Source organism: Humulus lupulus, chromosome X, assembly GCF_963169125.1.
Source record: "Humulus lupulus chromosome X, drHumLupu1.1, whole genome shotgun sequence".
Lineage (NCBI taxonomy): Eukaryota > Viridiplantae > Streptophyta > Magnoliopsida > Rosales > Cannabaceae > Humulus > Humulus lupulus.
The window spans coordinates 201,875,905-201,947,993 of NC_084802.1; the positions used below are offsets into that span (position 1 = coordinate 201,875,905).

Below are 72,089 nucleotides of genomic sequence, written 5' to 3' on the forward strand. Positions count from 1 at the left end.
TGGCTAGGGAGTGGAATCCCATGGTTGTGACTCTATGGTCATGCGGTAGGTTATCTTGGTGACTAGTTCATCAAACACCTATCTTGTTTAAGCTAGTGAAGTGATCACTTATCTATAAAGCCCCGGTGACCCTATCGTCACATGGATAATGGGAACGGAACCCACCTTAGTGACCATTACAACTGTCACTCTTCTATTTGGGGCTAAAAGCCTGGGATGATTATTATGATCATTGGTTGATGTTGTATATTCATCATTACATGAACTTATTTGCCTGCTTGAATAGGGCTATATCTGCTAGGCATGCACCTTATGATTTGATGACATGTTATTACTGTTCATGAGCATATTAAGTTTTCTTGCTGGGCTACGGCTCACGGATGCTATGTGGTGTAGGTAAAGGCAAAAGAAAGCTGGACCATCCTTGAGTTGGAGAGCTTAGGTGGCGATGTGTACATATGCAGCTGCTCGACTACCACGGCCGAGGTTTGATGAGGAACTAGGGTTAAACCCTATTTTTCCGCTTAGATCGGCTGGTTGTAAATATTTTTTTGTAATAGACCTTTAAATTATTTTTTTAGGATCCCAATATATACAGTAAATGTTTTTATGAAACATTATATCTTAACCAAAATTTTTAATCCCTAAACTGCTAATCATACTTAGTTACACGATTTTGGCCAAATGACTCGACTAGCAAGTTTAGCACTGTTTACAAGGCACACCGTAACAGTCCTTGGAGTTTAGGGAGTTACACATATTGAATCTTTTCAAGATCCAATCAATGTAAGTCTTCTAAGACAAACAAAGAATACCATTAGCCCTATCCCAAAGAGTCTGAATCCCAAGCAAATAGGAAGCCTCACCAAGATCCTTCGTATCAAAATGGCTACAAAAAAGTTGTTTTGTCTCAAACAATAGGTCATAGTTATTAGATGCAAGCAGGATGTCGTCAACATACAATACTAGAAAAATAAAGCTGCTCCCACTGACCTTCATGTATATACATTGATCTACTACATTCTCCTTGAAGCCATTTGCTGTGACAATCATATCAAACTTGAGATACCACTGCCTTAATGCTTGTTTAAGCCCATAGATAGACTTTGTGAGCTTGCAAACCATGTGTTCTTTGCCAGACTTCTCAAAACCAACAGGTTGAGTCATGTAAACATCTTCAGATAAATCTCCATTCAAGAAGGCGGTCCTCACATCCATTTGATTGAGTTCTAGATCAAAATGAGCAACTATAATGATTTGCAACGAATCTTTGGTAGAAACAGGTGAAAAGGTTTTTTTGAAATCAATACCTTCTCTCTGGTTATAGCCTTTAGCCACAAGCCTAGCCTTATACCTTTCCACTTGCCCATTCGAGTCACGTTTGATCTTATACACCCATTTGCATCCAATGGGTCTGCAACCTTTGGGTAGTTCAACCAACTCCCAAACTTCATTTTGTGACATAGAACTCAATTCTTCTTTCATTGCATCCATCCACAACACAGATTTAGGACTACTCATGGCTTCTTGATAAGTGACTGGCTCAGAATTATCTCCCACATCAAACTCATGTTCCTGCAAATAGACAAGGTAGTCATTAGGAATAGCCGGCCTGCGGGTTCTCTGTGATCTTCTCACCATAACTTCATCATCCCCAACATCAAGATTTTCACCCTGTTCTTGATTTTGAGGTTCATCAAGAGTTTCTATTGGAATCTGTTCAATCATAGGGTCATCAATAGGAGCGGAAGAGACAGGTACAGGGATGAAAATATGACTACCTTAGAGCCGTTACTATGTGGGTTTAAAATGTGCAATCAACTCGCTAAACGAGGTTTTTGGAGCAAAAGTGTGATTAAATAGAAATCTAGGCTATAATCTTTAAAAAGTACTCTATTTCATTAAAAGTTCAAGAGTTTAACATTCGGGATCCCAGAACTCGGTTTATAAAATATTTAGAACTCAAAACAAGTTTATAAGTAATTAACCATCAAAACTAGGGTTTGTACAGCCATTTCTCAAAAAAATATCCCCAACCAAAGCAGTCGGGCAGGCCAAACATGTACGCGCCACCCCCACGCTCTCCGTACTCATGGCTGGTTGACTTTCTCTTTGCCCTTACCTGCAACACAGAGCACCCGTGAGCCGAAGCCCAGCAAGAAAACTCATACAGCACATAAAATATGCATATCATACAATCACTATAGCAGATAACTCATATTTAATCAGACAGTCCATAAGATTTAAACACATACATGGCCATGCCGTCCCAGACGCATTACCAAAGCCTGGGATCTCGGTCTACACCGTAAGGATATCCCATGTATCCATTGGGGTCTCACCCTAACCACAAGCACTCCATGTGCTAGGTGGTATTCCCGGCCCCACTGCCGTTCTCGGCCTTCGCCGTTCCCAGCCCCTCGTCGTTCTCGGCCCCTTTGTCGTTCACCCTGCTATTACCACGTTTAGCATTCTCAAATAACAATCAAATATATAATCATTTATTTAATGCTACATCCTAGCAATAATACAATCTAGGGTCGCGCCCTGCAACAGAACTATGGGCCCAAGCCCTGCTCTATGAGTGCTACAGTTTTCTTACCTGTATCCCGAGCTTTCCGATGCACCAAGGCCGTGAGCACGGTCCTCTAACCCGAGCCTCTCCAAAGACCTAGTCACAACACATATAGAACACCCTTTAATACTAACCAATCCAAACACTACTTCCCAGGGCCAATCCCACACTCTCGGAATCCCCAAATTCCTAAAACAATATATCGGAAACATCCCCCGAACCCCCGGACCAAAATCTCAAAATTGCAAAATTTTATGTTCTGAAAATGGTCTAGCGCCGCGGCGCTGCCCTAGAGGGCCGCGATGCCCAGTAAGTCAGAAAGCCTTCCCTTGTCCTGAAGCAGCCTCGCGCCGCGGCGCTCCTTCGCGAACCCAGAAATCTGGGTTTTCCTCTGCATTTTTCCCGAGCCAAAACACTCCCAATTTAACCCAATCACATACCTAAACCCCAAAATCAGTTTAAAACCCCAAATAAACCATTTAACAACCTACAAACATCATAAACCAGCTCAATCATAAGAATCACACCCAAAATCTACCCTTTGGTTTCAAATTTCAGAAACTCAAACCAAAACTTGAAAAAAACTTAACCCATGCATCAATATACTCAATCACACCAGAAATGAAAATTCAAAGGTGACAAAAACTCTTTCCTCAATTAATAACTCAACTTGAGCTTCTTCCAATCCCAGCTTTAAACCAACTCCTCTTGATTATCAAGCTGAATTCTCATAAAAACCAGCCATAACCATCCTTAAATTTCCATTCTTACTTTCTAAAATCAAGCTTAAAACTCAGTACAACAGAAGCAATTCTTACCTCAAAACAAATCTTGATTCTTGTTTGGCTTCAATTACTTCAACCCACCTTAATTCCTCTCCTAAATCTCATAATTCCCAACTCCCTTCCTTTCTTCCTTTTCTTCTCTTTTCCTCTAGGTTTCTCCCAATTCAGCATAAACAAAGCATATGACTAAGTGTAATACGTATCCCCTTTTTCCTTCAGCTAAAGTAATCTAAATCCCTGCCAAATTACTATCCTATCCTCCCATAGTTATCCTCTCCTAACTAAACCTCAAGGGCACTCTTGTCCTTTCACTTATATTACAATTCTACCATTTTTTCCATCTAAACTTGTTACTCTCAGCGGTTACTAATGGTTACTCAGGTTACCCAATCACCAATAACCATTAACCAAAAATCCTCAACTCAATTCATGAAATTTCCCCAAAGTGCCCCTAGGCTCCTCCCGAGCCGGGTATCAAATCCCGTTGTGACTTTTGAGTTATCTAGCTCTCTAGGACCGTCTCGGCACGTGCATCACTCTAATAACACCACACTCACGTGAGAAATCCTTGGCCATGGTGGTCAAGCGGACGCATATGTACACAGCACTACCTAAGCTCTCCACTCAAGGCTGGGTGAGCCTTTCTTTCCCTTTACCTACACCACATAGCACCCATGAGCCAAAGCCCAGCAAGAAAACTCAATACTACATGAATATAATATCAACAATGATGATAATAATCATTCAGGACTTTCAATCCAAAATAAAGGAGTGACAGTTGTAAAAGTCAATAAGGTGGGTTTCGTTCCCATTAGTCATGTGACGATAAGGTCACCTGTGCTTTACAAATAAGTGATCCTTTCACTAGCTTATCAAGATAGGTGTTCGATGAACTAGTCACAAATATAACTTACCGCATGACCATAGAGTCACAACCATGGGACTCCGCTCCCTAGCCATGTGATAAACAGTCACCTAGGCCTTTGGCCCTGGCTCTGAGTAACTACTCTTAGACTAGTCAAGAGCTTATAATTTTAATCGACCTTAGGGTTGGTCTAGCATTAATGCTCCTAGAGTCATTCAACGCTGATATCAATTAGATATAATCTTTTATTGGCTATGCATTCAGGACGCTTATGCCGTTCTTGACTCCCAGGTCAGTAATACGCGACCAGTGCCGATTCTGAATAGTCAGTGCCATACACAAGTAAGAAAGATTTGCTAAGCATTTAATATGCAATCAATGTCCACATTTAATAACCAACATGCCTCAACAACAACCACGCATGTCATATACACAGGGTGCAGTTTTCTTACCTCTGATTCGAGCGAGAATGAGTAAAAGAACGACCCTTGAGAACGATATGTCTTTTAGTTCCTTAGCGGTCACCTAGTCATAACCAAATATGGGATTCCATTAATAAAATGAATAACAAAGGGTTCCTGAACCAAGACCTAGCCTCCGGGACATCGAATCCCACTAAATCGGGTAGTAGGAACGATCCTGAGGCCTAAAATTGAGTCCCCATGATCAAAACCCCCATTTGTCCTCAAAAACCCTCAAGAGTCGCGACCCCAAAACCTTGAGTCGCGGCCCCCATCCAAGGCAGAAGCAAGCACCGCGGCGCCCCTTACCTAGTGTCGCGGCCCCCAGCACGCACAAACTTCACCTTCTTCAGCATCGAGCTTGGGCCGGGGCCCCCACCCAGGAACCAGCCATAACTCCATTTTCTCCCATTTTAATCCTTCCAAAAACATACCTAAACTTCTCCAAATCCAAAAATCAAAGTTCTGAAACTTCCCAATGATCCAAAATCATCAAATCCTGAGGCTCAAACGAATCAAAAACTCATCGATACACAAAATCCAAATCAAAGCGTAAAAACTCTAAAACTCAAAAACTTAAAGCTTGGATTACCTTTGATTGGGTTGTTTCTTGCCAAATCCTTCAATCAAGAAGCTTCTAATATTTCCTAGGATCACTATGCCTCGATCCTCGCTTGATTTCGACTCCTAGAACTCAAGATTTCTTCGAAATTGCCACGAATGGTCACAAAGGTTAATGGGAGAGAGAGAAAGTGTTTTTAACGTAAGGTTTCCTTCTGTCAGACTACTTCAGGCTTAAGTAACCTCAAATAAAACCTAATGCTCGGGGTCCCAAAAACATCCGTGGGAGCAAAATAGTCAAAACTACAAGAATTTCCTCATGATCTCAATAACTCCCAATATATCATCAAATAACCATTCTCATTATCCAATATCCCCATAATTGACCCCGTTATGACAAAACCGTTAATTTGCAACATAGGACCGTCTCATACCAAATAGCTCGAATATATCCCCATAATAATGGGATCTCATCCATAAATCACAATATGCACCAAAATACACAAATATGCCCTCAACAAGCCAAATTACCAAAATACCCAAATAATCAAATGTGCACCCACATGCATGCATTTAACATCATATTATAATATAATTCACATAAACATGTATATAATCATTTAATGGCATAATAAAACAATTATGGCCCTCCCGGCCTACTAATCCAGCCATTAAACCGCATTAGGGATTTTGGGGCATTACAATTATCCCCTCCTTACAGAAATTTCATCCTCGAAATTTACCTGAACAGCTCGGGATACTGACTCTGCATATCTGACTCCAGCTCCCAGGTCGCTTCCTCGACCTTGTTGTTCCTCCACAATACCTTAATCAAAGGTATCATCTTATTCTTGAGGACCTTGTCCTTCCTATCAAGTATCTAGACTGGCTGCTCTTCAAAGGAGAGATCTGCCTCAAGCTCCAGATCTTCATAGCTCAAAATATGATTCACATCAGATACATACCTTCGAAGAGCTGAAACATGAAACACGTTATGCACGGCTGACAACGCCGGTGGCAAGGCCAACCTGTAAGCCACTTGAACAATCATCTCCAGGATCTCAAATGGACCTTCGAATCTAGGGCTCAGCTTGCCCTTCTTCCCAAACCTTCTCACCCTTTTCCATGGCGAGACTCTAAGGAAGACATAGTCTCCCACTTGGAACTCCACGTTCATACGCTTGTGATCTGCATAACTCTTCTGTCTACTTTGAGAAGCGAGCATCCGAGCTCTAATCTTCTAAATGGTCTCACTGGTCCTCTGAACTAACTCAGGACCTAAGTATCTCCTTTCACCTGTCTCATCCCAATGAATGGGAGATCTGTACTTCCTACCATACATCATCTCATAAGATGCAATCCCAATGGTAGACTGATAACTATTGTTGTAGGAAAATTCTATCAAAGGTAGATACTTAGTCTAAGATCCACCAAAGTCCAGCATACATGCCCGCAACATGTCTTCCAATATCTGGATTGTCCTCTCAAATTGCCCATCTGTCTGAGGATGATAAGCAGTACTAAACTTCAACTGTGTTCCCATGGCCTTTTGTAAACTCCCCCAGAACTTGGAAGTAAAAGTAGGGTCTCGATCTAACACGATCGACCTCGGCGCTCCATGGAGACGCACGATCTCTCTCACATAGAGATCTACATATTGATCAACTGTATATGTAGTCCTCACTAGCAAGAAGTAAGCTGACTTGGTGTAGCGATCCACTATCACCCAAATAGAATCAAGCTGACCAACAGTCCTGGGTAACCCCACCACGAAATCCATCTTGATGTCCTCCCATTTCCACTCTGGGATATCCAGAGGCTGCAATAACCCTGTCGGCCTCTGATGCTCAGCCTTGACCTATTGACATGTCAAGCACTTAGCCACATACTCTACTACATCCCTCTTCATCCCTGGCCACCAATACAACGATCTTATATCCTGATACATCTTCGTGGTGCCTGGATGCAAAGAGTAAGGTGTAGTGTGAGATTCATCCAGAATCTCTCGCCTCAAAGCAGTGTCTAACGGAACACATATCCTCCCCTTGTATCTCAACAAGCCTAAATCAGACACAGAATAATCTCTGGATGCTCCAGCCAAAACATCCTCTCTGATCTTGATCAGCTGTGGATCACTCAACTGAACCTCCTTGATTCCCTCAAACAATGTAGACTGTAACGTAATATTGGCCAATTAGCCCACCAGCAACTCTATACCAGCTCTGGTCATGTCATCTGCTAACTCTCTGGCTATCAGCCTCGCACCATAAATCTGCCCCGGACCCTTCTGGCTTAAAGCATCAGCTACCACGTTGGCTTTTCCTGGATGATACAAAATCTCACAATCATAATCTTTTACTAACTCCAGCCAACACCTTTGTCTCATATTCATATTTTTTGCATGAAGAAGTATTTCATGCTCTTATGGTCTGTGTAGATCTCACACTTCTCCCCATAAAGATAATGCCTCCATATCTTTAAAGCAAAGACCATAGCCGCCAACTCTAAATCATGAGTGGGATATCTCTTTTCATACTCCTTCAACTAACGTGAGGCATAAGCAATTACCTTTTTTGATTGCATCAGAACACAGCCAAAACCTTGATGACAAGCATCGCAATAAATCACAAACTTCTCTTGGTCTGTTGGAAGACTCAGAACTGGAGCTGTAATCAATCTCTGCTTCAGTTCCTAGAAGTTGTTCTCACATTTATCTACTTCAGTCAGAGGTTTGTGTGGTCAGATAAGTGTGAGAACAACTTCCATGAATTGAAGCAGCGATTGATTACAACTCCAGTTCTAAGTCTTTCGACAGATCATGAGAAGTTCGTGATATACTGTGATGCCTCACATCAGGGTTTGAGTTGTGTTCTTATGCAGTCGAGGAAGGTGATTGCCTATGCATCACGTTAGTTGAAAGAGTATGAACATAGATACCCCACTCATGATCTAGAGTTGGCAGTAGTGGTCTTCGCATTAAACGTATGGAGGCATTATCTTTATGGGGAGAAGTGTGAGATTTATACTTACCACAAGAGCCTAAAGTACTTTTTCACACAGAAATACCTGAATATGAGACAGAGGCGTTGGCTAGAGTTGGCGAAGGATTATGATTGTGAAATCATGTATCACTCAGGGAAGGCCAACGTGGTGGTAGATGCCTTAAGCTGGAGGGGTTCAAGACAGATATACAGTGCGAGATAGATATCCAGAGAGTTGGCAGAGGATATGACCAGAGCTGGTATAGAGTTGCTGGTGGGCAAGTTGGCCAACATTACACTATAGTCTACACTGTTGGAAAGAATAAATTAATGTTAGTTGGGTGATCCACAACTGACAAAGATCAGAGAGGACGTCCTAGCCAGAGTGTCTAGAGACTATACAGTGTCAGATATAGGCTTGTTGAGGTACAAAGGATGGATCTGTGTTTTGATGGACACTGTTATTAGATGGGAGATTCTGGATGAATCTCATACTACTCCTTACTCTTTGCATCCAGGCACCACAAAGATGTATTAGGATGTGAGATCGCTATATTGGTGGCATGGGATGAAGAGGGATGCAACAAAATATGTGGCTAAGTGCTGGACATGTCAACAGGTCAAGGCTTAGCATCAGAGACCAGCATGGCTATTATAGCCTCTAGACATCCCAGAGTGGAAATGGGAGGACATCATGATGGATTTCGTGCTAGGGTTACCCAGGACCGTGGGTCAACAAGATTTGGTGTGGGTTTTCGTGGATTGATACACCAAATCAACTCACTTTTTACCAGTGAGGACAACATATACAGTTGACCAGTACGCAGATCTCTATGTGAGAGTGATAGTGCGCCTTCATGGAGCTCCGAGGACTATCGTGTTAGATCGGGACCCCACATTTACTTCCAAGTTTTGGGAAAGTTTGCAGAAGGCTATGGCTATGCAGTTGAAATTCAGTACTGCTTTTCATCCTCAGACAGATGGACAATCTCATATGCGAGCATGTGTGCTAGACTTTGATGGGTCCTGGAGTAAATATTTTCCTTTGATTGAGTTTTCCTACAATAACAGCTACCAGTCGACCATTGGGTGACTCCTTATGAGATGTTGTATGGTAGGAAATGCAGATCTTTTATGCATTGGGATGAGACAGAAGAAAGGAAATACTTGGGTCTTGAGGCAGTTCAGAGGACCAATGTTCGCTTCTCAAAGCAGGCAGAAAATTTATGCTAATCCCAAACGTAGGAACATGGATTTCCAAGTGGGAGACTATGTCTTCCTTAAAGTCTCACCATGGAAATGGGTGAGGAGATTCTGGAAGAAGGGCAAGTTGAGCCCTAGATTTGTAGGATCATTTGAGATTCAGGAGAGGATTAGTCAGGTGGCTTATAGATTGGCCTTACCTCCAGCATTGTCGACCGTACACAATGTATTTCATATTTTGGTCCTTCGAAAATATGTGTCAGACGTTATTCGTGTATTGAGTTACAAGGATCTAGAGCTTGAGGCAGATCTCTCCTAAGAGAAACAACCAGTCTAGATACTAGACAGGAGGGACACGGTCTTGAGGAACAAAACTATATCTTTGTTTAAGGTATTATGGAGGAATAGAAAGGCCGAGGAAGCGACCTGGGAGCTGGAGTTAGATATGCAGAGTCAGTATTCCGAGCTGTTCAAGTAAAATGTCGAGGACGAAATTTCTGTAAGGAGGGGATAGTTGTAACGTCCCAAATTCCCTAATATGGCTTAGTGCCTTGACTAGGGGGGCAGGAGGGCAATAATTGGTTTATGGTATAATTATGTGAAAATATGCATGATTATGTGAGTTATATTATTATATGACTAATATTGCATGTTTAAGTGTGTTAAATATGCATGTGGGTCGTTTCTTATTAGAATGTCATTTTCGTAATTTTGACCCGTTAGGGGTATATTTGAATATATGATTATATATTTGTGATATATGATGAGAGCACATTATTATGTGGATATATTTGGATTATTCGACACGAGTCGATCCTAGTGAGCAAAGTAGCGGTTTGGTCATAACGGGGTCAAATACCGGGCTTGGGGAGAGCCTAGGGGTAATTTAGCGCATGACCGGAAATTTTTGGGTAATGGAAATTTTATTTGGAGATAGCTGAGGCTTATTTAAAAAAATGGTGAATTGTGGTGATAAAAGACCAAAATGGCCTTAAAGTGGAAAATTAGTGGCTTAAGGACAAAATGGTCATTTTGGTGTTAAATTAGTAACTTAGTCACTTACCTTCAGCCAAAGGAAACCTCAACACAGCAGCAAAACATAGCATGCCTTCCTATCTCTCTCGATTTATACTCTCTCACTCTATCTCTTGAAAGTTTGATTGAAAAGCTTGGGTTTTTGAAGGTTTTGAGCTAGGAAATTGTTAGGGTAAAGCTAGGAAGCAATTTCAGTTATTAAGGTAAGGATTCTGACCTTGATCTCCCTCAGTTTCTGATTGTTTTTGCTGAAGTTCTTAGTGTTCTTGAGTTTCAAAAACTCAAGTGTTGATTTTGGGTGTTAGTGGGGATTTTTGTTGGATTATTGTGTTTTTGAGCTATGTTGGAGGTACTATAGTTGCTTTGTGGTCTGTTTCTGGGATTGGGACAGGTTTGGAAACTATTTTGAGGTTTGAGACTCGAAGAACACGGAGAGAAAAACCCAGAATTTGGGTTCTCTGGCTTTGGCGCTATAGTGCGGGTCAGGTGGTCAGGTTGGCAATTCTGACTTTGGCGCCGTAGCACCGTGTTTTTTTTTTTCAAGGCATGATTTTTTGTACATTTTGGGGTTTTGGCCTGAGGGCTCAGGGGACAATTCCACCACCCTGTTTGGTGGGAATGGAGGTCCCGAGAGCAAGGGATTGGTCCTAGGATTGGATTTTGGAACTTATCATTGAAACATCGTTTATGGTTGTGACTAGGTTACCGCTAAGGCTCGAAACAGGATCATGCTCAAAGGTCATTTATATAAATAACTTGTGCTTGGATCAAAGGTAAAAAAATTGCACCCAATACGTGATATATGTGATATAAAGGAGGGCAGGGAATGGTAGGAGTATGGAGTCTTGGTCCGTTATCATCCCTGAGGAAGAGAACCACACAGTGGCCCCCGAAACCAAGGTACGTTTTCATTTTCAAAGAATTATTCCGTTTTTCCCCATTTCTTGATATTTTATTTGTGCTTTCTCACTGGAACATTTAATCGAACAGTGGGTGTGAAATATCTACTTTATGCTTAACGTACTGAATTTCGTGAAATTTGCATTCATTTTATTCCACTTAGCTGGAAAATTATAACCCTTTTCGTCATTAGATGAGAAAAGTTTTTTATTTTGGAGGGGATTTTTATTCCTCTACCGAATGCAAGCATACCAGTAGCATTTCAGTGGGCACAAATGAAAAATTGATGTTTAAATGCTATATTTTCTTAATTGTTAAACATGTATCTTTTTTAATATTATAGTGTTTCTTGATTGAAAAGTCATGTCATTTATCAAACTGCATTACATTTAAGTTCCCCTTTAGAGTTTTGAACTTTGTCTAGTGACTAATTTTCAGAATATATTTCCAAGTTCGTCTACAGTTTAGATGGGTTATGCTGTATATGATATTCATTCATAATAAAAAGATAGCGAATTAATGCTCTCATGTTCCCTTTACTTTGTTTTGAATTACTATTATTATTTCGTGTGTTGTATTAATTCTTGTTGTCACTAAAAGAAAATATCTATAGATTAGGACTATGGTGCCACTTTGTTGTGAGAGTTTTTAAATGCACATAAGGTGAGATTGACGATGAGGGCTTTTTAAATTTTTTGCTCAAGAGTATGATGAGATTGACCATGAGGTTTGTTGTTCTCTTTCTTTTATGTGCCTTTCTTCGCCAGCCAAGGAAAGTAGAAGAGAAGAAGCAATAACTGTTTTGGGGATGATGAGGAAACAGATCTTCTATTTGATGAGATTGGGCTTATACTACATTCCTAGATTGTTTTTTTTTTTTTCAAGTAGTTTTGACTTCACTAAGAAAGCGTTCTTGTTCCTTTCAAGTTATACTTGCTTGAATTGGTCCCATTGTCCCTAGAAACAAAAATAAAACTTTTATTTACACTAGTGGAGCCCGTGGTAAGTGCGGTATCAATGGATGATGCTGCAAACCATATTTTGAATTATAATTGAAAAGCAAAGCAAAAACAATGAAAGGTCATCAAGTAGAAGTGGTAAAAGAGAAGAAACATATATGCGCTAGTAACAGTAGAGAATAAGATTTTTATTTAGGATATGACCTTAGCTTTAAGGATACCGTGCATTTTAATAACAAGTATTGCGCTTCTTATAACAGACCATGGTCGTCAATGGATTTTTAGGAGTGTGCTCCCTATCTTTAGAGCTGAACTTTCTCGACTCTCCTCTTGTACAGTTTAGTCTATGTAGCACCACATTTTTTTTTACAGAAACAAATTCACATTCACCATTATTTGATATTTCTCACTCTCCGTCAAGTCTTTAAGAATATTGAAGCATAAAATAATAGATAGGGTTAAAAAGGGAATTGTGCAATAATGAGAATGCTCATGATACATAGATTTTATTACAAGAGTGTCATGAAGGAAGCTTACAGAAACAAACAAGCTTTACCAGATAACACATGTAACATTTTAACCTTCTCTTGCAAGCTACATGTTGCATCCTAGCCTTTTCTTGTAAGTTATATTTTAGCTTCTCTAGCAAGCAGCTCTAGCCTATAAAATGATGGCCAACAGAAGCAACGAGGGACAGAAAGGAAGGAAGATAAGATCCACACTTGCCATTAACGTGCCTCTCCATAAATGAGCTATTCTTAGCCTAAACCAACTTTTCTCAAACAGACTAGGTTGATCATCATAACCTACACCACGTGTAACGACCTCCTTTCTTAACATACATATATGTAGTATAAAAACAAAGTTGAACCTGAATACGATAATATTGAAATTCTGAATTTACAAAAAAAAAAACTTTATTAAACAATACATAAACTAATGTTCATAACTTCAAAGCATACAATACCCACAGCCAAATAAAAAATTTATCTTACATACAAATCTTAATACTTTTATAAATAATTTTCGTGGCGTTACTACACCTTAACGTAGAACTAGAGATATATCCAACCGATAAATTGAAAAGATTTATGTAAATTACAAAGTTCGTGAAATACTTTTAAAGCTTTATGTAAATTATAAAGTTCACAAAATATTTTTTATGAAATATAAATATAAAATCAAGTTTCTTGTTTATTTATAATATACCATAGCCGAACTCCACTCCCTTCAGGTCAGCCCCATATATACAATCACGTTAGCTCCACGTATATTCATCAACAATTTATATTTGGGGCATCTTACCTACAACACAAACATTATCTGATGAGCTAAGGCTCAGTAAGCAGAATAACTTCCCCATATGCATTAAAATAATCGTGCAACATGTTATGTATTTTCTTTCTTTCACTTTCCTTTCATTTGGGCCCCAGAGGATGCTGCTGCCGATATTACATAGGGAATCACATTCTCACCTGAGCATAAACATGATAATAGAGAATTTCTCCCTCATAAACATTCATTATATAGGGAAGTACATCTCCCTTATTACATTTTGGGACATAGGTCTCCCAAGCAGCACTTCTACTTTAACGCTTTCAATAATTTATCTGTAAACATAAAGCGTGCTTATGCATAATAAATATAACATACTTGAAAATAACTTTTGCATAAATACAATATGCATGGCAGAATAACATGTAAAGCATATAATTGCACATAAGACACATAAAAGACTTGTGTTGTAGATGAGGATTCTACTTACCTTGCGTCCTGATAAAACAACTGAAATAGTTAGCTTCCTGATAAAAACACAAACTATTAACTTACATAAAATCTACATGATGTAATTTTAGTTTATAATTTTTATTATTCCATTTTTCCTATTTTATGTCCAGGCGTATGGTCATACTATAATTGCCCATGGCAAGATCCTGGTCTAAAAGTCGTGGTCATGATCATACAGGAATGTCCAGGTCATAATATCAGTCCATAATAGTATGGAATAAGGTCATATAATAAAAGTCCATAATAGTCCAAAGTGTGACCATAGCCTATATAAGTTTAGTATTATAATGACACATAAAAAATAGTTTATATTTCAATTTTGGCATTGTAAATTATAACAACATGGTAAAATAATCTATATATAAATTTTGGCATTATAACGACATGGTAAAATAATCTATATATAAATGTTGGCATTATAACGACATGGTAAAATAATCTATATATAAATTTTGGCATTATAACTGTCAGGGCCGGCTATGTGACTGTGCAATCTGGTCTATTGCCCAGGGCCCAATAAACTAAATGACCCAATTCATTTACTTACTTTTTCAGTTTTTTTTTTTAAATAAATGAAATGAAACATTATTTCCATTTTTAAATGAACGATTATTAAGTTCCATTTCTAAAGGTTGTTTCTATTCCCAATTCCACTTTTAATGTTAAATTGTTAAACTTTTTTTTTTTAGGGGCCCAAAATTTTAGATTAGAACAGGGCCTCCAAAATATTTAAGACGGCCCTGATAACTGCATAGTAAAATAATCTATATATAAATTTGGCATTATAACGACATGGTAAAATAATATATACAAATGTTGGCATTATAACGGCATGGTAAAATAATCTATATATAAATTTTAGCATTATAACAGCATAGTAAAATAATTTATATATATAATAGCTAAGTAACTGAATTGAAAGACTCGGTAAGGAGCTTACCTAAAATGTTTTCATAGGCTAGCGTTACAAACAGAACTTCGCCTAGATCTTAGAGATTTAGAACTTTAAAAGAGTGTTAAGAAGATTTTTAGGCTGAGTGAGAAAAAGAAAAAGAGGTTTTGTAATTCAAAATGAGTTTTGGAAGAACTTATTTATAGGAAAACCTTGGGTTACTATGCTAATAAAATATTTAAAATATCAAGCATAGTGGAATAATAAAATATTCAAAATATCAAGCATAGTGGTTTGCTAAAGTCATCATTGTATCACTACTGCATCAACATGTGGGACCCATGTGGTGGACCCCACTGTGGGACCCACTATGAATAGTACCGGTGAATAGTAACAAAAAAAATGAAAACTTCCCAATCTTCTTATATTACTTAGTTCAACATTTTTTACTCACAAAATTTTCTGAAAAAGTTTCTCTAACATCCATAAATTAATTATTCTTATGTGTTGGTTACTTCAACAACTTACAATTGTTAAAATCCCACAATAGAATACAGCTATATCCCCAACGGTCACGTTATTGTTTCCAACGGTCAGATCACTATTCACCAACGGTCATAACGGCTAGTTTTTGTCCTATAAATACTCGTTTCTTCAACCATTTACTTGCAACAACTTCTTCATCTCTTACCCTTCTAGATAAAATTCATCATCTAATCATGAATTTCTCTTTATTGCTCATAACTTTAGTGATTGTTTGCTTGTATTTTGCATCATTCTATGGGTATTATACTAATGAAATGCCCATGGATATTATAGTTGCGTATTCATTAGTTATTCTTCCACTTTACTTAATAGCTCTAGCCTTCGATTAACATTGTAATGCACTCAAAAGTTTTAATAATTGTTATAATGCATTTGTAGAAAGAAGTGGGAGTTACACCATGTCTTCTCACCCTAACATATATAGATATATTTCCAACCTTGCATAACATAGCTTACTATAAGATCATATATAATTGCAACCTTGCATAATCTAGCTACCACAAATGTACATATATATAAATTTTCCAACCTTGCATAACCTAGCTTGCTACAAATTCATATATGTCTCCAACCTGACATAATCTAGCTTGCTACAAAATTACTACAAGCTAGCTATATTCAGTAAAATAAACATCCTAAGATACAAAAGGCAATTTATACCACAAATCTCTCTAAGCTCTTTAAGCAATAGAGATGATGGGCTATGCTTCCTTTGTTGTAATTTTCTATTAATAATAAGAAGACAATTCTTGCTACCGTGGATGTAGGCAATAACTGCACATATATTGCTAAACCACGTAAATGTGTGTGTTGTTTTTTATTTATTTCTTCGTCCTGAGCATATATCATCGATAGTTCATTATATTGTTTATATTATTATTAAATGTTCAGTTAGAACCCCTGAACATTTTGGTGACTCAACTGGGGACGTTATTAATCTATTTATATCTAAATAAAGGCAGGGTATTCAAGTTTATTCTCTTGTTTGAATTCAAATGTCTTCCTCTATGGACATCCGTGAGCAGGAAACTCGGAATCAATTAGAGAATTTACGAAATGACAACAACAACAACAACAATAATAATGCAAAAAATGCAGACAATGTTGTGCTGGCAAGACTCGAAAAACTTCAGAGGGCTCAAGATGGTATGATGCAATTACTAAGTACCCTTTTTCCACAAACACACCAAGAAGCTATTGCCGACAGAATTGGCCTACCAGATGAGCGCGGGACAAATGGGTCTCCAGTGAGGCATATAAGCATTACTGAACATCATATCTAGACAACACCCGACAATGCGAGAGGCAATAGGACATCTAAAATTGCTGAAAGAATTGGTGAAGAGACACGATTTGTCTCTGGATTCGTTACAAAGTATGAGCTAATCGTCCTTCTTAAGTCTGAAAGAGGTAAAGCATCATCGGTAGTAACTTCCATTGATTTTAATCCACCATACCTTATGGAAGTTGCGGTGAAACCATATCTGCGAGGCTACATGAGCCCAACATTTCAAAAATATAATGGAAAATTTTGTAATGCCAAAGAACATGTTATTCAATTTATTGACGATCTAAGGCTCTATGCACATGATTCCGAACTAAGGATCCGAGAATTTTCAAAGTCTCTCACTGATTGGGCTTATTCTTGGTATACGAGCCTACCATCATTACGAAGTTGGGATGATTTAGTCTCTCAATTTTGTGTCAAGTTCTTTATGATTGAAGATAAATGGAGTATAGCTAATCTCTTAGGAGAAAGACAAAACATAGGAGAAAGACTTATTGAATATGTGCAAAAATTCTAAGAAAAAGGCCCTTGATTGTGCTGAAACTATGCCCGAAAAAGATCTAGTTAAGATGTGCATCAAAGGAATGCTTGATGAGTATCGTTTGCATATTGAGAATCGTGCTATCTATAATTTTGTAGAACTTATTGCGAAGTCAAGAAATACTGAAAGCCACTGTATCTCGCCTTGCCAAACCAAAAAACACCAAGGATCAAGCACATCGTTCATGGAAGGGAGAAAAACGTAGTGTTGACATAGCGCTAGCTCAAGGAAGACAAGATTTTGAGGCACACAAAAGAACCAAGCAAAATAATAAACCTCCAGAATTTCCTTGCAACAAAGAGAGAGTTTGCAGTTTGTTAGAATTATGAATTCGAGATAGGGAAGTAACATTTCTATTTATTGCAAATTTGCCTACACCATAAGAAAAACAACATGACTTATATTTTCATTATCATCAAAAAATTAATCATCCAACAATGAGATGTTATACTCTTAGAAAGATCTTCTATGAACGACTAGAAAAAGGAGAAATCATCATAGATCCAAATACAGTGGAACAAAGACCATTTCCTCAACACCAAAATGGAGGAACTGTAATGACATGCACAAAGGAATCTCCTCTCATCCTCACAGGGATATCTCAAGACATACTTATCGAAGAAGTCGAAGAAGAGCCTCCTAACAAATGTGAGTACAAAAACAGCATGGTTGAACCATTATTACAAACTAAGTTATTTCGAGATTTCTTTGATTGCTTAGAGTTTAGGCAAGACGCAAAAAAGGAGGCCACAAAAGCATTGGTTCAAATCTCTCAGCGTCATGGTCCTTCATGTTATGTAGTAGGACACTTGATACAAAATATTGCTAAAAAGTCTGAAGGAGCAATCATTTTTACTAGTGCTGACATACAAACATCTCCATTTCTTCACAATCATCCACTATATGTTGAGGCCAAGGTTAACAGACTAAAACTCAAATGCGCCTTGGTAGATAATGGGGCTTCAGTGAATCTTATGCCAATAGGGATCTACTCTGCCATGAAAATAGTGAAAGGAGGGCTTATTCCGCAAACAATCACACTAACTGGCTTTGCTGCAAAGCCAGTAAAAACAATGGGATATGTTACGGTTGAACTATAAATGGGACCAATAAGAAGTCCCACTCGGTTTCATGTGATAGAAGCAGATTTGTCATATCATCTCTTACTCGGGAGGCAATGGATTCACACACACAATTGTGTGCCATCAACATTGCACCAATGTATCAAGGCACATATTCGTGGAAAGGACATTCATATCACACCAATCAAAACACCATCCACTAGGGAGGAAGCTTACATGGCCGAAGCAATGTTCTTTGATGAACTCTTAGAAAATAACATAGAAATGGTACAAGACCATGAGGGGTGTGCTTACCAAAATGGGAAGAATACGATATGATAAGTGAGCCTGTAACATCCCAAATTTCCTAATAAGGCTTAGTGCCTGGATTAGGGGGCCGGAAGGCAATAATTGAATTATTATGTGACTTATATTATAATATAATCATGCTTGTATTTTAAAGATATTGAATATGTATATGTGGGCCCGTTTCTTATAAGAGGGGTATATTAGTAATTTGACCTGTTTGGGGTATAAATGCAAATATGAGTTTGTGTGATTGAGACCACATTATTATGTGGATATATTTGGGTTAGTTGACGAGAGGCAGTCCCGATGAGCAAGTTAGCGAAAAAGTCACAACGGGGTCTAAATACCCGGTTCGGGGTATTTTAGTAATTTAGTACATTACCAGGAATTAGTGGGTAATGGGAATTTATTGGTAACCATGTGAGAATATTGGAAATAGCGATAATTATTGGATGCAAATTGTGGAAGGCGGGATTTAAAGAAAAGGAAAAAATTGCCCTTGTGAACACTTGATGAATAAGATAAGGGCAAGGGGTAGAATGGTCATTTTGGGCTAAGTTTAGTGTTTGAGTGGGCTGGGATTGCTGAGAAGGTTAAGGAACAAAAGGGAAACAAAGAACTCAGCAGCTGTCCTTTCTCTCTTTCACGTTCTCTAGGTGCCATAGAAGCTTGAGGAGGTTTTTTTGGAAAAGTGAGGAGTAAAGCTTGGGAAAGCAAGGTGTTGGGCTTGGGGGAAAATCAGAGGTTCAAGGGTTTCATCACAGTTAAGGTAAGGCTTCCGAACTAAAAATTCTTGGTTAGCTTTGCTGAATATTTAGAGAAAATATGTTGATGCATGTTGATAGTAGGAAGGTTGAGTTGGTGGATTTTGATGAGTTTGATTATGGTAATTAATTGGGTTTTGTTGGTAAGAATGATTACATAGGTTGTGGGAATTATATTGGAAGAGTGGGAGGAAATTGGATGAGTTTGGTTGGGTTTGGTTGAAGAAAAACTCAGAAAATTCTGGGTTCGTGGTGATTAGTCGCGGCTCTTTTATGGTGAGTCGCAGCCTGCGAAGGAGATTTTGAGCCAGCAGGGCTCGGATGCAGGGGCTGGCCGCGGCGCCTCAAGGGCGTGCCGCGACACGCGTTGGTTTCCAGGAAGGTCCCCTCTGGATTTAGAGGCGGGCCGCGGCTCGGCTGGGAGGGGCCGCGGCTCTTAAGGGGAATTTTGGCTTAACTAAGATTTTTAGAATGGGAACTTAATCGTTTGGGCTCGGGATCGATCCTACTTCCTTGTTAAGTGGATTTCAATGTCCCGAAGGCTAAGAGTTGGTCTGGAAGTTGTTATTTACCTGTTATTGATGGGAACTTCTTTATCGCGGTTGTGACTAGGTTTTCGCTAAGGGCTTGAATCGGGGATCGTGCTCGGAGGGTTGTCGCTAGTAACCCGCATACGGACCAAAGGTAAGAAAACTGCACCTGTTATGTGAATGCATGATTAGAGCTTAGTTAAGGTGATGAACATGATTATAATTATGTTGCAGATGTTTGATTAGGTACACTATAATGTGCATAATTATGATTATGCTTATGACTGTGGAGTGAATGTATTATAATGCATTGTGTGATTATCTGTTAGGTGTGCAATATGAAACATGTGGCTGTTTGTTATGACTGTGAAGCTTAGTTTACAAACTAGGGTATTAGTAGGATGTTAAATGGGGAACAACTTACTAGTTGAGAATATAATGGGCTCTGGGAGATTCTTAATGGTTGAAAATCCCAAGGCTTCAACTTATAAGTTGGAGGCACGTGGTGGCTTGACTTATCAGTCAAGGACATAAGGAACTTAGTTTATGAACTAAGAATGGCATAATGCACGTGGAGTACAGGCCACCATGGCTGGGCCACCCTGGGAGTGCTACATGCACTTGACTGGCTCGGATGCCAACAACTTGAAAGAATGTGTGACACGCACTTGTGTGACTCTATGGTCTCCAATTGGGTTAAATGAATGCACTAGATTTAGTTATTACTGTTTGATGGTTGTTTTATTCACTGAACTGTTGATTAAGTTTTCTTTTTGAGTCTTCTGGCTCACAGGTGCTTTGTGGTGCAGGTAAAGGTAAAGAGAAGCTCAACCAACCATGAGTCGGAGGGCATTAGCAGTACATATGTAGTCTGCTCGACCACCACGGCCGAGATGCTCAGAGGAACTAGGGTTAAACCCAGCTTTTGCCGCTTAGGACGGCTTAATGTGTAATCTAAGTTTTGTAACAGACTTTTAAACTAATTATTTTGGGATCCCATGTAAAGAACTTATCTTTAACTTAATAGAAATGTTTATGAAACGATCAAAAGATTTTAGTACCCAAACCTTAGTGGTTAATCACATGTTTAGTCCAAATGACTTGTTAGTAAGTCCAGCACTGGTTTCAAAACACGCCTTGTAATGGACCCTAATTAGCAGGGCGTTACAGAGCCTCCAACTATTAAACCCAAGAAGGAAAGAAAGGTAGAAAAGGTCATGTTACCCAACGGAAACAAGGCGTATCAATTATGACGGTGTGCGGGGTCAGCATCAATACCTGACCCCACCATTGCTGGTGTAGACAAAATTGAGGGTGGCTTGGCCCCATTACATCTTCAAAATGGCGTAAGGGTGGAAGACGAGCCAATCTCACACAAAGAGCCAAAATATAAGATCAATAAATTGGAAGAAATTAACTTGGCAGAAAGCCCTGAAGAAAAGAAACCTGTATTCATTTCGGCTGATTTACATGTAACAATACGAGGTGAGTTAATAGATTTATTATACATATATTGAGACGTTTTTGCATGGACTTATGAAGATATGCCTAGATTAGATCCTAAATTTGTTACACATAATTTAAGTACCTTACCAGAGACCAGGCCTATAAAGCAGACCTCAAGGAATTACAGGCCTGAAATTCTGCTTCAAATGAAGACAGAAATTGAAAAATTGCTAAAGGCAGGATTCATTCATACATGAAAGCATCCAATTTGGTTGGCTAATATTGTGCCAGTAAAGAAGAAGAATGGGAAGATAAGGATTTGTGTCGACTATCAAGATCTTAACAGAGCTTGTCCAAAGGATGACTTTCCTTTGCCGAACCTTGACACTCTAATTGATGCTACTGCAAACTGTGAGATGTTCTCTTTTATAGATGGATTTAGTGGGTATAATCAAATTAAAATGGCTTAAGAAGATGCAACAAAAACAGCCTTTCGAACACCATTCGGAAACATTTACTACTGATGGACCCAAAACGAGTATGTTTTAAATATTTATAACTCGCAAGCGCACAAATCGTATATGAAATACAGTGTTCGTGTAAGCACAGGGTCGAACCCGAAGGAGTTGTCTAAAATAAAAAGAAAACTATTTTAAACCAAAATTAATAAATTTTAACCTAGCTCCAAAGATTGAAGAGATTTTTGTATAATGAAAATAAAATAAAAGATAATAATAAATAAATTGAAGGAAATATATATAAATAAATAATTGTAAACAAGATGGTAGAAGAAAGATTATTAAGATAATAGAATCCACAAAATATAAGTTCAATAATATTTATAAGTACATTGATTTCCAAGTTTTAGTAATAGAATAAATTAATCAAACCATCACTTATTCAAATTAGATATTCTATTTAAGCACAAGTTTTCATAAAAATGTAGAATTTATCTTCACTTTTAAAATTATAATTTCAAGTATTTAATGTAAATCAATCTAATGAAATAACAAATAAATCAATGAATATTATTTATAAGGCAAAACATAATATTTTTGTTCTAAGCATTTGATGTGCACAATTTAATGGCACACCTTAATCAAAGAATATTATAATTTTGCACTAATGAAGAACAAAGTGTAAATATGTGCTAACAATAAAAAATACATGATATTTAAGATGAAAGAAGATATTTGAAAAAGAAAAATCCATAAACTTTGTTGCACAAATGGCAAATCAACATACAAAATAAATACTATTTAGTTACATATTGTTTCATCATCACCTTAATAATCTTAAAAAGATTAGAAACTCATAATTAGAATAGAAATTACAAACCAAAAAATTACAAACATAAATAGGAAAATTTGGAGGAGGAACTCCTAAATTTTTCCTCTAAAAACTCATAGAAAAATGACCAAAAAGAAGAAAAAGATGAAGAGAATGGAGGGTCTTGAAAGTGTAGAAATTAAAGTGTAACCTCTTCCAAAATTAAGCACTCCTTAATGGTCTTGAAAATTCCCTATTTATAGCCAAAATGATAGTATTAAAATAATAAATTTAAATTAATTAAATATATTAAATTAATAATAATATGGCAAATAGGAGTAAATTATAAGGTGTAATGAAGATGTTATAGGGTAAAATATGTAGAAAATTTTGGGTAAAAAATGGCATTTTTGGGCATTGTGGGATAAGGGGACAAGGAGACCAATTTTTGGGCTCAAGAGGAAAGGAAGGTTGTGGCAGGGAGCTGGGCTAGGCGGCTGCTGAAGGGGAACCGTGGGGCTTGAGCTGCTGGACCGAAGGGTGCTGCTGGGTGGCTGGCATGTGGGCTGTAGCTGAGGGCTGGTGGCGTGGAGGCTTGCTGCTGGGAAGCTGAAGAAGATACGGGCTGGGCAAGGCGTTTGGCTGAAGGAGCTGGGCCCAAAGGCTGGGCAGGAAGGGAGAAACGGGCCGGGCAAGACTTCAAGAGGCAGCTGGGGTGCAAGGGGGCAGTGGGCTTAAACTTCCTCAAAAATGCCACTTTACTTCACTTCTTTTCCAACTTTACTTCTTTTCCTTTCCTTACTTTTCAAAGTACCAAAATGCAACATTGTTTTCTACAAAATAATCATAAACTAAATTAAAATTAAATATTTTCACTAATAAAATATACCATATAACTTCCATGGAAATATTAATTAAAATTAAATTTACATAACATTTAATTTCAATAAAATCATACTTTTAGCATTCAAACTAACAATACTAATTTTAAATAATTAAATTACAACATAAAACAATAAAATATCTATAAAAACATATAAAAATCTAGAAAATTACAATAAGACTAATAAATATAAAATTACTTAAAAACTTAATAAATTACTTAAAAACTCAAAGACTAAGCAACAATTAGCATAAAAAAATGTGGTAAAATAACTCTAATTTGTAGAGTTATCAACTACACTGTTATGTCATTTGGTTTGAAAAATGTTGGCGCCACATATCAAAGAGCAATGACAGCAATATTCCATGATATGATACATGAAAATATTGAGGTATATGTTGATGACATCGTCGTCAAATCACAGAGCAAGTTCGACCATATTCATGACCTTGAGAAAGCATTCCAAAGATGTAGAAGGTACAAGCTCAAGATGAATCCCCTCAAATGTGCCTTTGGCGTAAATGCAGGGAAATTTTTGGGATTTGTCGTACATAAGAATGGTATAAGCATTGACGAAGACAAGACCAAAGCTATATTAGCCATAAGGGTACCACAATCATCCAAAGAATTGAAAAGTTTTCTTGGAAAAGTATCATACCTACGACGTTTTCATACCAGCTTTATCCGAATTCACAAGCCCGCTCCAAGCATTAATGCGAAAGAGAGTGCCCTTTGGCTGGGGAGAAAAACAGCAAAGCTCATTTGACAAGATAAAAACTGTATTGTCATCCCCTCAGGTTATGATAGCACCACTACCAGAAGTTCCACTGCTATTATATTTGGTTGTTACCGAAACATCTATTGGGACGCTATTAGCACAGGAGGTTGATGGGAAAGAGAACCCCGTGTATTACCTCAGTAGGCAAATGAAAGGGGTCGAGATAAATTATCTGTATGTTGAAAAACAGTGTCTGGCCTTGGTGTACACAACTCAAAGATTGCGACATTACTTGGTAGCACATAAAGTAATGATAATGACTAAAGCATACCCCATAAAATCCATGCTCAATAAACCCATACCTTCTTGTAGAATAACTCGCTGGATACTAATGCTCAACGAGTTTGATATCAGCGTCATGTATCCAAGAGCACAAAAAATTCAAGCCTTGTCTGATTTGCTAACATATTCATCCAATAATGACAAGGATTGGACCCCAAAAGAAATCCCAGGAGGTTTACCTGAAGCTATGGTTTGTGATGACGAAATACAAAAGAAATGGATAATAACATTTGATGGGTCGTCAACCTCCAATGGGGGAGGTGCAGGAATAGTATTGACCAACCCAGAAGGTAAGAATCATACTCAGGCAAATAAGTTGTCTTTTGATTGTACTAATAATGAGGCTGAATATGAGGCACTTATTTTGGGAATGACAGCTGCACTAAACATGGAAGTAAAAAAAGTTGTAATTAAGGGAGACTCTAAGCTCGTTATCCAGCAAGTCAAAGGAGAATTTTCTGTGAAAGAACCATCACTGGCAATATATCGAGTAATGGTCCAAGAATTAGCAAATAATTTTCAGGAATGTCAGTTTGAACACATGCCTCGAACACAAAATAGGTATGTTGATGCTTTAGCTACCATGGCTTCTAAGGTTGAGGTATCTGAAACTCAAAATTTGGTATGCAAAATAATCAATCAAAAGTGTTTAGTTATTTTGGGATACAAAAGAGGATTTGAACTCGAGGAATGGCAGCAACAAATAGTAACTAAACTTACCGAACCAAAAACGACTAGCTTCAAAGAAAGACGACATTTCGTTATGATTAAAAATGCACTTTATCACCGATCCTCAGACAGAGTATTGGCAAGATGTCTAAGGCAAGAATAAGCTATTGCACGAATGGAGGAAATTCATGATATTACTTGTGGGATGGAAGGCCCTAAATTATCAAGAAGGTTGTAAAGAGCGGGGTTACTACTAGGAAAATATGGAGGAAGATGCTGCAAGTTTTTAAAAAAATTGCCCGAACTACCAACTCATATTTAATAGCACTGACGCGATCTTAATCACCGAAATTGATGATTGGAGGAGGTCGTACCAAGAGTATTTTCGAGATAAAGTGACTCCATGTGATAAGAAACAAAAGGAAAAGTTACTAAGACATATAAGCAAATATTGTTTAAAAGACAATAATGACCTTTATCGTAAAGGATTCAATGGGAAGTTGTTGCGTTGCATTAGCAATGAAGAAGCATAGGAAGTTATGAAAGAAATACAACATGGGGATTGTGGTGAACATCAAGGAGGACGAAAGTTGTATGAAGAAATGGTTCGTATAGGGTACTATTGGCCAACCATGGAGATGGATGCCGTGAAGTTTGCAAGAGAATGCCAAAAATGTCAAATTTTTGGGAACAAAATACATGCTCCAGCAATCCCTCTACAATCTGTGACTACTCCTTGGCCATTCCACACTTGGGCCATGGATCTCATAGATCTGATTTCACCACCTTCTTAAGGAAGAATTTGGACCTTAGCAGTAATAGAATGTTTCACAAAATGGGCGGAAGCAATCCCATTGAATAAGGCCTCTACAGAAACTGTGGCAACTTTTATTCTAGAACACATTATTTGTCAATTTGGAATACCAAAAAGAATCTTGTTAGATAATGGTACACATTTTACAGGAAAAGCAACGAAGAAGTTATTAGAAGATTATCAAATTTCCCATGGAAAGTCAACTAGGTACTACCCACAAGGGAATGGTATTGTTGAAGCTTTTAACAAGTTACTATTATGAGTTTTGAGTCGTATGGTACATGATAGTCCCACAATCTGGCATGAATTTGTCCCTCTGGCTTTATGGGCTTATCACACTTCAAAATAGGGATCAACAGGATTTGCACCATTCTATTTGGTATATGGGTCAGAAGTAGTACTACCTGCAGAGATAGATGTACCTTCCGCCAAGTTGGCCATGGCAGCAGGAATGGATGTGCATCAAGCAAGACTAGAAGAATTGGAATTGGTGGATGAACGAAGGGAAAAAGCCAAAGATAACCTGCTACAATATCAATGACGTGTGGCTCGAACCTATGATAAGTTAGTATGTCCAAGGATATTTCAAAAGGGAGAGCTAGTCCTAAAAGTTACAGATCATGTGATGAGAGGTATGCATGCAACAAAATTTGTGCCAAATTGGGAAGGGCCCTATGTTATTTAAGAAATTAAAGATAGTGGCTACTGCATTCTCCTAAATCCTAATAGTGGATCGACACTTCCTCCTACAAATATCAAGTATGTGAAAAAATACTTTTCTTAGTACGATAAAATATCTTAACTACAAGCAATAAAATGTGTGATTCACACAACTTTGTTTCTTATATATCACGAACATGTGAAACAAGATTGTCGCTTTACTAAGTATCACAACATGACGTGGTTATAAATTGCCAAAAAACATACATATATACTTGTAAAAAGTATACATACAATACAAGTATGAACATCTATATATGTATGTATGTATGCATAAATATATGCATAAGAATAATTTTTTTAGCTTACAAAATAGTAAGGTTGTAAGCACGTATGTATGTATGTATACAAACATAAAACACAAAAACTATCAATGGCATTAAAAAGAGGTATATATAAAGAGCTAGCAATAATTAGTGTGCTTAAAATGAATAAGTTAACAAATAAGAGTATACGTATATATATATTTGTTGACGCAATTTTTTACCAACAGCGAATTATGAAAAATAGCTGGGATGAATTAGTGCTTAATGATAAACCGCAATAAGAAAATGATACTCAAGAGCACCAGAAAAGAACTCTCAATAACACTCGTCTTTTTTACGTGGTTCGGTGGTTAAAATCCACCTAGTCCACGAATCTATATTATTACTGTTTTTCTCTCTAAATTTTGACAGAGTTTTTGTATTACACAAACAAATTCTCCTTTTCCTTATCCAAGATCTTAGTATTTATAGAGAAAATCCTTGGACAAGCCTTGGGGTCATCACGTGACTTAACCCCCAGTGTTATATGTACCACACTAATTATAAATATTACAATTCATCCTAAGGCACGGTCCAATCATTAGGTAAAACTGATCTTGGATCCTCAGGGATCATCAGACATGCCCTGTCTGACCATGCACGTCTATATAACGTATCTGGGTTTTCAGGGATCCGCGGACATGCCATGTCTAACCATGCATGTCTATATAACGTATCCGGGTTTCTAAGGATCCAAGGATACGTCAAGTCTCCAGCGTACCCCAAGCTGAATGCACCATGAGCTCGTGTCACGGATGCCATGCCTTATAATCATTACAAGCTCGTGCTTATTGCTTTGTGATGAACCCAAAACGGGTATGTTTTAAAAATTTATACTCGCAAGCGCACGAATCGTATATGAAATATAGTGTTCGTGTAAGCACGAAATCGAACCCAAATGAGTTGTCTAAAATAAAAAAGAAAACTATTTTAAACCAAAATTAATAAATTCTAACCTAGGTCCAAAGATTGATGAGTTTTAATGTTATGAACATAAAATAAAAGATTGAAAATAAAACTATTTAAGAGAATAAACATGAACCAATAATGATTTGAAAATAAGTGTTAAAAGGAAAGATTATTAAGATACTAGAATCCACAAAATGTAAGTTTAATAATACTTATTAGTATATTGATTCCCAAGTTTTAGTGAGAGTTAAAATAAGTGAAACTATCATTTTCCAAATAGATTTATAATTTTAAGCACAAATTACTTCTAAAAAAAAGATAGGATTTTTCTTCACTTTTCAAAAAGTATAATTTCAAAGTATTTAATGTGAATCAACCTAATGAAACAAAAAAACTCAAATAACATTATTTACAAGGCAAAACATAATATTTTTGTTCTAAGCATGGATGTGTACAATTTAATGACACATCTTACACAAAGTATATTATGTTTTTTGCAAAATGAAGAACAAAGTGCATATTGTCTAACAATCCAAAATATGAGATATTAAAGATGAAAGACATATGTGAAGAAGAAAAATCCATAAACTTTGTTGCATTACAAGGGAAATCAACATACAATATAAATACTACCTAGTTACAAGTTGCTTCATCATGATCTTAATAATCTTATAAAAAAGATTAGAAGCACATAACTAGAATAGAAATTACAATATAAACAAAATACATACTTGAAAATGCTCTTGAAAAACCCCAAAATGGAAGAGAGAATGATAGAGAGAAAATGGTAGAAAAGAAGATGGTAACCAAAAATTAAACACCCTAAAATGATCTTGAAAGTCCATATTTATAGCCAAAACGAGAGCATTAAAATAATCAACTTAAATTAATTAAATAAAATAAATATGGCATGTAGAGGTAAATTATAGGGTGTAATGATGATGTTGTGGTGAAATATGTGGAAAAATTGGGTAAAAAGGTAGTATTTTTGGACAAAGGGGACAAAAGTACGTTGAGACATTTTTTGGGCTTAAGAGGGGAAATGGCAGGGGAGAAAGTGGCTAGGTCAGGGAGTGGCTGTTGGGTTCCGTGGGCTGGTTGGGCTCCTGAGGCGTGATGGGCCGTGTGGCAGGCGGGCTTGGGCTGTTGAAAGGCCTGGTGCCAGGCGTGGCTGGAAGGGGCTTAGGTTGAAGGAATGAGGCACGGGCCCAGGTGGATGGCTAGAGGCGTGGGCCTGGGAGCTTCGGTTGGGCCCATTTGGCTGGAGGAGAGGCACGGGAAGAGCAACTGCTGATTTATGGGCCTCGAGTTGGGCCTAGAGAGTTGGGCTGCTGGCAGCTGAGGGAGGCTTGAAGGTAATTGCCTTTCTCAAAAATGTCATTTTCCTTTCTTTCTCTTTATTTTTCAAACACACACACAAAAAAAGATACAACATCATTCCCTACAAAATAAACATAAAATAAATCATATTAAAATATTTTCAACTGTAAAATAAATCAAGTTAATTCTTTGAAAATATTAATTATAACTAAACTACAACAAAATAACTATAAAACACACAAAAGTATATAAAATCATGATAAGACTAATAAATTCAAAATTACTTAAAAACTTAATAAATTAATTAAAAACTCAAGAACTAAGCAACAATTAGCATATAAAATATGGTAAAATAACTCTATTTTGTAGAGTTATCACTTTGCATTCCTCATCTCGTGTTATTGACCTAGGGAACCATGCTGCCTTTGTGGAGAAAATATGGACTTATGGATCATCTATTACAGTTCTTTACTTGCCAGCTGTACACGAGCTAAATAAAAGACTCGTGCTGAATTTTAGGATGCACAATATTTAAAAAAAAAACAACTAGCATGATATCAGGCAGCAACATATGACTAAATGCTCGAAGAAGATCCATATTCTTCGTATTGTTGCGATAAAATTGCCACTTTGCCATCTAGTTCTTCTACCTCTTTAGTCAACTGCTCAATCTTCTCGATTTTGGCATCGCGTGCTTCTCGCGCGCTAGCAAGTTCTTCAACTATATGGCGATGGTCGATGGAAGAACGGACAACCTCACTATAGGACTCCACTAGCTTGCTCAATATAAGAGGTTTAAAATGAAGAGATAAGCACGCTACCTCCCAATGCTCTAACATTCGAAAATAATAGTCTTCAGAAATTTCATGTTTCATTTGAAGCAACGGCAGTGTGATCAAGGCTAAGGAAATAAAGTGCAATTTTTGAAGGAAGAAATGTCTTTGAAATGATGCGCGAAATCTTTGTCCAAAGCTAAATAAAGTGAATAAAATTGTGATGCTTGAGGTTCAAGATGGCGTAAGCGAAGTGCATCTGCACCCATCAGTTCTGTTAAAATAAGATTTTGCCCTGATTCTTCTTCAAAAAGGTCTCCAGTGAGGAGGTTAGTGAAAGAAACTGATTAACGTGTCTCTTGAATATTTTGGCCAGCATCAGTCCTTGGCGCTATGTTACTTGAATTGATGGTCTAGAGTTGAGATAAAGGATCAAAAGCTCTAGTGAAATTTGGGAACTCCATCGACTGCGGAAGAGAACAAAGTAGGAAATTTATATGCATTTTGTATATAAATATATGCAACATGGGTATAAAAAGATTCGTACCATCGATGAAGTATGAAAAGAAGCTGAAAGAAAAAAGTGGTAAACTGTTAGCAAACTTCAAAGAGATAACATGAATACTTTTCTCATTTGCAAGAAGGAAAATTCGACATACCAGGCGCCATAACAGTCCTAACTGCGTTGATGTCCTCGCTGGAACTACAATGAAGGGTTGAAGTAATGCAAGCTATAGTGGCCTAGAAGAAAAATGGAGGATAAAATATATATATGTCATGACTCAAGAACTAATAGATCAAGAGCACGCACCTGGGTCGTGATGTTATCATTGCCACCACTAATGTAAGGGGGAAGCAAGATCTGTGGCTCATCAAGATTCAATTGAACTCTAGTACTTCTCTCAGTACTTCAGCGATCACCCCAAGATGCGTCATTTAAATAGGAATTCCCTACCAAGGCTCTTAAGGCATCAGTCCGTAAAGACCCATTGGCAAAGCCAGAAGAGACATGATAATAACGAGCATCAAGTCCTGAAGGCAATGCTTCCTGAATAGGGACACGTACATCTGTTGCGCCCATAGTATCTCCCTCATCTAGAAGATCTGGCAAACAAAACAAATTTATATATGGACAGTAGAGCAAATATATATATACATATATCGGCGACATCAAGTTAATGAACATGTACCAGATCTAGTAGCTCCTTGAACTTCGGAAGGCCCAACGTCACAAGGGAAAACAGAATTGGATCGATTAATCTCATCTTCACCAGTTGCCTCCCCCAGGTTGTCACGACCTGAAATATTATGATGTGAGTCAATGCACGAAACAGGGATTAAAATCAATAATGTTTCATTATTCAACCAATATATCAAGATCAATGGACGTTGAAGGCACTACTTCTTGAGGGACCATGGACGATGGAATAATATTCCCGCCAGCAGTATGCCCTATAGATTGGGTATGGACATTAGCGTGAACTGAGACATGTTCCAACGAGCGATTCTCGAGTTCATTCAGCCATAAATCAACAATTTTGAAGATACCCCGCCATGCCTCGTTTTACAAGGAAGGCAGAATAAAGTACGAGAGTGTTTTGAAGACTGAAGGTAGTTTAACAAGCATGAATTATTAGCTTTTTCTAAGTCCCCCACCTTTCGATGATGAGGGACATATTGGTCAAAACCAAACTGTCTAGCCACACGATCAGGACGATATGTAGTAAATGACCAAGATGTTGATTTAGCATTATCGAGGAGATATAATATGTGACGAGGTAGACATATAGCAAACCAAAAGCCTATACATCCGGGGGAAATATCTAAAGATAAACGAACATCTTCTGTCAATTACTACACCTCCAGGGTACAAGTCCAAAGTGAAATAAATATCTCTGTTGGTAAGGTACGAACAAAAGGTAAATTCTGAAACATTGTCAATAATGTCACACAATTTTACTGACTTTTTCGGGTGAGAACGAGCCCATGACCAAGGACAAGGGTTATCACTATTCAAACACTTACGTGGTGGGGAAAGCTTTGTGAAACGCTCCCAAATAAACATTTGAAGAAAGCATGCATCGACTGTACTAACAATATTTGTACCCTTTGAATTTACTTCAAGAACTAGGGAGTCTTAAGTTATGGTATAATGTTCCCAGGTAGAGATCCCCTAAAGGGATTTGTTGCCCACATGCAAGTTTACAAGCTAAAAGGAATACATCACTTTGAACTATCCTAGGATTTTTTGGATGAAAAACATACCTACTTAGCCACAAAGTAATGTCTGCTGCAAACTCTACAAGATCCCTACCATCTTCTTTATGAAAGTGTCTTACCCAATCAGGAAGGTCAAATTGCTTCTTATTCTTTTTTAGAGATTCAACAGACGCCTTCAAGGATGACATCAGAGATTTCTCTTCATCTGATAATGGGGCAATTGTAGAAGCAGTACCACAGATGGACAAGAAAAGAAGTGCGTAAACATCTTCCAACATTATAGAAAACTCCCCCCAGTTCGTTAAAAAAGTATGGGTCGTGGGGCACCAGCGTGATACCAATTGATTTAAGCTAGGAATATCGCGATATACTTCGAGGCCAGAAGATAACCACATGGAAGATAAATTCTTAACTGATTTCAAAACGACATAAAAGTGTGTGGAAATAAAAGCATTCCACTCCTTCCACTTAACAAATAACTTGGGACGGGCTCGATATTCAACGTCTAAATCATCCCCCAAGAAACGAAGATGTAATGGAGTATCATTATTAGGCATTATGCGGTCATTTGTTGAATCAGGATAAAGGTAAACTCCATCTCCTTCGCAGATATGAAGAAACATTTTATTCCGAAGAGATTCGCATGAGGATTCTGAAAGTAACATATTTTCCTGGCTATTATGATAAGATGAAACTTTCCTTTCACAACCCATGAAGCTGACAAACACACACACAAGAGAAGACAAATAGAGAAACTCTTAGCAACATGATGAAAATATCAAAAGAGCGACATGCATAAATTACACAAGTTGAAACAATCCACAAATTGTCCCACAACAGTAATGAGCGCAAAGTGCAAAGCGACAAAAAAAAAATAATGGAGAACATAGGACATTTTCAAGCTTGGATACATACCTAGGTAATAATAATATGTAGAAGCAACATTTAAATCTTGCATAACACATATACATACGAAATACATGACATACAATATTTACATATGTGCATCTATATATAAGTTAGATTTGCACATACTCATCATTCTAAATATGAAAAATATCATCATTTATGTATTGATTATTTTTCGTTAAATATATATATATATATCATGTTATTAGAGCATCTCCAACCCATTACCCCATTATGGTGTTGCACCAACACCAAAACTAAAGAATCTTAGCACCATATTTTTTTTCCATTCCAATCACAACACCAAAAATTATACCAAAAAATATATTATTTATTATTATATTATTTTTTTAATAAAATAGAATATTCTATATCCGATCCAGAGTTTCGCCAATTTATTCAAAGCGAAAGGAGAAAAATTTACAAATCAAGAGCACAAACATCCGAACATGGAGAACAAGGAGAAGGATCTCAATATCGAGCATCTCAGTTCCAAAGATCTCAATATGAAGAAGAACATAGAGAAGGAGCTGAAGATGAACATCAACGATCTCAAAATCCTTCACAAGATTATAGACAATATTATGACTATCTTGGCGGAACTGGGAATAATTTTTAAAATTATTAGAAGTATGTTTTAGTTTGTCTTGTGTTCTATATATATATATATATATATATATGCATGTATATATATTGTTTTCCATTTTATGTTTGATGTATTTGATTTTAATATTAGAATGTAAGTTTGTAATATTTTAATTATCTTTTGTATATTTAATCAATTTCAATGTTAATTTTATTTTCTTATAGTGTAGAGTAAGAATTTTCACACAAATTAAAATAAATTATATAAAAAATTAATTATGAAATATTTGAAATTTTATTTAAAAAATTAAATTATATGTGTATTTATAATTTAAAAAACCCAATATAAAATATAAACCAAAATAATACTCATTTGTTTATATATATAAATATATATATATAAGATATAAATATATTTATCTTAATAAAAATATATATATATGCCGTGTGAACAGTGCACGACATATGTGTCGTGGCACTGTTCATAAATGGGTAAATGCGGGTATTTTTGGAGTTGGATTGGAGCTGAATTTGTGCTCTCCACGGCATATATTGCCGTAATCCCGTGTGATTGCAGTTGGCCTTACACATCTGACTATATATATATATATATATGTGTGTGTAAAACATTATCATTGAAGAGCCTATATACCTATCACATATGTTACATAAAATAAATATGTGTGCACCTAATATAATATAAATATATAGGCGGTTAAAAAAAACATTACAAAAGTTTCCACATACATGCATATACACACATACAACAAGTATATATAATATGTATATGCACATAAAAGTAAATGGTACCTAAGTTTTTGTTTTTGTTTTTGTAAAACAGAGTATGGCCCTTTGAGAGAAAAGTAAGAACAAGAAGCATAGTGATTTTATCGAGAAAAAAAAAAGGGTTAAGAAAGTAGATTTATAATAGGCAGGCTAGAATTTCTTTAGGAACAAGAAAATGTGATTTTTTTTTAGCTTGTATACTTATTTAGATATTAAAAAAAACTGCATTTTAAATTCTTCTTTTTTTTACATATGCACAACCATATAAAATTATATAAGATGTTTGAAAAAAAAAAATTCACCATATATACGTGTGTATATATAGTTTACTCATATATAGATTTTTTTTTAGTTACGAAACTTCTTTTAGAAAATCAATATATTATATAAATATATATATGGTTTTTTAGCATACATGTGTATATATAGATTTTTTTTTTACCTAACTTCTTTTTTAAAATTAAAATGTTATATAAATATATATGTATATAAAGTAAAAATAGGTTTTTTTAGCATAAATACGTGTGTGTATATATATAGTTTACTTACGTAACTTCTTTTTAAATATTAATCTGTTATATAAATATATATATATATTACGTTCTCTTTAAAAAAAATATATCATTCTTTCAGTACATATACATATATATATAATTTACATAGTTTTTTTTTTTCTTGTAGTTACGTAACTTCTTTTTTTTTTATCTATTTCAAAATATATATATAATAAAAGTCATTTTTGAAGATATTTCTATGTTAGTATCACATATTTGAATTTAAAAAGTATTTAAATACTCATATTTTGAACATACTTCTATTTTAGTATCATATATTTGAATTTAAAAAAGTATTCAAATAATCACATTTTGAAGATAATTCTATATCATATGTTTAAATTTAAAAAGTATTCAAATACTCATATTTTGAAGATTATACATATATATATGGTCCATGTACCTATATATATGTGTATACTAATAAATATATATACGTATGTTGAGATATATTTGAAGAAAAAAAAAGTTGCAAGCTATATATACATATAGCATGCTCACATACATGCATATACTCACCCAACCTATGTATAAAAAAAATGGGCACCTTGCTTACATATTATATATATATATATAGTTCTTAAAAATAAATAAAAGGCAACCTACTAAATACATTCTTAAATAAAAAGTATGCTGCTTATATATGCACATAAAAAAAAAAAAAAACACAACCAGCCAAATGTATTGGTTGTATGTTTGCCTATACATATTGACAATATCGATTACTATGGTATTTTAAATTATTATTAATTGGAAAAATGAGTGAACGAAAATCATAACAACATAGTTATATTATTTGAAAAAAAGGAACTACAGTCCTTGTTACAAGTAGCTAAACAACAACCTTTTGCCAAAACATAAATTCCCTTATCCAAAGCCAAATATATCCAGTCTACTTCAAAATATGGTACTAAGTAGGAGAGGGTTGGATCAATCTTAAAAAAAAACTAAAAAAAAAACAAAGGGAAATAGGAAAACAAACAAAGATAAGAAAAAGCTAGGTTATGCAACTCTCTCCAGCATGCTTGGAGAGAATATCTTGAAGGTCTTCAGAAATACGAGTGCTTCTCCACTTCTCTGGATCTACAAATTTGTTGCGCCAATTAGCAGCATCACTCTGATAGATGGTAACCAAGGAACACAAGTACCCCACGTGACCTTTAAAAATAGCCAGCTCTTTCTTGGTATTCAAAAGTTCAGCTTGCATCTCATATTGAGATTTCATATTAGGGTCATGGTATGTACGTCTTTTCTTTGGAGGAATGGGAATAGTGGCCTCATTATTTGGTTGATTTTTCTCTGAAGAAGAAGAAGAAGACATAACAAAAAAAAAGGAAAAAGGGAATGAAAATGGAGAGCACTGTTGTGGGAACAAACAAAAAAAATACAAGGATACTGTTATGAGCGTGCTACTATTCGTAGATATTTAAAGCATAGAAAAAGTGTGCATGGATGCTAAGTTATGATTACAAATCTATAACAGAGGTGAACAACCTAAGAAAATAGGTAGAGCATGCTTGGAGTACTAGTTTGTCTTTTGTTAAAAATATATATATATATATATACAAGTGAACGAAATCTGAGAAGCGCACATTATTATTTTATTCATAAATATTAAAAGAACATATGCTCATTACAAAGGAGCCTGCTAAAAGGTTGTCATAAGCTTATCATAAACATAGTACTCATGCAAGGGTTATAAGCTACGTAGCCATGTGTGCCTCCAAGCAGAACAAAACCTTCAAGGGCGAGGAGGACCAACACCCTGAGAAGACGAAAGAAAATCTAATCCTGACATGGGGACTTCAAACATGTTGTTAATAGGAGAATACTGGGGAGCGCTAGGAGTCACGAGTGAGACAGGATGCTTCACATCAAGGTAATGACGGAACCATACTTGAACCTCATTCTTCAAAAATTCTACATCCTTATCGAATTGAGAGCGAAGAAGCTCTATCTCCCTATCACGTTCTGCGTGGATGCATCTCAATTCAAAATCTTTCCTAGAAAGTGTAGCATAAGCATGGAGAAGCTCAGTTTTCAAAGAAACCATTCGAAAGGACATTTCTTCAAAGCGATCATCGAAATCATCAAGTTGTTGACAATGGTTATGACATTCAAACTCCCTAACACGAGTAGCATCATTAGTGTTTGCTAGAGAACGTTCTAAGGAATGGACACGCCTACGCAAATCATGAGTGAATTCAAGGTTTGAAGGTTGAGAAGGACTACTTCCCGAAGACATGACCACAACAAGAATTGGGAAATGCTTGAAAGATGTGATTCAAGACTAATACAAGGTCATGCGATTCAAGACTAATACAAGGTCATATTTATAGATATTTTTTTTAAAGGACATCTAGCAAGATATAATGTGGTGAGACACTCGACAACAGGAGATATCAAGAAGAGTCTTTGCATGTGTAAAAATGCTGCGATTATTTTCACACATGCAAAGGGGCTAATGTTGAAGCGTAAAATAATAGATAGGGTTAAAAAGGGAATTGTGCAACAATGAGAATGCCCATGATACATAGCTTTTATTACAAGAGTGCCATGAAGGAAGTTTACAGAAACAAACAAGTTTTGCCAAATAACACGTGTTGCATTTTAACTTTCTCTTGCAAGCTACGTGTTGCATCCTAACATTTTCTTGCAAGTTACATTTTAGCTTCTCTAGCAAGCAACCCTGGCCTATAAAAAGACGACCAACAGAAGCAACAGGAGACAAAAAGGAAGGAAGATAAGATCCACACTTATCATTAGCATGCCTCTCCATAATCTAGCTCTTCTTAGCCTAAGCCAACTTTCTCAAACAGACTAGATTGATCATCATAACTTACACCACGCCTACTCACCCTAACATATATAGATATATTTTCAACCTTGCATAACCTTGCTTACTATAAGATCGTATATATTTCCAACATTGCATAATTTAGCTACCACAAATGTACATATATATATATATATATTTTCCAACCTTGCATAACCTAACTTGCTACAAATTCATATATTGGCATAATCTAGCTTGCTACAAAATCACTACAAGCTAGCTATATTCAGCAAAATAAACATCTTAAGATAGAAAAAATTTATACCACAAATCTCTCTAAGCTCTTTAAGCGATAGAGATGATGGGTTATGCTTTCTTTATTGTAATCTTCTATTAATAATAAGAAGACAATTCTTGCTACCGTGGACGTAGGTAATAATCGCACATATATTGCTGAATCACGTAAATGTGTGTGTTTTTTATTTATTTATTCGTCCTGAGCATATATCATCGATAGTTTATTATATTGTTTATATTATTATTAAATGTTCAGTTATAACTCTTGAACAAAGAATTACACTTTTGATGCCCTTAATGCATTGGATATTTGTCAACTGCCACATAACATTCTGTGGTGTAGTGTGAAGAAAACCCTTTTTTACTTGGCTACAAATAATTTCATTTTGTTTTACTATGTTATGTTTTCTAAACTCTTCCAGCGACCGCTCAAGTGCAAGACTGTAAGTAACAAGTACTTGCTTAAGTATATAAATATTAAAAGAGTTTCCATACATATAATTAAAGAGTGGTCCTTCTCATTTCTGCTTTGTGGAGTTGGGATTATCCCTCTTATTCTTGGCGTTGCCATGCAATTCGGAGGCAAACTTAGAGGCCTTCCCAATAAAATCAGAGACCCATAAAGATATCCGCTCAGCTGTGTGCTCAGCAACACCGCCTCGTCCACTCCCTGCTATTGTCCCATCATGCGTAGCTGCGGTAACCAATCCCAATTCCTTTTGTTTCTTCTGCCATTAACAACACCACTCATAAATCATCAATATGCATACATATATTTATAGATAAAAAGAAAAAAAAAATCAGAATAATCTTACCAGCTGGGTCTCCCTCTCACCATCTTCTTCACTATCTGAAATAATAGGAATTGGTATAACCCCCAGTGGCAGTACACAAATTGGTCGCTCTAACAAGATTGCGTTCTGCAAAATTGGCTTTGTTATATTATTATTATTATTATTATTATTAGCTTTAGCTTACGGATATAATGGCCTAATATTATAACTTGCTTACGTTAAGGAGCAGAGCAGTTTTAAATGCATATGGCTGTCTGAAAGCCACTAAAGCGGCGGATTGGGAACCCCCTTTCTCTTTGCTTCTGGCACTAAGAAGAAATAAATTATATTAGTAGTAATTAACTTTAAAAAAAAAAAAAAAAAAGAAGAAGAAGAATTCAAGTATTTGAATACGTACGGCAAGAGCTTAACGTTTTCTACTGTTCCACAGTAAGAGAAGAAGTCAATAAGGTCGTCAGAAGTGGTGGCGGGAGAAAGATTAAGAACCTGAATAGTCAAGTTCAAGGAGAGGGTTGCCATTGCTATTGCTATTGCTATAACTGTAACTCAAATATCCATGAATTCATTCACATCACATATGCAATTATATTAAGAAAAGCAACGCAAGAACGAGAGAGAATCCAATTCCCCCACTATTAATTGGAATCTAATCCATCCCAACTTTATCCATACATACAAATCAAATCAGTTACAAATAGAATTTTTTAAGTGGACCACACCACATGTATAACGCTAATTATATTTCAACATAATTATATATATTCATTGATTAATATAAAACTATAATAAGGGCGTGGCGTGGATGACTGGGAAATAAAATTGCGATTAACTTGGTAAATGTCACTTTATTTGATTTTATTAACTATTGAATTTTACTATTAGATTTGGAATTTAAGATTAATATAACTTTTATTTAATGATTTATCCGTACACAAACATGTCACTATTTAGGCACACGTATAGAAGACTAGAGTGATTTAGAAACCATAAAGATAGTTGTACAGTTTACTGAAAAATCATACAAAAAAAAGTGGTACAATTGTGTGTGTGTGTGTGATTTTTAGCGAATGTGAACAAAAGTTACCCTCAACCCATTTCCAACCTCGATACCATCTGGCCCATGAGGCTAGCCATAAAGGCCCAATTTCTGAAAACAACAAAATTCAAGTATCTATGCTTCTAAGTCTATCATAATACAAAAATATGCACATTAATGTTAAAATTTTAAAAAGTATACCTATGATTCTTAAACTCTTCTTTCTTTTTTCTTACTCTCTCTCTCCCTTGCTCCATCAATTGAGCGTTCCTTCCACCCAATAAAATCAGATCAAATCAAACACCACCAATATTGTCAAAAGCTCTCCCTCTCTAAACAAGACCCAGACCAATATTGCATAATTTTATAGTTTTTTACGCAATTTTTTTAGATCTCAACCTATAAAATATATAGAATTTCAAATGAATTCCATGTGTTTTTATGCAACCTTGATGGTTCCATCAAAACAAAAAATTGATGTATTTTGATACTACATCAATGTTATTTGATGCAATTAGAGATGTATGGAGTATGCAGATTTTAAAAAAAAAATACTAAAATTAAAAAAAAATCATGTCAAATAAATAATCAAGTAAAAAATTATGACTTATCAAAATCTATTAAAATTCATCAAGGTGGAATCGAATGTGATCGAAGTTATATCAGAAATTATCGAAATTGAATTGAATTTGTGTTCAAAAATCAAATTTTGATGAAATCATCGAAACTCATCGAAGTTACATCTTTCATCTAATTAAAGACAATATCAATTGCATCCAATTTCATTGTTTAACGGTGTTAATAGTGATATGGTCGGGGTCTTGGTTTTGGCATAGAGAGAGGAGAAATCAAGAGAAATGGATGAAGGATGAGATATTTTGATAATATTAGTGGTGTTTGAATTTTTTTTTTTTTTTTGGGGAGTGGAAGGATTGCTCGGTTGACGGAACAAGGGAGAGAAAGAGTAGGAAAAAAAGAAGGGAATATACTCATTTGGTACTTTATATTTTTGCAAAGTATAATTTTGGTACCCTCTGTTTTCAATAATGTTCATATGGTATCCTATATTTTAAAATTGTACATATTTGGTACACTAAACTCAAATTTGATAGATAAAATTTTATCAATTTAATCAAACTGCTGTCAATTATGTAAGTTACAAATTTAAATTTAATTACATAATTACATATAACTGATGACAGTTTAATCATATTGACAAAATTTTATCTATTTAGGGTACCAAATATGTACGATTTTAAAATATATGGTACCATATGAGCATTATTGAAAACAGAGAGTACCAAAATAATATTTTGCAAAAACACAAGGTACCAAATGAGTATATTCCCAAAAAAGAAAGAAAGAAAGAATGAGGATAGTACGTGGGGAGGGATAGTTTAAAAATATTAGCATATTTTTAAAATTTTAACATTAATGTGTATATTTTTGTATTAGGGTACACTTAAAGCATAAAAACTCAAAACTTTCATTAAAATATTTTTTTATTTTTTTGTGTGAGCTGGAATGCATTCGTGGACAATTGATTGGGTATTAAGGATTTGAGTGACGGAGTAGGGTGGGTCAGGGTCAGGGGTATTAAATGTAATTCTAGAAACTTCGGGAGGGAGAGAAATATAAATATCAATAACTTGAAAGCGTTGGGAGAATTAAGAAAAGAAAATAACAAACACAATCGTTAAAAAGGGTGTCCGAACGAACTCCAAAGGAGTAGAGGAGAACAGAGGCCGGAGACTTTTGAGAGTTGAGACTGACTCAGAGAAGAGAAACGCCGCTGAGCGTGGGTTTGAGGGTGAGATCTATGAGAATTCATTGATCTCTGTTATTCTATCGTCATTTCTTTCAATCTCATCGGATGTTTGGCTCACTCATCTAATCTTCACATTTCCTTTGTGTTGTAGGGTTTTGGCTATGGCGATCCACGGGAGGAAGATGATGATTCCTGGATTTATAATTTTTTTGGTTGGGTTTTTTTCCTTTCAGATCTGCTCTTCTTCTGATGCGGTAAGCACACTAGTCTCGTCTTAACTCTTTTTAGAAAATTCATACGATCCATACTGAAGTCAAAATCCATATCTCTTCTTTTGCAGATCTTATACGAATCGTTTGAGGAGTCCTTTGAGGGCCGCTGGATTGTCTCTGAGAAGGACGAGTACAATGGTCTGTAATCTTCTCTGCTTTTTTCCTTTTTTTTCAGTAGATGTGTATCTCCTGCCTGTCCCGTAACTACAATTGTTACACAATTATATAAATTTCCTTTTAGCCTACATTTAGGTCTTGCTTAGATTTATTATCAATTTTTTGTTTGAAAAATAAAAATGGAGGGAGAAACGGATAGAATAAGTTATATAGAGTGTATAGACTTGTACTTTTCTATGGCTGCATGCATTATTGTCCAAAAGCTTATGTTTTATATTACATTATTAATCAATATTTAAGTATCAAGGTCTATTGCATGGTTAGGCGAGACGTAAGTGTCAAATATTAAATGTTTTAAAACTGCAAGTTACCAACTTTTGTGTTCAATCATTATGTGATTCAATTATTTTCACCAAAAAAAAATAACAAAGTGCAAGTTACCAAGCATTAATTATCAAAAGATTCAAAACCAACAATTCATAAAAAAAAAAAAACATGTCAAAATATTAGAAATTAAAAGCTGGTCTCAAGCAAATGGAAATTCAAATCAATCCCCTCCCCAATTCTTCGTTTGTGTTCAGCTGCTAGAATTGCATAATATTAAATTTTGAACTCCTTTTTGGGGTTTAAATGATATGTTTGCCAGGATGACCTAAATCTAGACTGAAGTTTTCTTCTATTGAGCTCAAATTTAACTAAACTGAGAGAAGTCTCATTATTACTGAGGTGCATCCCTCGATAGGCGCCTTCCATGGGGAGGTGTTGTGTTCTCACCTATATGCTTAAGCCTTGACCTTGAGGCAGTTTTAAGAAGCCTCGAGTTTAGGTGAACCTCAAAAAGGATTTTTAAACAAAGGTTTTAACTCGCTTTTATTGTATTTTAAATGATTCCTTCCTTGTTGTGCTTCTTTTTTGTTCTTTCAAAGCGTTCGTCCATAATACATGCCTAAACTGTTTGCCTCATTTAAAATTTCCCCAGATTATAGTAATTTATATTTCCCAAGGAAATGCATTGTTATTTTCTATCTCTCAGGATAGCGTATCAGTATCAATATTGATCTGTCAAAATTTGTTTGCCATTCATCTGTTTTTCATTCTGTTAGATAAGCAAGGCAGTATTCTTCTTAGTGCTTTAATGATGCATCATGCACGAATGTGGTGTTATCTTATTTTTCTCATTGATATTTGGACAATCATACTTATGGACTTACAAGCAATGTGTTCATGGTGATTATTTTGGTAATTTTGTACTTCCGCGGCATGTTTGATATCACTTCAAACAAATTCATTTACTTCCTGAATTATAACTTTTGTATTAATTTATTTATTTCAAAATTGTTCAATGTTTAACCATATGAGAGTAGAGGTTGCTATTTACAAATCTTGCAACAATGTTTTAATGCAAATTATGTCATCTCTTAAATAGGTGTATGGAAACTCTCAAAGAGTGAAGGACATGATGATCATGGCCTTTTGGTCAGTGAGAAGGCTAGGAAGTATGCCATTGTGAAAGAGCTTGATCAGGCTTTGGATCTCAAGGACAAAACAATTGCTCTGCAATTTGAGGTTCGACTCCAAAATGGGCTAGAGTGTGGTGGTGCATACTTGAAATATCTCCGACCCCAGGAGGCTGGCTGGATAGCAAAGGAATTTGACAACGAGTCTCCATACTCTATAATGTTTGGACCTGACAAATGTGGCTCCACTAATAAGGTTCACTTCATTCTCAAGCACAAGAACCCCAAGAGTGGGGAGTATGTTGAGCACCATCTGAAGAGCCCTCCATCTGTTCCATCAGACAAGCTCACACATGTATACACTGCAGTATTGACTCCTGACAATGAAGTTAGGATTCTAGTAGATGGTGAGGAGAAGAAGAAAGCAAATTTCCTTTCATCTGATGATTTTGAGCCCCCATTGATTCCTGCAAAGACAATTTCCGACCCAAATGATAAGAAGCCAGAGGACTGGGATGAGCGAGCAAAGATTCCAGACCCAGATGCTGTGAAGCCAGATGATTGGGATGAGGATGCACCAATGGAAATTGAAGATGAGGAAGCTGTGAAACCTGAAGGGTGGTTGGATGATGAGCCAGAGGAGGTTGATGACCCTGAGGCAACAAAGCCAGAAGATTGGGTTGACGAAGAGGATGGTGAATGGGAGGCACCAAAGATCGATAACCCAAAGTGTGAAACAGCTCCTGGTTGTGGTGAGTGGAAGAAGCCAATGAAGAAGAATCCTGCTTATAAAGGAAAGTGGGATGCACCTCTGATTGACAACCCAAATTACAAGGGCATTTGGAAACCTCAAGAGATTCCAAACCCTGATTATTTTGAGATTGAGAAACCTGATTTTGAGCCTATAGCTGCAATTGGTATTGAGATCTGGACAATGCAGGATGGTATTTTGTTTGACAACATCCTAATTGCTGCTGATGAGAAGGTAGCAGAATCTTACAGGCAATCTGCATGGAAGCCGAAGTTTGAAGTTGAGAAAGAGAAGCAGGAGGCTGAGGAAGCAACTGCTGGTCATTCAGATGGTCTCTCTGACTTCCAGGTAACTATATATACTTGCATATATTTATTTATTATGTTGCATTAATTTCATACGAAGGAAGCTAAAATGTCTATTTGGTCCAATAACTGCAGAAGAAAATATTTGACGTTTTGTACAAGATAGCTGATTTGCCATTCTTGAGCTCATACCACTCGAAGATTATTGTGAGTAGCAGCACTTTGCAACTTGTTGTTATGATCATCTTTTTAGTCAAAGTTGAATGGTGTTTTAAATGCTGAAATATTGTGTTTGTCATGCAGGAACTCATTGAAAAGGGGGAAAAACAACCCAATATTACAATCGGGGTCCTTGTTTCGATTGTGGTTGTGATCCTGACCGTGTTGTTCAGAATTCTTTTCGGTGGCAAAAAAAGACCGGTAGGCTTCCATCCATTACGTGACAATTACAATGTTGAATTTTTTAATCTAATCTTGGTTGTTTTGTTCATAGGTGGCAAGTAATTCTGAACCAACTACTGCGGCTGCCGCCCCCGAATCTTCTGACAATCAAGGAAGCGGCAACGAGAAGGACGATGAGAGTGAGAAGGAAGATGCTTCTGCTCCACCACCCCGAAGAAGGCCTGCCAGAAGGGAAAATTGAATATGGAAAAATAGAGTTTGCCGGTTCTCGAAAATTTTGAGATAGGACATATGACGTGGATTTTTTGCTTAGCTGTATTGTAGACAGTTTCAACTTTTTGAAATTGGATTATTATAATTATATCTGTTTATCAATCGTACTTGAAAAAATTATGCTTCATCTAAAGATTTTATTTAGCGTTGCAATATAGTTACCATTCGAAAAATGAAGCAAAATTAGCGGATTTGGTTTTAGCGGTATGGGTAAATTCGATGATTAAATTTTAGGTCAAAAATAGGTTAACTTGCTAATTTTTATGTCAAAACTAGGTTAATCTACTAAATAAGTAAAAATAAACTTAACTTATTTATTTAAAAATTAAAATAATAAAATATTATTTTATTTTGGAGATTTTTATGATTATATTACATTTTATTTTAATGTGTGATTACTTATATTTTGAATTTAAATTTATGCGGGTATAAAATATGTTATATTGGTTAAAATCATTTGTTTCAACTCATTTATTACTTTTATTTGATCAATGTGGGTCAAATAAGTTATAAATAGATCCAAAATATAAACGGCTAGTAAGATTAATACTATCTGAATATAATATGTTTAACTATCGTATTAAATGTGTCGTGTCACGGGTTAACTTGCTTATAAACAAGTCGTGTTCGTGTTTATATTTTATGACACGTTATGTAATCATATTGTGTTCGTGTTGAGTATAAATATGTCGTGTCGAAATCATATTGATTTGAAACCCAATACAAAAACACATTGACATTCCTAGTTTTATCAAATTTTATGCAAAATCACTGAAATACTTCAAATTATTGATGAGCTTCATTTTGCAACGCTTTTTTGCTTAATTTGACTATCGTAGAGTATAGTTTTAGCATCATTTTTTGCCTTTAGGACTATTGCCAACCAACGCTTTTAATCTCTAAAATTATGTTTTGATGGACCATCGCAAGATCATTGCAAACTATCATTTTTTGTCTCTAAAATAACTTTTCATGGGATCATCGCATACTATCGTTTTAGCCGATTTTAGAGTCTCCAACGGAGTGTCAAAAATGTGATGCATTGTTATATTTAGTACATTTTAGTAAAAGTATCACTCCAATAATGTTCTAATAAGTGTGCCAAATTTGGCACAAACTAAAAGTTGTGCCAAATTTGACACAAGATATAGTATGTGTCAAATTTGGCACAACAATAAATGTCTCTTTTTTATTTACCATATTACAACTGATATATTAATTAATAATTAATGACTAACTATATTGTTTTTTTATTCACCTTTTTACAGTATAAAATGAAAAAAATATTGATTTTTGTATATTATCAATAAATATTAAATGAAATGTTGACTTTATTAAGTTAATTTGCATCTTGTGCATTAGAGCACAATTTCAAATATTGATCCAAATATGATATTGACTCATTTTTTGTGCCAAATTTGGCTCAAAATTTATATCTTGGGTTGAAGATGGTCTTAGATTTTTAGATCTTAATATCTTTAAGTTCATAATCCTTGGTTTAAGTTTTAAATCATTAAAAATAAAATAATGATGACATTAATGGGTGGTTTTATGGTGAGGGGAATTTAGTGTTAATGATGTTAATAGGAGCTATGGAAAGTGTTTTTTTTTTTTTTCAATGGGTGGTGTGGTGTAGTGTGTTCATGTTGTGCTTTGTCCTGCTAGAGAGAAGAGGAAGAAGGAGAAGAATGCTTGGGAGAGTTGACTTTGAATGGGAGGGACAATTATTATTTATTTTTTTTAGAAAGGAATTGAACTTCGCATTTTTTTTTAATTATTGGTATCAGAAAGCATAAGGTCTCAAATTTCCCTTTTAAAATGGTATATGTTATAGATGATTTATTTTGTTTTTTGAAATGGTATATATTAGAAAAATATAAATTACCTTAATGGAAATAGTAAAAATCCCTTACAATAGTACAAATAAATAATTATTGATTAAATAAGGTTACAACTCTATAACAAAAGATACATAAATATGAAAAATGATAGAAGAAGATAGAAAATACAACTCTATGACAAAATGATACAAATAAAAGAGTAAATAGAAAATAATAGAAGAATATGAAAAGCATTATAATAAAAGAAAAAGAGCAATGAAAGAATACTCTCACTTACATCACCAAAGTGAAGAGTATTGATGATCACCAACTTGAACAAGGTTTGAAATTTTTGTCCAAAAATTTATTTCCCCCTAACTCAAGCACTAAGGGAACTCTCACAATTTGCAAATAACTTTGTGGAATTATCAAGTCTCTATGTGTTTTCTAACTAAGTGCTCTAGTGGATAGAAAAATGGTATCTTACAAGTGAGCAATAGACTCCTATTTATAGAGTTTAGAGACACACTTTGAATTTCAAATTCCACCAACCTCGTGGTTGTTACCAATGATTAATTGGATGTTTATGAAATTAAAAATGAGATTTTGAAGTTATTTGAGTTGTTAGAGTCGTTCAAGAAAATTGGAAAATTTTGAAAAATTGGCAGCCAGCATTTCTGGCCGCACCCACAGGCATTTCTAGCCGCGGCCGTAGCTCTGTCACCCAGGGCGCGGCCACCAATGCCCCTGGCCGCAGCCGCTGGCCTTTTTTAGCACACAACTTTGTGCTATTTTTTTCAAACGATTTCAAACAATTCTCAATTGATTTTGTAACCCCCAAACACATTATTTAGGTAGTTTCCAATCGTCATTTCACTTATGACTTTAAGAAATTAAAATTAAAATTATGTAACAATAAATCTACACAATAATGAGCAATATTTTAGAGTTACAAATTTGTTATTAAAATTGTAACTCCCAAATATATTACACATTTGTATTACACACTATACAAAATGTTGTAACTCTCATTTGTATGTTACAACATGTCACATGTCACACACTCTGTCAGTATATTGTAGATGGGTTAGCCTAGGCTATTTTACACTTGGGCAGAAATTTACAAGGCCAGCCAGATTGTGATGTGTGTATTATTCCCATAGCCTAATAAGAATTTTAGCTTTGTCATCAGCCTGTAAGTTGCGGGAGCTTTGGTAATAAATTAGAATAACACTATCAAGAATTGCTAAATATCTCGGTGCATCCGCATCCAAAATCAGTCACGAGAGTATACATTAGCTTTGTCTATAGTTTGTTTCGTTTAGTTTTTACATTATAAATATCTTAAAGAATAAAAAAAAAAGCTAAACTAATTCTCGTTTAAAAACCTGAATCATCAGCCACGAACAAAAGAAAGCATCGACATTTTTTTTATTATTATTGGAATACATACACAATTTTTTATTGCATAGACAATTTCTTCAAGAGCTTATGTTACCTATACATATCAACAGCATGGTACATTTGTCTCGGGGAAAAAACCAAGGTGGGAGAGGAACAACAACATACGTCAAATGTCACGAGTCTTCATGTACATACATAAATAAACATGAGGTTGATCGCCAATCCAATTACCAAAATTGTCAAAAACAGGATTGGCAATGGATAAAATGGACTTATTCATCTGTAAATTATATAGTATCCCTCTTCAAGTAAACTGCATACTCTCAAACTTATCGCTCTTCTCGTCGAACTGCATTGGGATTAGACATCATGTCCATCATCATTTTCTCAGGTGAGTCCTCCCAATTTGTAAATGTTTTCAAGTCAATCTATACAAGAGACAAATATAATAATATCAAGTTTTGGTAGAATAGAAAAATTAAACAATAAAGATTCGCTCTAATGCAAGCTACCTTTCGTCTTTGCTCAGTGAAAAGCTCCTCTCTCTTTTTCAACTTATTTTGCCTTTCCTTGATTCTGCCCCCACCAAGTCCCCAAACTTCCACTTCTGAAATCGGAGCTTCAAATGGTAGGAAACCCTGAAATCCAACAATTTGTAATTTCGCGAAAACATTCAGAAGCCTCACGCAATTATGTTAAAAACATTAATCTGAACTTGTTACGAACATTCAAAATCAACTCAACATTAGGAATATATACCTGATCTGGCAAGAGAAAGCCATGTTGGTAAGTCTTGTCAACTGCATGATGACGAACAGTAATTCGAGCAAAATCTTCATCAATGAAAATTCTCTCATTCCCAGCAGTTCCTCCAAACCCAATACCCACAGGCTTTGGATGTGGTTCGTATCCAGTAGCATGCAAGTGGGTATAGACAAAGTTCTTCTCCTTTCCTGTCATATACTTTTTATTTAGTTCGTAAGATTTTGAATTGGCAACTCTGGGGAAAGAAACAGGAAACCAACAACTGTCATCTCATAGCATACCAGTAGATGAATAGGCGTGGAAGACTGGATGTACAGCATATATGCTTCCGGAACTTCCATAAAAGGTATCCTTATTTTCAAAACCCTGGTGTGTAAGTACACCTATAATGCATTTCTTCTCGGTATTACTACTCTCCGAGGCACCTTCCAAATGAGAAGATATCAACATAAGCAAAGGAGCTTGATAACCTTCAACATTAGACCAGAGACGGTTCAGCCCTCTTCCATGAAGAGATGACCTACGAAGTACATTAGAAGTTAAAAACAGGAATTATTGAACCGGATGAGGATAACAATAATGATATCTGCAGAATCAGCAACATTTTAAAACATATAATATAAGACATGAATATTAAGCAAAAGTGAGGAAGATTGATGCATCACCAATGTTGGAAAACATAGCAAGCAAGTGCTCAATAGTCCAAAAAAGAAATTTTCGTAAAGGGAAAATGACAAACCTATAAAGAAGGTTTTCGTCTGTTTCCTCTGCCTCCATGTTGGTTAAAAAACACACTCTTGATAGTTCTTCACTTATTGTGTTTCTCATGGTAAGGGAAATTGCCCATGCTATTCCACGTGATAAAAGAGAAGAAACACATAAATTGGACGTGGATGTCTCCCCTACTTCTGATGAAAGTGAGGATTCCGAATCATCCTGCTGCTACGACAGAGATTAAGAAATTAGAAACTGATCTTCGTGACCAATACAAATTTTTTAGGGAAAAACATCATCAGAAAACGAGACAGCTAAAGTAAATAAAAGAAAGCAAAGGCTATGCTATAATGTATAAAGAGCAAATCAAAATACAAATTCAACTGAAGATATGATGATGAAGCAGGACAGAAACAAAAACGTGAATTTATTCTCTTAAATTGAATACAAAAAATGCAATATACCTCTTGAGTGACACAGCTCAGAATTCTTGCATGGACAAATTGTGAAAAGCAATCAGGGAGGCTTGACAAAGTCGACAAGACCCAACTAATAAACTTTCCAGCAGGAAGTTGAACGTCCAGGCCTGAAAGGTTGCAATTCCACACATTCAAGTTGCTACCAACTTCAGAAGAAGTTAGAGCTGATATCACCAGATGATTGATATCAGGAAGGCATAGATTTGCTTTCATCTTTGAAGATCTCAAATTTCGAGAATCCCATACCATGGTCCAACATAACCAAAAAAACAAAAGCACATCATCGGGCAGAAGAAAACCACTAATCTTACAATCCGCATCATCAGATTCGAACTCCAAGTTTAAAGGAAGACCGGCTTTCCTTGCAGTTGCAGAAAATACTCTCAGCAAGTTATTGAGTGACATTGAGGAAGACATTCTGGCAGAACACTTGTTATAACCTTTAACAAACCCTACCCAGCTTACTCCCTCTTTTTCAGGCATAAAAAATAGGTCTATCATTGCTGAACCAAAATGATCCAACAAATCCGGAAAAGCATCAGGTATTGACGGTGCTTCACAGATGGGATTTTTGTAAGTCAAACTGAAGCATTTCTGAAAATATAACCAAAAAAAATTAGGACTGCATTATTTTGAGTCCTATCCTTTGTTTGGTAAGAGCACTGTGCTAATATAGTGGTTAAAAATCATCTTAAAGTAAATATCATGTTAAATCTAGAAACGGTAAATTATTTATAAGACACTAATTTATGTATTTCAAACATTTTTATACAAGATTTTTTGTTTTGTTCGTGTTTCTTTTTAGATTTGAAAGTCTGAAGAATTTTGAGGCCAAAAGCAATGTTCCTACTATACTCCTAAGAAAACTTGATTTTTGAGGCCAAAAACATTTCATGAAATTTTAATTTTTGAGGTCAAAATGATGCACTTGTGATACTACAACATTGGTTTTGTGAAAACTTGATTTTCGAGGCCAAATACGAAGCTAAAATCAAGCTTTTGTGAGACTATCGTAGAAGCATCGTTTTATGTCTCAAAAATTAAGTTTTCATGAAAGCATTGCATGAGCATCATTTTTTGCCTCAAAAATTAAGTTTCGAAGGACCATCGTTGTACCATCGCAGGGTGCATAGTTTTGACCTTATAAATCAAGTTTTCATAGGTTCATCGCAGGACATTAGTTTTGTTCGAAATTCTGCATATTTTCAAATCTGTAAAGAAACATGAACGAAACCAAAAGTGTTTGAAATTCATTAATAGTGTCTTAAAGTAAATATTTTATTGGGTTTAAATTATTTATTTTCAATCATTAAAAAAATCATGGTAATGGGAGGTGGGGGCGTCCTTAGAATAGATTGGATTTGCCTAGAATTTGTGATGGTGACTGAGAAACAATGATGTTGAGAGAGAGAGAGAGAGAGAGAGAGAGAGAGAGAGAGAGAGAGAGGCAACTATGTCCAAAATTATAGGGAAGGCATATTTTGCCAATAATCTTTATAGTTGGCATATTTTATAAATAAACCTTATTAAAATGCATATATGGTCCATTTAAAAAATAAAATGCATATATGGTCAAATTTCCCTTTTAATTTTCTCATCAACAACAGCCTACATATCATAACAGACAATTTCATCAAATACTTCATGAACATTAACAAGTTACTTGGCGGTTGCTTCAGAGACGTCTAATCAACATTTGATTTCATTTGACCTCAAACTCAAAGCTAAAACAATTCCAATTAATTTTCCATATTATTTTTTATGATCCAGCATCCCAAACGGGGCCTTATAGCATTGTTATGGACTATTACTCAGCAAGTAGCAACTCAGATATATGCACATATTCATATAATTCCAATTTTTTTCTGTAGCCGAATCGAAGAACTAGTACTATTAAAAAATGTATTTTAAATCAGGAAGTTAGGGTTTTGAATTACCTGAAGAGACTGGAGGGAAATTGAATGAGAATTAGGATCGGCGAGGGTGCAGAAAGTGGTGTGAAGAGCAGGGAGAGCCCCGGAAGAGGCAGCTATGGACTCCGCCTCCCGTTGTTCAATCGACACGCTCTCCGTCGAGGATGAAGCACCCATCGCCTCCGCTGACAGTTCCTATTCTTCCAACTCCGGAAATTTTTGAAATCTTCTTATGGTTTCCAGAAAAGGAAAGATTTCTTTTCTCAGATAAAATCAATTATTTATTTAGTGGGTACCCTTATCACTATCACCTGCAATTGAGATGAGATCAGATCAGATAAGGTGGAGTAAAGAGAAGACAAAAATATATATTATTATAATTATGTGAATAAACGACATGTCGTTTCTACGAACAACAAAGAATATTATCTCATGGCTGAGAGAGGACAAAAGTATATGCTATAATAATGTATAGAAACGACTAGTCGTTTTAATAACAACAAAGAATAATTTCACATGGCTGAAGAATGGAATATAACACCACAGTGATTTTCTTTTAATGAACAATTGTTAAAGTGAACTGGCTTTTTGGGGTTTTTTTTTCATAGATATACTTTTTTTTAACTTTTTTCCAATCCCTGATTTTTTTTCTTCCAAAATACTACCTTAAGTTTTCAAATATATAATTTTTAAAGTTTTTTATTTACAAAAATACGGTGTTAAAAAAATAACTAAAAAACGATAATTGAACAACAACCAGACATCAACTCACTGCATACTAACACATTCAAAAACAACTAAAAAATAACAATTGGACAACAACTAGAAGTCAACCGATTACATACTAACACGTTTTAAAAAAAATCAAAATATATGTGAAAACAACTAAACACTAATTAAACATCAACACAACAATAAAACAATCATACATAAACTTGAATAACTATGCATAAACTTAAGCAACTAAAAAACAACACAAAAGACGAAGAACATGCAAAAAACGTAAAAATGTTAAAATAATCACACAAAAAACATACATAATTTAATTAAACATTAAAAAAAATGAAAATCAATCTATCCATATGTTTTATTTCGTTTATAAGAAAATAATAATATATGTTTTATAATTTATATTCAATATAATATAATTGTTGTAGAAGACAAAGCTACCATTTTGTCTTTTCCTTGCATTAAAATTATTTCAAATTAATAAATGGTTTATTTGCTTTAAAATTATTTCTTTTTCTTGGGATTCGAGCAAAACTTACAAATGCTTTTTATTGGTGATATTATTAACCCACCGTTAGCCTATATATAATGATTATGTCTCATCGTATTTTTTTTGTTTGAACAATATGTAAGATTAATATAAATCTAGATGCATTGACAATCTTAATATACGAAATAAAACTGTATAGGATTGTTACAAAAATAAAGGAGATCGATTAATTATACCTCCAGCCATTGATTTGATAACCTCGATCTAAAGTCTTTAGTCTACAAAAGAAAAACAAAAGAGAATTAGAAAGGATAATGGACTTCCAAGCTCTCACTAGATCTTTAGATGGAGTATTAGAATGGGCATTGAGTTTGGGGACCAGAACCCTATATTTATATAGGTGAGACATTCCATCAAGGTCTTTGCCATAATTAATGTCAAAATATTTGACATTCAATAGGATATGAAGTATTGGGTAACTCAATATTGAGTAACTACCTTAAATGTTGACCATATTGAGAATATATGTTAATTAATCTCAATATTGACTTTAATCAGAATCAATTATAATTAATGGTTTCTGGTAATTCTAATTAATATAATAATATATTCTAATATTCTCTGACTTGGTCTGCATTTAATCTAAAGTACCACTTAAGCCTAATGACTATCCTTGTTAGGCAACAAACACATGAATCATAGCGATAGGTCATCTTTTTATGACGAGTATTATCTTCCATGTATTACAATGCATTTATTACTCAACAATAAACTTTATGTGGCGATGAGACTTAATGAATAAACCCTATTGTTACACCCTGATTTCGAAAGTGGAAATCTTGATCTTGAAATTCAGGCTCGTAAGGTGTAAGCTCGAAATAATCATAGTCGTCATGTAATCAGCATTAATGAGAAAGTCAAAGACAGTCTCATTGAGCAGTAAATGTGACAACATCGGAATTAGTGAGCTTGGAAACTACGTAGTTTCGGAGGTGTTCCGAGGTCATGGGTTAGGCTCGAAGCTCACAATAGCAATAGCTCAACACTTGTAAAAATCTCCTGATTCAGTTCCTGCCATCAGGTAAGACGGTTCGAGCTCGAGCATTGTAAGCAAGGAGAGGATTATATCGACAACGTTACTCGTTGAGAATATAGGCGAACCAAGGTGTCGAGCTCGGAAGTCTCGAAGGCGTGTGAGCCTAGCGTCCAAGCTTGCAAGCTGTGTGTGAACATGTTTATTATTGTAAAATCCCTATATTTAAGGGATCAGATGTAATCTGTTATTAAATCTCAAATATCATGAGATATATATATATATATATATGCGTACGTAGTAACTGTGTGCATTTAATTGAATAACACAGATGATGGACCCGAAACGGGTATGTTTAAAAATTTATACTCGCAAGCGCACGAATCGTATTCATAGAATAGTTTTCGTGTAAGCACGAGGTCGAACCCAAAGGAGTTGTCTAAAATCGAAAAGAAAACTATTTTAAACCAAAATTAATAAATTCTAACATAGCTCCAAAGATTAATGAGAATTTGTAACAATAAAAATAAAATAAAAGATAATAATAAAGAAATTAAAGACAATATATAAACATAAATTAATAATTGTAAACAAGGTGGTAAAATAAGATTATTAAGGATTAGAATCCACAAAATATAAGTTCAATAATATTTATGAGTACATTGATTCCCAAGTTTTAGTGATAGTTAAAATAAATCAAACTATCATTTTCTAAATAGATTTATAATTTTAAGCACAAATTAATTCTAAAAAGATAGGATATTTCTTCACTTTTCTAAATTATAATTTCAAAGCATTTAGTGTAAATCAATCTAATGAAATAACAAATAAATCAATGAACATTATTTATAAGGCAAAACATAATATTTTTGCTCTAAGCATGGATGTGTACAATTTAATGACACATCTTACACAAAGAATATTATGTACTTGCACTAATGAAGAACAAAGTGTAAATATGTGCTAACAATCCAAAATACATGATATTTAAGATGAAAGAAGATATTTGAAGAAGAAAATTCCATAAACTTTGTTGCACAAAATGGGAAATCAACATACAAAATAAATAATATCTAGTTACATATTGTTTCATCATTACCTTAATAATCTTAAAAAGATTAGAAACTCATAACTAAAATAGCAAATACAAACTAAAAATTACAAACATAAATAGGAAAATTTGGAGGAGAAACCCCCAAATTTTTCCTCTAAAAATACATAGAAAAAAAGAAGAAGAAGAAGATGAAGAGAATTGAGAGGTTTTGAATGTGTAGAAACTTTGTGTAGAGTAACCTCTCCCTAAAAATGGACACCCTAAATGGTCTTCAAAACTCTCTATTTATAGCCAAAATGAGTAAATTAAAATAATCAATTTAAATTAATTAAATTGATTAAATTAATTGACTTAATAATAAAATGGAAAATAGAGGTAAATTATAGGGTGTAATAATTATATTTTTGGGTAAAAAGTGTAGAAAGTGGGGAAAAAAGTGGTATTTTTAGACATAAAGGGACAATAGTGCTTTTGGACAATTTAAGGGCTCAAGAAAAATAAAAGGCAGGGGGTTTGTTGGCTTGTTGGCTGGCATGTGCAGAATGAGAAATGGGCTGAGCACTGTTGGAGGCGTGAGATGGCTGAACCTTGGGCTTGAGGCATTCATATATGCAAGGAGATTGGCAGGGGCTTCATTTGAACGTGCTGGGGAATGAGGCAGGTGGTGGAGGTGCATGAAGGATATATGTTGATGGTTCAAGGGGCTTCGTGGGCCAAGGAGATGGGCCTGCTTTTGGTGGGCTTTAAGCTTTTCAAAAATGCCATAATATCCTTATTTCTTTCAGCTTTAATTCTTGAAAATGCCACATTTCCTCCATTTTTCTTTTTTTTTAAGAGCATAAATTCCCTACAAAATAAATATAAAATAAATCATAATACAATATTTTCAACTATAAAATAAATCAATTTAATTATTTGAAAATATTAATTATAACTTAATTTATATTTTACATTTAATTTCAATAATACAACATTTTTTTACCACTAAACAAAACAATAATTCAAATAATTAAACTACAATATATTACAACAAAATAACTATAAAAACACACAAAAATATATAAAATCAAAATAAGACTAATAAATTCAAAATTACTTAAAAACTTAATAAATCAATTAAAAACTCAAGAATTAAGCATCAATTAGCACATAAAAAGTGGTAAAATAACTCTATTTTGTAGAGTTATCAACAAATTTGTGGACTAGGCAGATTTAAACTGTTGAACCACGTAAAAAATCTTGTCTATATTGTTTGTTTCCTTAGGTATATTTTGTTTAATTGTTCTTTTTTTCTAAGTTGACGAAAAACGGCGTCAACACCTATGTTTATTCAGGTCCAATGAAGATAAATTTTCTCAAATGAAATTAAGGTGCACATGAATATGAGAAAATATCTAAATAAGAGTTTCATTAATAATTTTAATGAAAAATTACATAAGGGAAATAGAATCCCGTATATTCACTTTATGATCCTTAAATTTATGTAGTGACATGCCTTTAGTCAAGGGATCTGCGATCATTCATTTTAGTGCTTGCGTGCTTAATGACCACTTTCATTTTCTTTAACATGCTCCTTTATGGCTAAATATTAAATGTCGATAAGCTAGCTTCGACTACAATTGTTGTTATTTTTCAAGCCATAAATATTGTAGCTGAATTTGTCACAAGATTTTTCTTAATGGCTTTATAAATATTATCTACATTTCTAAGACCTGAAACTCTAAAATTATACACCATACGATGTATCCTCAAAACAGTAAATGAATCTGGCTTCTTAAGTGGAAGTAGCAATCAGGGTTTTCCGTGACACAACTCTACCTACAAATATAAAACATAATCAAATGTTGAATTATGTGAATCAATATAACTAGAGAGGTATGAATCTGATTATGTTAACTATTTCCAGATTGTTAGTTCGTTTAAAAATGCATGTAATCCTTGGTATCATAAAGATACCTTGTAATGCCCCGGATTCCCTATTATGGTTACTGGCTGGATTAGTAGGCCGGGAGGGCCATAACTGTTTAATTACGCCATTAAATGTGTTTATGCATGTTTATGAGAATTATATTATAATATAATGTTAATTGTATGCATGTCGATGATATATGTTGAGACCACATTATGATGTGGGTTTGTTCGAGCTATTCGACATGAGCGATCATAGAATATTGATTAGCGGTTTAGTCACAACAGGTTTAAGTGTCGGGACTAGGGTTGAGTCTCGGGGTGATTTTGATGGTTAGAGCGTTACCGGGAGATATAGGGTAACGAGATGTGAATTATTGATATTTGAGGACATTGAGAATAGCGGGAATTGGAGAGCGTTAATTATGATTAACGAGTTAGGAGGGAAGTACCAAATATGCCCTTGGGAGCCTTTAGAAAGTATTAATTGACCTAGGGGTAAAATGGACATTTCACCCCTAGGATAGATATAACTCTTGATGGCTGAAGAAAGTAGTGGAAAAACAGAGTATGCAAAGGAGTTCTCCCATACCTTCTTATCTTCACCTTTCTTTGTGGTTTTTGAACCAATTTTGAGGATTCAAGCTTGGGAAGCAAGCCTTGGGAGTTTGGGAGTGTGTTCCACCATTGAAGACCATCATAAGCCGAGCTTTGGGTAAGTTTCTAACCATGGTTTTCTTTGGTTTGCCCTGTTCTGGTTTTAATTTGCAGCTGAGATTTCTAGGGTGAATTCATGGTTTTGTTGGGAGTTTTGGCTAGGGTTCCCATGCTTGTGATGTTTGGGGTGTGTTAGAATGGTTTTTGGGTTCATTTGGCATCAAGAATAGGATTTGGAAGCTTGGAAATCGAGTTAGAATCGAAGGAGTTGAAGAAGGTTGGTTCAGGGGAGATTGGGTCTGGAGGTAGCGCTACAGCGCCCACCTTAGGGCGCTACAACGCTCCTCAGGAGGCTTCCTGGCACTTGGGTTGTAATGCCCCAAATTTCCTAATAAGGTTTAGGACCTTGATTAGGAGGCCGGGAGGGCCATAATTGATTTATTATGGTATTTAATGATTATATGCATGCTTATGTGAATTATATTATTATATGATGGTGAATGCATGCATATGGGCTCATATTTTAAATGCAAGGGCATTTTGGTAATTTGGCCGTTGGGGGCGTGATTGTGTAATTTTATGCATATGGGTGAATTATAATTTTACCACATTATATGTGGATTGGTTCGAGCCATTCGACATGAGACGATCATGGGAATGCAAGTTTTCGGTCTGGTCATAACGGGATTAAGTTCGAGGCTCGGGGTGAGTCTCGGGGTCATTTTGATGGTTAGAACATTACCGGGAATTAAAGGGTAATGGGATATGATTTATTGGTATTTGATAATTTTGAGAATAACGGGAAATGGAGGGTGTTAATTATAATTAACGAGATAGGCGGGAAAGGACGGTTTTACCCTTGGGAGTGTTTAGAAGCTTTATTTGACCTAGGGGCAAAATGGTCTTTTCACCCCTAAGATATATATCAATTGGATGGCTGTAGAAACCTTTAGACCAAAACAGAGCATCAACCTCATCACTTTCTCTCCCTCCCGTACATGTTCTTCCCTCTTTCTTCCTTTCAATTTTTGAGAGCCAACTTGAAGAACCAAGCTAGGGGATCAAAGATGAGAGCTTAGGAACTTAGTTCAATCATTGAAGAGGACTCAAATCCAACTTGAGGTAAGGTTTCACTCAAGAACTTAAGCTTTACTCTGTTTTACAAGTTAGTTTTCAGTTGGGAATTTGAGATGTTAGTTATGAGAATTAATGGAAGTTCTTGAGTGTGGTTGCTTGGGTTTTGTTGAGGGTGTGATGTAGATGAGGTTTGGGGGTTGAGTTTGATGTTTTGATGATGTTTGGGATTGATTTGGAGGTTTGTTTTTCAAGGGAAATCGCAGAGGAGAAGACCAGAAGAGTTTCTGGTCTGCTGGTGGCGCCCCAGCGCCATTCCTGGCGCCCCAGCGCTAGGCAGAGCCGTTTTTGGTGCTCTCTGATTTTGGGGCAGCGCCCCAGTGCCATTAGGCAGCGCCTAGGCGCTAGTGGATTTTCCAGGGAGCATATTTTAGGGCTCGGGAGGACTTTTAAGGCTCGGGGGTTGGTTCCTTTACCTCGTTTGGGTAGATTGAGAGTCCCGAGAGTGTGGGATGGATCCCGGGAGTGAGGTTTTAGATTATAAACCTTTCTATGATTTATTTTATTAATGGGATTCCATATTTGGTTATGACTAGGTGACCGCTAAAGGACCAAAGGATTGATCATTCTCAAGGGTCGTTCTTTTACTAATTCTTGCTCGAACCCGAGGTAAGAAAACTGCACCCTGTGTATGTGTGACATGCATGGCTATTATGGATGCATGTTGGTTGATTATTGAGCATGACATGCATGGATATTGTGATGCATGATGGATGTTTAAATGTAAACATTGTTAGCATAATGAATGCTTGGCAAGCTTTCCCATTTGCATTTGACTACTGTTGAGGCATGCTGGATGATTAAGTGTGATGCATGTAATGCACGAGAAACATGTGATTGGGGCATGCCATGAATGATGAATATGAGATTGGTCAGAGCTTGAGTCTCTGAGTTTGTGCATGATCATGATTATGCTGGAAACTGTTTAGTAAGCATGCTGAATGCCCTATTCTTGGATGACTGGCATATGATACATATTGATAGCATTGCTTACTTGTGTATGGTACTGACTAATTAGTCAGATCGACAAAAGTGTTAGTATCAGCTGTGAAGCTATAACTTATTTGTCAGGTTCGGCAGTGATACTGGACACAGGTCAGGTAGCGCTGATTTATTTGTCAGAACGGCCTTAGCGTGAATCACGCAAGCCAACAGAGATTAGATCTAATCGACTACTAGCATTGAATGACTCAAGGAGCATTAATGCCAGACCGACCCTGAGGGTCGATGAATAAACAGAGCTTGGAGGCTGGTGGCTTACCTAGCAGCCACTCTCCCGCTAGAATCATGTGGTGTTCACCCATTGGTTTGAAGGCTTTATGTTCAGTGTGATTATAATGATAATCATTTGATAATGTTTATGAAAAGTGTTATGTTTTCTTGCTGGGCTTCGACTCACGGGTGCTGTGTGGTGCAGGTAAAGGCAAGAGGAGGCTGGACCATCCTTGAGTTGGAGAGCTTAAGTGATGACGTGTACATACGCAGCTGCTCGACCGCCACGGCCGAGGTTTAAAGTGGAACTAGGGTTGAACCCTGTTTTGCCGCTTAGAACGGCTTGTAGTAGATATTTTTTGTGATAAACTCTGAAATTATATTTTCGGGATCCCAATATATATATTAAACGTTCTAATGAAACGTTACATCATAACCAAAGTGTTTAAACCCTAAACCGCTAATCATACTTAGATCACGTTTTGGCCAAACGACTCGATTAGCGAGTTTGGCACTGTTTACAAGGCACACCGTAATGGTCCCAGGAGCTGGGGCGTTACATGGGTGGTTCTGAGTATAGCGCTGTGGCGCTAGGGGTTGAGCGCTGTAGCGCTACCCTGTTCCTTCTAAGTCCTGTTTTGAGTGTTTTTAAGGGTTTTTGACTTGGGGTTTCAATCCTTAAGGCCTGGGATCGAATCTACTCACCATGTGGGCATGTTTCGAGGTCCCGAGAGTGGTGCTTAGGTTAAGACCGTATTATTATGGATTCTCAATAATGGAGGTTATAATTGGTTGTGATTAGGTAACCGCTAAGGAACTAAAAGATCGATCGTTCTCAGGGGTCGTCCTTATCATACTTCTCGCTCGAACTTGAGGTAAGAAAACGGTGTATGAATACAGTTGCACCCTGTATAGGTATATGACATGCATGGTTTGATGTTGGGGCATGTTGAATGATATATGTGGACGTGGATTGTATATTAAATGCTGATGTACGTTGATTACATGTTTAAGACACTGACTAGTCAGGGACCGACTCTAAAGTTGAGAATCATGCATTGAATGGCTCTATGGCATTAATGCTAGACCGACCCTAGGGTCGAAGAACTTATAAGCGCTTGCCTGGTCTACGACCAGATGACTATAGCCAAGGTATATGACCCCGGTGACCGTTGTCACATGGCTAGGGGACATTGTCCATAGTTTCGACTCTAGAGTCGTGAGGAAGGTTATGTTGGTGACCAATCACCTTGCACCTGTCCTGATCAAACTTATGAAAGAATCACTTATCAGTTAAGCCCTGGTGACCCTATCGTCACATGGCTAGAGGGAGCGCTGCTCATTATTGTGACTTTTGGCTATTGTCACCTATTTGTTGGACTGATAGTCCTGAATGGTTATTATGATCGTGTTGACATTATATCATGCTTTATGGTGTTTTCTTGTTGGGCCTTGGCTCATGGGTGCTTTGTGGTGCAGGTAAAGGGAAGGAAAAGCTTGGCCAACCCTCAGTGGAGAGCTTGGGCGATGTTGTGTACATACAAAGCCGCTTGATCGCCACGGTCAAGGAGTTCTCAGAGGGACTAGGGGTTTACCCTATTTTTGCCGCTTAGGCGGGCGGGGACTGTAAATTTGAAACAGTAGCGACTCTTTTGTATTACGAACTACTTGTAAACATTTTGAAAGGCTCATGAGCAGTTTATTTACTTAGTGAAATGTACCCTTTCCTTTTTATTGGGTTTTCACCTTAACTCGATAATAGCACCTAGATCACGTTTTTAACCAAAGGACTCGGGTAGCGGGTCAAATTTCCGGTTCACCGTTCACCGTAACTGTTCTGGGGTAACCAGGGCGTTACATACCTCATCACTTTCTATGTAGCTCTTAGGTGGTCTAAACTTAAGTTATTCTAATATCATCCCATCAATATGACAGTAAATGCAATGTCAGAAATTGAGCTTAGCTTTCGACAACAGAAGCATAAGGAATGTTTTTTCATTTCTTCCCTTTTAAGATCATTATCTGAATACTGGCTCAAATTTAATTTATCACCCTTAATAATTGGAGCAACACTTGGTGAACAATCTTTCATCTTGAATCTCTCTAAAACTTTGTTGATGTAGGTCTCTTGAGATAAACCTAAAAGGCCTCGATATCTATCTCGATAGATCTTAATGCCAATGACATAAGATGCATCACACATATCCTTCATCTCAAAGTTATTTGAGATGAACTTTTTCACCTCATGGAGGAAACCCCTATCATTGCTTGGAAGAAGAATATCGTCCATATATAAAACAAGAAAACAAATCTTACTCCCACTGATCTTCTGGTATATTCATTAATCCATGACATTCTCTTCAAGTCCGAAGGAAGAGATGACATCATGGAATCTTAAATACCATTCGCGAGACGCTTGTTTTAATCCATAGATGTACTTCTTAAGCTTGCATATCAAGTGCTCACCATCACTAGAGGAGAATCCTTCTAGTTGTTTCATGTATACCTCTTCCTCTAGGTCACCATTTAGGAAAGTAGTTTTCACATCCTTTTGTCATAGCTCTAAATCGAAATGAGCAACTAATGTCATGATTACTCTAAGGGAATCTATCTTAGAAACATGAGAAAAGATATCTGTGTAATTAATTCCTTGTTTTTGAGTGAATACCTTAGCAACAAGTCTCTCTTTATGTCTCTCAATGTTGCCTAATGAGTCTTTCTTTCTTTGAAGATCCACTAGCTCAATAATCCTCCCCCCATTAGGTAACTCAACAAGTTCCCAGACTTCGTTGCTCTTTATAGAATTCATTTATTTATTCATGGCATTGTACCACAATTTCAATTCTTGACTATCCATGGTTTGTGAAAATGTTTCTAAATCGTTTTCGGCTCCAATATTGTAGTCAGATTCTTGTAAATACACTATGTAGTCACTATGAATTGCCAATTTTGTCGTTCTAGTGGATCTTCTTAAGGCTACACCATCAAGCTCTTAGGGAGCAGATGGTTCAACTGGTTGTTCATCAATTGCAGGTAGTTCGTGAACAACTTAATCCATTGCAACTTCATCATCGACTTGTGGATTTTCAATGACTTGTTGTGGTTGTTCAACATCCATTTGAACGTGAGGGGTGTTTTGAACCACTATCAATCTTAATCCCGACGTGGGAGGTTCTAGATTGAAATTCCGTTTTTAGTAATTACCAAATTAATTAAACCATGAATTAATTAAAATGCGGAATGGTAATTAATTGTTTACACAGATAGCAGTTCTGTCGGAAAAGAATCCGAACTTATCACGACAGAACTGAACACAATAAATAGACAATGCAAAAATTAAAGAACACGGCGAATTTTTACAAGGTTCAGAAATCCTTTCGGATAACCTACTCCTTGGGGCCACGCCCAGAGAATAAACCAATTAGTAAAGAAACAATGTGTACAAAAGCATTGACTTAAACAATGTAAGACTCCCTCTTAAACTATTGCCGCAATCTTGTTGTACTCTTCTCTACGAATCTGATTTGATGAAACGCTGATTCTCTTGAACTCCCTTCAAAGAATAGCGAGTGCACACTTCCTCCCGAAGTGAGACTTAGATAGAATCCTCTCCCGAAGGTCCTTATGAACACGTTCACAATAGACACTATCTGTTTACAATGGACTAGATAGATATCCACAAGTACACTCAGTACTCTCACAAAGATTAAGGTGAACAAACTTAATCTCTACAAATAAAGACACTCTTCAAAATAACATAACGTTTACAAATATTCAAAATGGAAGAGGTGAAAAATCCAAAGGCCTTGGCAAGGTATTTATAGGCAGGGAAATCGTCCAAGGCCATCATTTTCTGGTATCTTTGAAATCAATTTGCGAATTCCTTTGATTAAGGAAATTAGCCAGCCAGATGCATTCTGTGTCGACGGAAAGGGAAACTGATGAGTCAGCAACGTAGTCAGTTTCATCTGGCAGAACGAACATGGTTATTTCTTTTGACCATGTTCATTTTCGACACCAACTTAATTCCAGAATAGACATAATCCCTAAAAATAATCTTAAGATATTTGCTCAATATATTTTTACCAAAAAATGATTATTTGAGATAAATAAGGCAACAAATATATTCACATTTAAAGATATTTTCACATTACAAAATTAGCTGAAAATATTGCTAATAAAACCGAAAATCAATATGGAGATATGCTACTAATTTTTCTTTAAACAATTAATATATTTTGTCTAAATTAAAGTTTAGCCAAAAAAGGATTTTACATAGATGATCTTTCTCATAATTTAAGTTCTTTGATTGATCACTCCACTAATCAAGTCATTTTCAAGAAATTTTGTACTTCTTGATTCCACAATCCTAGTGCTATAAGATGGACAATAGAATTTGTAACCTTTGGACCTTTTAGTATTTTAAATGAAATACCTATTAATGGTCCTAGGGTCCAGTTTCTTTTCTTGTGGATTAGACACCCTAACTTCAAACGGGCATCTCCAAACGCGTACATGTTACAAACTCGGTTTCCAACCTTTCCATAATTCAAAAGGCGTTTTTGAGACAGCCTTGGTTGGAACACGATTTAATATGTACACAACCATTTTTATAGCTTTAGTCCACAAGGATTTAGGAAGTTTGGAGTTGCTACTAAGCATACTCCGCACCATGTCCAATAGTATTTGGTTTCTTCTTTCTGCAACACCATTTTGCTCGAGTGTACCGGGCATGGTGTATTGGGCAACGATCCCATTTTTCTTCAGGAAACCTCGCAAATGGACCAGGTGCTTATCCATCTTTTGTGTATCTACCATGATATATTTCCACTTCTATCTGATCTCATTATCTTAATTTGCCTATTGCATCGTTTCTCTACTTGAGCTTTAAATGTCTTAAAGACATCCAATGCTTTGTTTTTGTTATGAAGTAAGTAAAGATACATGTAACGTGAGTAGTCATCTATAAAGTAGATGAAGTATTTCTGACCATATGAGTCCATATCTAGACTACATATATCTATATGTATGATTTCTAATAATTCAGAACTCCTATGAACACTACTTTTCTAAGACCTGTTGGTATGCTTTCCCTTAATGCAATCCGCACAAGTATGAAAGTCAATAAAATCTAAGGTATTAAGTACCTCATCCTTTACTAACCTCTTAATCCTATCAATGGAGATATGTCTCAATCTCTAGTGTCACAATAATGTAGAGGAATCCTCATTCATAACACATCTCTTAATGGCAGTTTAAACATGCATAACATTATGAGTGGTATTATTTTGCAGATTAATGTAGTAAAGACCATCATACATTGTACCATTCTCAACACATTCAGATTGATACAATATGTTAAAAATTTTGTCTGGAAATGTAAAGAATATCCAAAAGGTAAAAGTCTTGAAATTGAAATCAAGTTTCTAAAAGAACTTGGAACATAAAGGGTCTTTTCTAACTTTTAAAACAAAACTACTACTTAAAACTAAAGTGCATGTTCTTATAGCTTCCACATCTGAGCCCATCTTGTTTCCAGATAAGATGTTTTGCTCACTTCCTACTGGCTTCATTATGTGTTGTAAACCTTGAATGAAATATGAAATATAGATTGTTGATCTATAATCAATTTACCATGTGTTAATATTAACATTAACCATATTAGATTCATAATATACATATGAAATTAGAGCTCTAGTGGTGATGGCGAGTATTTTATTGATCTTAATTGCATAGTAAATATAAGTGAAGCTTGGATGGAGGAGAATACTCTCCTCCTACACTTTAGAGTTATCATCCCAAAGTTCGGGAAGTTCTTTTGAGACATTAGAATAGATTGATTTGTGATGTTGTATGAATAGGATTACAAGTTTATAAGCATAAATGTTTTTTTGAGGTTTATATGAATTCATGTTTTTACCAATGTACAAACATGCTGAAGATGAAATATTATTTAACAAAAATTGCATGTGGGCTAAATTTTTAATTTAATAAGATTATATGTACACTAAGATAGTTTAATCAAACATTTGAAAAACTTAAGGTTCGATATTTCTATCTAAATAAATTATATGATAAAACTATTAAATTAATTATCATAACTCCTGTGGGCAGATTAAGAAAAATTAATTTAATATAATATCTTAATTAATTATATAAACATAATAAAATCCATGTGGGGTAAAATTATTATATCTATATAATTAATCACAATTTATGTCCATTATGTGATCCTAATCATCTTAATATATAATTTTATATAATTAGAGATATTGTGGCTACTCCCTAATTATTTAAAATTATATGGTTTATTGGACATTATATTTTAGGCTCAACTTAAATCCGAAGAACAACTATGCAGCAACATAATAGGCAACCACTAAGAGTGCTCCTAGTGTAGTCGTTCGAAGATCATTAAAAACAGTTCTAGATTGAGCATTGTCTCAGATTCATGCTTTTCCATGTTAACCACAAAATTGTTTATGTATTATTCATAACTTAATTATTTGAGATAAGTAATTATTCTAATTAATTAGAGAATATTTTATGAATCTTAAAGTGCTAATTTTTAACTAAACTGTCAGTTAAAATTTTATGAATCTAATTTATTTAACACTTAAATTAATTAATATCTAAAATATTTATGTGATCCTTATTGCCATAATATATAATTTTATTTAACTAAAAATGTTGTGGCTACTCTATAATTAAATAAAATTATATGAATCACTTAGACATATTTTATTTATGCTTAAAAATTTCTGAAATTTTATGAGTATATTTATATAGCAAAAATTAATTATAATTGAATGTATATTATATTAATTTTTTATGCTTTTAATTATACTCATAAAATGTAATAAATTACATAACATGAATAACATTATGTCAAAAGAACAAATATGGAATATATATATATCATGCATTTAAATCCTAAAATCATACATATAATATCTCAAAATTAATTGTACTAATAATAAATATTGCATGAATTAAAACATAAATAAACATACAAAATTAGTACAATCCAATAGATTTAATCGTATGATAAAAATAAATGTAATGATTTCATAAATAATTATATGAAAGAATTAATTTAAAAATTAATGCTTAATGAGTCAATAAATCAATTACTCAATATTTGGTAAATTAATAAATAATTGTACTAAAATTTAATTGTAAAACATTAAATGTGATTACATACTCAAATTAGTATAATTATCATTATTGCATGCTCAATAAATAAAATAAATCATGCAATAAATATACCAAATAATTTTTTGCATATTTTAATTAATTTTCAAATAACATATAAATTACTAAAAGTATATGCTTAATTCAAATAAGAAAAATTAAATTTATTGCCTAATTAATGTAGAAATCAAGAAAAATATTAATTCCAAAAATATTTTAAAAACTTTATTTTTTCGGATTTTTCTTAAATTTTTTTTAATTTCTGTCTTGGGGAACTCGATTTTAATGCACAAATTAATTGAAAAATCATGAACTTGAAGATTTACAACCTTAGGTTGCTAAAGAAACAACTAGAAATCAAACTTTGATTTTCCTTAAGTTTTGACCATGAATAAATATGCAAATTTTTAAAAGCTTTGTTTTCTTAAGTTTCAAACATGAACGAAATGATTTCTAATGCTATTCTTTATGGAAAAACAAATTTAAAATAACAACAAAATTTGCACATATATGATGAAACCTATTCTTTAGTTTTATTACCAAAAACTGTTAGAAATTAATAAATAAAGCATTTCTAACAACAAAATGTAATAAAAACATAAATATACAAATTATATACACGAATGAATATGTGTATATTTAAAACATATCTCTTCTATATAATAAATGTGTAGATAACGGAAATTCTTGGTTTTAACGGTTTTTTATTTTTTTTAGTGTTAATTTTAACGGAATATACTTATATTTAACGGTAGTTTGTAAACACTTAAACTTAAATAAAATAAAATAAATAATTAAAAAAATATATTTTTGAGATATTTTACAATGATAATTATTTAAAAATAATAAATAATTAAACAAATTAAAATATGATATTTTTCAGATATTTTACAATGATAATTATTTAAAAATAATAAAATCATATGTTTTATAACTTAAATAAAATTTAATTAAACTTAAACTTACTTATTAGAATAATATTGTATTAAGCATATAATATAATCTACTATGAATTAGCAACAAATTATTATTTTTTAATTTAGCAAGAAACTTAAATTTAAAATCTACGTATAATATTTAATATTACATTAAATATATAATATATAATCTCTTGTTGTCACTCCCAAATTCAAAAACTATAACAAACATAAACTTAAACAAAAATAAATAAATTATTTAATTAAAATAGGCTATTTATTTCAAAATTTATATGACATGACATTAATATAAATTTAATAAAAATAATTAATAAATTTTATAAATAAAACTAAGCAAATGTGCATATTGTAAGTTGCTTGTATCTAGTATATATATATGCATGCAACAATATCAAGGCAGAGGCAAACATGACTCTTGATACCAAACGTACGATTAATATAAATCTAGATGCATTGACAATCCTAATATGCGGAATAAAGTTGTATAGGATTGTTACAAAAATAAAGGAGATCGATTATTAATTATACATCCAGTCATTGATTTGATAACATCAATCTAAAGTCTTGAGATCTGCAGAAGAAAAACAAAAAGAATTAGAGAGGATAATGGACTTCCAAACTCTCACTAGCTCTTTAGATGGAGTATTAGAATGAGTGTTGAGCTTGGGGACCAAAACCCTATATTTATATAGGTGAGATCTTCCATCAAGGTCTCTGCCACAATTAATGTCAGAATATTTGACATTCAATAGGATATAAAATATTGGGTAACTCAATATTGAGTAATTACCTTAAATGTTGATCATATTGAGAATATCTGTCAATTAATCACAATATTAACTTTAATCATAATCAATTAGAATTAATAGTTTTTGGTAATTCTAATTAGTATAATAATATATTTACTAGAGATTATATAATAATATATAATCTCTAGTGAAGCCGAAGGGTCGGGTTGCTCTCTTCCATGGCGAAGCGGAAGAAGCCGATTCGTAGGCCTGAAATTCTTTCTGATGGTCGGTCTGAGAAGGTTTTGCCGGTGGTTCAAACGAAGGCAGTGCTTGGTTTAGAGGGAGATGATGTCGCTGAACCAAAGCATGTCAATTTGATGGATTTCGAAGTGCCTGGGTCCGGGGTTATGCAGGATGGTGATATGGATCGACAGGGTAAGAGTGCCCAGCCTGTTGAGGTGGTGGACGATAGATTGGGTTCCGATGTGAGGAATGTTTCTTGGGCAGATAGGAGTGAAGAAGGTGATAAGGTTATGGAAGGGGATTTTCAGTCAGAGTCCTAGCTTCACTGGCAACAATTTCGTTCGAGTAAGCTTTCCTTTTCTAAACCAAAACTTGAATTTACTGAACCTATTCTTAGGAATGGGCAGAAGTTGGCGCAAGTGGATATTGAAGAGGTGAAAATTCAGTCAGCTAATTGGAGCTCTGCTGTGGTTTGCATGGTGCTTGGAGCAAATCCTCCAATGGTAGTGTTTGAAGGCTTCATAAAAAGAGTTTGGGGTCATCTAGGGATAGCCTAAATTTCTAGAATGACATTGGGGCTAACTTTGGTGAAGTTCAATGATGAAGCAACTAGAGATCATGTACTAGAGAATGGAGTTCTTCAATTTGATAGAAAACCTGTCATCATCAGGCCGTGGACAGCAGATCTTAGTGCTATCCGTATGATTCGTTCGGTTCCACTTTGGATTCATTTACATGACCTTGGTTTGCAATATTGGGGCAGCAAGTGTATCAGTGCTTTGGTGAGCACGATTGGAAAACCTCTTTTAGTAGATAAGTTTACTAGGGAGCGTTCTCGAGTTCAGTTTGCGAGGGTTTTAGTGGAGATGGAAATCACTGATAATCCACCTCGAAGCTTTCAGTTTATCAATGAGCATGGCCAGATTATTGAACAAGGAATAGAGTATGAGTAGCTGCCTACTAAATGTAAGAGTTGCTCTGGTTTTGGGCATTCTATGGCAGATTGTCGAAAGGAACATAAGACTACTTGGGTGGAAAAAGAAGTCCGTTCTAAAGCTGAGATTCCTTTGGAGCAGCCAAAAGTTTCTAAGGGGCTTCATGAAGGGGAACCAGGTGAGAAAGCTGATGGGTCTAAAGTGGTAGAACACTCAGTGCCGGATACGAGCGATGTTACTCTTTCAGGGGAGGCCATTTCTGGTCTGGTTATGGAGAGAAACAAGGAAATGAATTGGCAAACCCCTAGGCGTGTTGCAACTCAGAATAGACAGGGTCACACTGCCAGTGGTATCTCTAACTTGGTAGCTCCGGTTCAAAAATAGAAAAACCAATTTGTTGTTCTTCAGGAACAGGAAAAGGGCAGTAAGATTGGCCATCTTGGAGGTAGTTTATCTAATGGATAAGTGCTCTATTCTGAGTTGGAATTTAAGGGGGCTGAATAGTGTGAATAAACAAAGTTCAGTCCAAGACGTGTTTAGGAAGAATAGGATTGGAATTAGTGGTTTGTTGGAAACTAAATTGTGCGGGAATAAAATTGGTGAGTTCATGGAGCATAAATTTCCTAATTGGGATTTTTACTCTAGTCCGATCACAGAGGGTAGACTGTTAATAGTTTGGCGGAAGGGGATATCGAATTTGATTATTTTGGAAGATTCTCCTCAGCTGGTTCACTGCCAGGTGAAATTGGTAGGCCACAAGAGTGTTTTCCATGTCACTTTTGTCTATGGTTACAATTCAGTAGAGAACAGAAGAAACTTATGGCATGCTTTAACTCGCATATCGCTCTCAGTCAAAGCTTGGATAGTTTTAGGGGATTTTAATGCCCCTTTTTCTGGTGGAGATAGGTTTGGTGGTAATCCAATTGCTAGTTTTGAATTGGCTGATCCTATAGGGTGGCTGACTAATGCAAAAGTTGAAGCTCTTAAGAGTATGGGTTCTTATTTTACTTGGACAAACAACCAAGATGGCTTAGCTAGGATCTACTCAAAAATAGACCATGTCTTAATCAATGAGGAGTGGTTGGACATATTTCCTCAGTCTTTGGCTATGTTTCGATGGGAGGTGGTTTCTGATCATTGTTCTTGTGTAGTCTCTAATATCCCTATGGAGGCTATGGGAATCAAATTGTTCAGATTTTATAATTTCTGGTCTAGCCATCCT

General features: G+C 35.3%; 4 protein-coding genes across 7 annotated transcripts; 2 read left to right on the forward strand and 2 right to left on the reverse strand.

Annotated features, from left to right (window-relative positions):
* Positions 1-23,991: 23,991 nt before the first annotated feature.
* On the forward strand, positions 23,992-26,726 carry LOC133806635 (uncharacterized). Its single transcript, XM_062244729.1, has 3 exons — positions 23,992-24,291; positions 24,440-25,324; positions 26,535-26,726. The coding sequence occupies exons 1-3, from the start codon at positions 23,992-23,994 to the stop codon at positions 26,724-26,726; spliced, it is 1,377 nt and encodes a 458-aa protein (XP_062100713.1).
* Positions 26,727-38,781: 12,055 nt separating this feature from the next.
* On the reverse strand, positions 38,782-39,698 carry LOC133803411 (uncharacterized). 2 transcript variants are annotated; one of them, XM_062241449.1, is made up of 4 exons: positions 39,531-39,698; positions 39,351-39,435; positions 39,155-39,259; positions 38,782-39,067 (listed from the first exon to the last, which is right to left on the reverse strand). In XM_062241449.1, exons 1-4 carry the CDS (start codon positions 39,650-39,652, stop codon positions 38,858-38,860), a joined length of 522 nt encoding a protein of 173 aa, XP_062097433.1. In that variant the 5' UTR covers positions 39,653-39,698; the 3' UTR covers positions 38,782-38,857. The 2 variants fall into 2 exon arrangements, with proteins under 2 accessions (XP_062097433.1, XP_062097432.1); XM_062241448.1 differs by having other exon boundaries at positions 39,351-39,441; positions 39,531-39,695.
* A 2,125-nt stretch (positions 39,699-41,823) lies between these two features.
* LOC133805272 (calnexin homolog) lies at positions 41,824-45,641 on the forward strand. The gene is made up of 7 exons (XM_062243404.1): positions 41,824-41,979; positions 42,089-42,191; positions 42,278-42,347; positions 43,753-44,882; positions 44,975-45,046; positions 45,143-45,259; positions 45,333-45,641. Exons 2-7 carry the CDS (start codon positions 42,099-42,101, stop codon positions 45,480-45,482), a joined length of 1,632 nt encoding a protein of 543 aa, XP_062099388.1. The 5' UTR covers positions 41,824-41,979; positions 42,089-42,098; the 3' UTR covers positions 45,483-45,641.
* Positions 45,642-48,739: 3,098 nt separating this feature from the next.
* Positions 48,740-52,939, reverse strand: LOC133807445 (uncharacterized). Of its 3 annotated transcripts, none has more exons than XM_062245783.1 (7): positions 52,634-52,939; positions 50,682-51,290; positions 50,243-50,439; positions 49,785-50,023; positions 49,498-49,691; positions 49,251-49,376; positions 48,740-49,166 (listed from the first exon to the last, which is right to left on the reverse strand). In XM_062245783.1, the coding sequence occupies exons 1-7, from the start codon at positions 52,784-52,786 to the stop codon at positions 49,068-49,070; spliced, it is 1,617 nt and encodes a 538-aa protein (XP_062101767.1). In that variant the 5' UTR covers positions 52,787-52,939; the 3' UTR covers positions 48,740-49,067. The 3 variants fall into 3 exon arrangements, with proteins under 3 accessions (XP_062101767.1, XP_062101766.1, XP_062101765.1); XM_062245782.1 differs by having other exon boundaries at positions 50,243-50,442; XM_062245781.1 differs by having other exon boundaries at positions 50,243-50,445.
* Between the last annotated feature and the right edge of the window lie 19,150 nt (positions 52,940-72,089).

Excerpts from the sequence above, each read along its gene's own strand:
- LOC133806635 (XM_062244729.1), top strand. The coding sequence starts at position 23,992 with ATGACAGCAATATTCCATGATATGATACATGAAAATATTGAGGTATAT. Across the intron at positions 24,292-24,439 it reads TGAAAAGTTTTCTTGGAAAA|GTTATGATAGCACCACTACC; the intron begins GTATCATACCTA and ends TCATCCCCTCAG. Across the intron at positions 25,325-26,534 it reads TATCTGAAACTCAAAATTTG|GGATCAACAGGATTTGCACC; the intron begins GTATGCAAAATA and ends ACTTCAAAATAG.
- LOC133803411 (XM_062241448.1), bottom strand. The coding sequence starts at position 39,652 with ATGGCAACCCTCTCCTTGAACTTGACTATTCAGGTTCTTAATCTTTCT. Across the intron at positions 39,260-39,350 it reads AAACTGCTCTGCTCCTTAAC|AACGCAATCTTGTTAGAGCG; the intron begins GTAAGCAAGTTA and ends CCAATTTTGCAG. Across the intron at positions 39,068-39,154 it reads GTGAGAGGGAGACCCAGCTG|AAGAAACAAAAGGAATTGGG; the intron begins GTAAGATTATTC and ends TGTTAATGGCAG.
- LOC133805272 (XM_062243404.1), top strand. The coding sequence starts at position 42,099 with ATGGCGATCCACGGGAGGAAGATGATGATTCCTGGATTTATAATTTTT. Across the intron at positions 44,883-44,974 it reads ATGGTCTCTCTGACTTCCAG|AAGAAAATATTTGACGTTTT; the intron begins GTAACTATATAT and ends CAATAACTGCAG. Across the intron at positions 45,047-45,142 it reads CATACCACTCGAAGATTATT|GAACTCATTGAAAAGGGGGA; the intron begins GTGAGTAGCAGC and ends TTTGTCATGCAG.
- LOC133807445 (XM_062245781.1), bottom strand. The coding sequence starts at position 52,786 with ATGGGTGCTTCATCCTCGACGGAGAGCGTGTCGATTGAACAACGGGAG. Across the intron at positions 49,692-49,784 it reads CCACGCCTATTCATCTACTG|GAAAGGAGAAGAACTTTGTC; the intron begins GTATGCTATGAG and ends AGTATATGACAG. Across the intron at positions 49,377-49,497 it reads GCTTTCTCTTGCCAGATCAG|GGTTTCCTACCATTTGAAGC; the intron begins GTATATATTCCT and ends GTTGGATTTCAG.